Source organism: Silene latifolia, chromosome 1, assembly GCF_048544455.1.
Source record: "Silene latifolia isolate original U9 population chromosome 1, ASM4854445v1, whole genome shotgun sequence".
NCBI classification, from domain to species: domain Eukaryota; kingdom Viridiplantae; phylum Streptophyta; class Magnoliopsida; order Caryophyllales; family Caryophyllaceae; genus Silene; species Silene latifolia.
Window position 1 is genome coordinate 76,385,833 of NC_133526.1, and position 72,089 is coordinate 76,457,921.

At 36.2% G+C, this 72,089-nt stretch overlaps 2 protein-coding genes across 2 annotated transcripts; one reads left to right on the forward strand and one right to left on the reverse strand.

Moving 5' to 3' along the window:
* The first annotated feature begins 16,429 nt into the window (after nt 1–16,429).
* Nucleotides 16,430–17,434, forward strand: LOC141649000 (uncharacterized). The gene has a single exon (XM_074457705.1). The coding sequence runs from the start codon at nt 16,430–16,432 to the stop codon at nt 17,432–17,434; it is 1,005 nt and encodes a 334-aa protein (XP_074313806.1).
* An 8,094-nt stretch (nt 17,435–25,528) lies between these two features.
* LOC141606680 (calcium-dependent protein kinase 20) lies at nt 25,529–29,228 on the reverse strand. Its single transcript, XM_074425918.1, has 7 exons — nt 28,172–29,228; nt 27,419–27,562; nt 27,189–27,341; nt 26,694–26,809; nt 26,456–26,623; nt 26,073–26,297; nt 25,529–25,966 (listed from the first exon to the last, which is right to left on the reverse strand). The coding sequence occupies exons 1-7, from the start codon at nt 28,911–28,913 to the stop codon at nt 25,874–25,876; spliced, it is 1,641 nt and encodes a 546-aa protein (XP_074282019.1). The 5' UTR covers nt 28,914–29,228; the 3' UTR covers nt 25,529–25,873.
* Nucleotides 29,229–72,089: the final 42,861 nt, after the last annotated feature.

Sequence of the window (72,089 nt, forward strand, 5' to 3'; positions counted from 1 at the left end):
GATATAATGGCCTTAGTTGATCTCTTCTATATATATATATATATATATATATATATATATATATATATATATATATATATATATATATATATATATATATATATATATATATATATATATATATATATATATACGTATACATCAAACGCAAACATCATATTCACATGTTACTATAATGCCACATTATAAATCATCCATCATCCATCGTCATTATCCACAATATATTATCATATGAACTACTTCACTTTTTTTCACCACATCCTTCATCCCTCCACAATCATTCATCCACATTTCCATAGAACATATCATCCAACATATGCAATAGAACATTAGTAAACACATAGAGATCCCATGACACCCCATAGTGACCAGTTCAAAGTTGTAGAACGAGTTCACGACTTTAGGACGTCTCCCAAGACTTTGCATTAGCTCCTAAAAATTCCTACCCGGGTTCATTTTAGTTTGAGTCCCTATGTTCATTAGGTTCATTAGTTACATGTTCCAAAATGGTCGCTCTGATACCACTATGTAACACCCCCATACACTAAGGTGCCTTAGCACGAGCACCTAATGCATGGAAGTGCTACCATCTCGGCTACCCGAGGTAATGTATATCAAATTGACCATAAAAGAACATACTTAAATAAATAAGTTTAAGTGATTACATAACCAAAATCCCAAAACTGTAAAGTGAAATACATCTGTTCCAAAATATCAAACCAACTAAAAGAAATATAAGTTCCACGACACAACGGAAGACTCTAGTGACACGTGGTAACTCCATCCCAGCTATCCCTTGCGCAATCCATCTCATATATACCTGCTCAATAACTGTTCACCATCCCCGAATGGATTATCACAGTTTTTAAAACAATTAACGGGGTCAGTTACTGATTACACAATACAAGATAAGGAAGATAACAATACATACGATCACCCAACTCCGTCACATCTCCACACATCTGACTACACACTAAAATGTGTAGCCCTGCCAGAATATCCATCGTAACAGATATTCCACACCGCCGGTGGGGGACCGCAACCGTTCCCACCTAAGCCCTGCTCATCAATTCCGAGCGAAAACCCAAGTTTCTTAATGTGCACATCCCCCTTGTGACGCGAACCACAAGGGGAGAATTAAGGGCGTGAAGCCACTCCTGCAAGTGACTCCACTCAGCTGAGGACGCACCTTCCAAACCACAGACAAACACAATCAACCAGCTATACACCAACAATTACCAATCACTAATTCCAATGCGATAAAGATCAACAACAGTAAACAACCAACAACAATCAACCATCAAATACAATCTAATCAATAACCGAGTAGGGAAACCCTACCTGGAAAGGCAATCACCAAGATCGTCACAATCAGCGAATCAAAACCGTTCTTCTACGAAATCACCTCCTATAATCACACAATCATACAATTACTATCTAACAATCACAATACTCCCAAAATCCCCAAAATAACCAATTAAGGTTTCAACTAAAATCAATGAAACGATATAAAAATCATACTAGAAGCTTACCCACAATGCTACGGTCTCAACGGCGTAAAGAACTCTACGATCCAACGACTCTAGCCCTTAGGATTTGATAGCAATGAGAGAAAGGGAAGTTACGTAACTTTTCTCTTGTGTAAATTGTTTAGAAACAGTGAAAAAGTAAAAAGGAATTGATAAAATAACTTTATATAATATTCTCACGTTGCTATCAAAACCTGTCGAAAGAACCCGTAATACCGACTTACTCGATCGAGTGCCCCCTACTCGATCGAGTGACACCTACTCGGTCGAGTAACCATCAGACAGTACACTGTTTCGTAACCAAAACTCACTTACTCGACAGAGTAAGCCTTACTCGATAGAGTACCCCAACAATACAGAAAAGCGTAGTATTACAATGGCCGTTGGATTTATGAGTGGACAAGTCGTTGCCTTGGTCTTAATCCCCTAGTGTGTGAACTTTATGCCATTAGGGAAGGAATTAAATACGCGATTAAGTCCAAAGATACTTTTGTCATTAGCTCGGATTGAAAGGTTGCCATGACTTTTATTTGCTCTTACATCACCCTTTGTGCCCCTTGCTAATATTACAATGGAGTGTAGGGAACCATTAATATATATTGAAAGGCTCACTTAAACAAAAAAAAAAGAAAGATAATTTATGGGGCGCAAAAGTAGTAATTAAACTTCATTAACAAAACCCAAGTTCGATGAGTACATTAAGGGGTAGATTACGAGACTAAGTTATAGTAGCTGAATCAGTTTTACAAACAGAATCAACAAAACAAAAGGATCCGTCACATGAGGACCGGTCTTGGAGCAAAAATCTAGCGAGATAATCAGCTACCAAGTTGGTTAATGTTCCTTCGAGTAGGATCTTTAAATATGAAGAGGCTCTTTCCTGTTCCATGCACGCCATGATAATAATCGCGAGGTTCAAAGCCTCTCAAAATTTGAACTGTAAACCTCACGATCCTTTAGACTCTAGAATTATATAAGACAAATTTCAATCAAAAACCTAAAATGGACAATCAATAACTCTAAAGAATAGTGCAGCAAAATGATCGGCTGTCATAAGACTAGGTGAAATTAGTAGGAGCATAAGTCAATTTGAAGCAGCTGTGAAGGGTAAGACAATAGGAAAACTCCATTACTTGAGATGTAGAAACGAAGGTTGTAATCAATCAAAGTCAAGAACAAGGGCCATCTATGTCGTACACGTGTTCGAACAGTTAAATGCTCTACGTCTTTTATGTTTTCTAATCATCATCTTCATTTAGAGTTGTCAATCTCATCCCATTTTTTTCATTTGGAGTCAATCTGCATATACTCCTTTTTATATTTAATGCATTTTATCCTCACTTGCCTCCTTAATTTTGCCGTCTAATTATCTTAATAAGACAAAAATCCACATGCACGGCCCTAAACTTTTACCAGGGCTGAATTGAACTGAATCGAACTAAAGTAAAAGATAATTAGTAAAAAGATTGGTTAAACTGGACTGAATTAAACTTAATAGAGCTGAACGAAACTAAAATGAAATAAAATTAAGTCCAAAAGAACAGAGCATAACTCTTACATCACTTCAGCTGCATTTAGTTCAGTCCAGTTAAGCTCTTTTCAACCGAAAAGAAAAGGATCTAAGACAGATACACTTATCTTAAACAAGAATATGTTTGGATTGAGATGGATGGACTCAATGGATGGTTGAGATGGATGGACTCAATGGATGGTTGAGACAGATACACTTATCTTATTTAGTTCATTCCAGTTAAGCTCTTCTCCCATTGAGTCCATAAGTCCTTCTACGGGCCTTTGGATGGACTCAATGGATGGTTGAGATGAAATTGATTACGGGCTATTAAAAAGAAAAGGAAAAAAAATGTGGATGGTTGGATTGAGATGGATGGTTGAGATTGAAAATAACCAAAAAAAATTATCACTAATCAAATTTCTATAGACTAATTAATTTTTCTTTTTCTCTCTAGCCCCTAATTAATCAGTTTTGAGTTTAAGATTTGATGAGTGTAAATGTAATGTTGTATGAGTTTTATGAGTGTAAATGTAATGTTGTATGACTTTTTTGAGGCGGTTTTGTATGCAAATTTTTTTACAAGTGTAACTCTAACATTTTACGAGTGTAACTTTGAAGTTTTTAGTGTAATTTTTTTTGGTGACGGAAAATTTGAATTTATATAATTTTAACTTTTTACGAGTGTAACTTTGATGTTTTACGAGTGTAAATGTAATATTTTTAGAGTGTAAATTTGATTTTTTGTGACGGAAATTTTGAATTTTTATAATTTTAACATTTAACGAGTGTAAATTTGATATTTTACGAGTGTAAATGTAATATTTTAAGAGTGTAAATTTGATTTTTTGTGACGGAAATTTTGAATTTTTATAATTTTAACAATTAAAGAGTGTAAATTTGATGTTTTACGAGTGTAAATTTGATTTTTTGTGACGAAAAATTTGAATTTATATAATTTTAACATTTTACGAGTGTAACTTTGATGTTTTGCGAGTGTAAATGTAGTACTTTAAGAGTGTAAATTTGATTTTTTAGGCAATTTTCTACAATTTGAATTTATATAATTTTAACATGTTACCGAGTGTAAATGTGGTGTTTTACGAGTGTAAATGTAGTTTTTTAAGTGTAAATTTGAAGGTTTGCGAGTGTAAATTTGAAAGTTTTAGAGTGTAACTTTAGTCCTTTGGGTGTGACTTTGATCCTTTATAAGTGTAACTTTGGTCCTTTACGAGTAAAACTTTAGTCCGACTACCAAAAACACCTCCACCGTCGTCCTCCACCACCAACTCATATCCACAAAAAATATGAGTGCAAATCTATATAATTTTAATGAGTGTAAATGTACAGATATACGAGTGTAAATGTAAAGAAATATGAGTATAAATGTAAAAAATATGAGTGTAAATGTAAAGAAACACGAGTGTAAATCTGAAAAATGCGTGTAAATGTAAAGAAATACAAGTGTAAATGTAAATAAATATGAGTATAATAAATATATTTATTAGATCTAAGAATAAAAATCATGATAATACAAAAAAAATTTCAAAAATTTACTATATATTTATTAGATCTACGAATGTAAATTTAATAAAATACGAGTGTAAATATGAAAAATGAATGTAACTTTAATAAAATACAAGTGTTTTTTTTTTAGATTTACACTTGTAAATCTGAAAAATGAGACCAACACCACCACCGTCCTCTATCACCAACCCACACAAAATGATATTTGTGAGATCTCGAAAAAGAATCAAAAATAATGAAAAAAGAAACCCAACAAAACCAAATCTGAAACATAAATCTTAAAAAAAAAAATAACAAAACGATTTTTTATAAGAGGACATTTGAAAAAATATAAAACAAGACGATATTTGAAAAAAAGACGGGATTTGTGAAAAAATAAAAACAAAAAACTTTTCCCATCCAACCCCATCGTCACTTTTCCCTTCCACCACCATCTTATTTTTTTTTTTAAAGAAAAACAGATCTGAAATTAATAAAAAAAACACCAACGACAATCACAACACCAACTACACACGCACAACCACCACCGAGGAGGAGAGGAGGAAGCGGCGTTTTTGGTAGATCTGGGTTCGTGAGGGGAAGTAGCGGCGGTTGTGGTTGTTGGAGGTGCGGCTGTGATGGTTGTGGTATTGGAGGTGCTTCTGCGGTGGGTCGGGAAATGGTGGTGGTTTTGGTTGTTGGAGGAGGCGACGGGAAATGGATAGTTGTGTGTCGGGGGTTGTGGTGGCGGGTGGAACAAAGGGTGGTGCGTGGTTGGACTGCGGTGGTGAGGGAGGTCGGGGGGTGGGGTGGTGGTGGCGTGTGGAGGGTGGAGTCGGGTGAGGGACGTCTGGGTAGGTGTGGTGATGGTGGGGGTGGGGGTGAGGATGAGAGGAGTGACTTATTTATTTGGCTTTTGATTTTTGTGGTTTTTAGAGAGACGGGGGGATGATATTTGTGTGATAGGAGAGAAGTTAGTGGAAAAAGAAGGATTTTATAGTGAAATTAGGGTTTGATTAGTGATAGTAGAGAGGAAAAGTGATTAATTAGTATCAATCCCCCCATTTTAGCCTTAATCCCCTACTTTTTCCCTTCAATCTCAGCCTTCCATCTCATCTTTTCAATGGCCCTAAAGAGGACTTATGGACTCAAGGAATTTGGATGGACTCATTAAATCTCATTTATTTATATATATATATATATATATATATATATATATATATATATAGAGAGAGAGAGAGAGAGAGAGAGAGAGAGAGAGAGAGAGTGAACATGATCTTACACAATAATTATTGTAAGGTATTTTCAATGCAAAACTCTAGATAATTATTGTTTCTTTTGTTATAAAAACTCAATTTCTTATTATACCTTATATCTAGTATTCGGAAGAAGTGCTTATAATTAGATTATATTGTACAATTATCACATTTAAGATCAGCTATTTATTTTCTAAATCGCGTATATAATAAATATACTACATTTATTTGACATTAAGAATTTAGCATCTTGTATAGATATGTAGTAAAATAAATATTGAAAAAAGATTGAATGGATACGCCTAATAACTGTAATTTGTTTATTCAAGAACACAATATAAATTGTGTTTTTTGAAACTAAAAGTTAATAATTTAAGTGGAAAGTGAGAATGAGATGTACAAAATGGGAAAATGGAGTATGGAGCACATTAAAGCAATGTCATCCAAGTACTAGTAGTGTAAATGAGAAGTACGTACGTTACATCTATACATAACGATCAACAATTACCTTCCAAGTAGGGAATATATATATATATATGTATATATATATATATATGTATATATATATATATATATATGTTTGGAGTTTAGCTTTAAACTAGCTCATTTTTAACTCTTTCTTAGTTTCTGTTTGCCAACTCTTGATTTTGGAATCATATCTAATGTAGTGCGTCTATACACTATGTTTTAAACTTAATTATGATTCTTGTCATTATATAATAACTTCATTATTTGACATCATTAAGTACATCATCATAGGTCATCTTTCGTCACCGTGTATGTACATCTTCGTGCATGGTTTAATGTTTCATTTCGTGCGAGTTGTTCTCTAAGTAATTGAGGGTTCAAATAAATATAATCATATAATTAAGGGCATGTTTCCATACAACATTATTAATTAGTGCATGGGTTAAACCAAAGTATAGAGGATAATTAAGGTCTCATCATGAGTAAATGAGACATTTTTCCACATTAATACAACTATAAGATCGGGTTAGAGACTAATTTATAAGTTAACGGGTATTTCTATTATCATCAATAATTTTATAGTGAAATCTTATTTAACTTGTGGTTAGTCATAAATCCTCGATTTTATGGGTTTAATAAATATGTGAGTCTGTTGAATTCGTCTAAAATGGATTGGATTATCAGTTTACGTAAATAAATGTTTAAAGGTCCCTTAGATGAAATTTTTTTTACTCTGTATTTAATCTACCTCGTTAGGATCGATATTCACTTTGTGCATTGAGTAAAAAACATGATGCAAAATTTACCCTCGTATTTTGTAAAATATTTCTTGTATAATTTTTTTTTACACAAATACTATTATAAAACTAAGTGATATTTTACTTAAATATCATATTAAAAATTTTAACCAACTACCATGTTTTTCATGATAGAGACACTAAAATAAAACCGTTTTATAAAAAACTTGTTTTGCTATAAGATGCTTCCCTTGTAAAATAGAAAAATGAAAGGAAGAGGGCCCATGTGGAAAAAAAAAAACTAAACATGAGGGTGCACAAAAAAAATACCACATCCGTTTAATTGTTGTCCTTTTATTTTGGCACAAAGACTAAAGAAAGAGGTAAAGGCCAACTACAAGATGACGAGTTGACCAAATTGAATATGAAAGTTCAAATTGCTCATTAAATACAATCTTAAAATAAAAAGGATAATAAATAACTGATATTTCAAAATGGAATACGATAACAAATGAGCAGGGAGGGAGGGGGTAAGGCAAAGACGAAGCTCAGGCCTGGCTGAATGGGCCATGGCCCGGGTGAACTTGTCAAGCTTAATTATAATAAATGGCAAAAATTTAGCAATAGTCTGTAGTAGTTCAGCGGTAAACACCCCTACAAGTGTTAAGACTTCAACAAAGTCGCGAGTTCGACCCATGTTGCTGCTGGTTTTCAAATTTTTATTTTTATGTTTTTATTTTTTACAGTTTTCTTATTTAGCGTCAAATATATTCCACCCCTCGACGACTCAACCTATTATATTTTAAACGTCAACTATGATTTCTGTCTATAATTAAAAGTAAGGAACCATTTTTATCATTAGGAATCGTCCGAATTTAGTAAACTATTTTACCATTATTTGTGTATTTCAATAGTCATTGTTTTATGTTTTTTCGTCTCACCTTAATTTATAAATTACCGTCTTCAAATAGGGTTATTATCATTTATATTTTAAATTTGTTTCACCGTTTAGATCCTTACAAAACGCTTTACATATAAAATATGTAATAAGTCCGTTTAAAAACCAATGTATAATTTAATAATTACTTAAAAATAAATACTTTTGTTGTATCTTTCATAAATTATCTAATCAAAAAGTCATTATATATAGTGAAGATATAGGAAGAAGTCGAAATCGGCTCAGGTCATAATTTCACCCTAGCTTCGTCCCTGGGGTAAGGGGGAAGAAAGTGGCTCAAAAGGACAATTTTGGTTGGTCTTCGGTCGTAAATAGGTTGGCCTCGCAGGTGGGCCGTTGGTAGGTCTCGCCCTACTACACTCTCCACATTATTAGGCCACGTACTCCCCTAATTAGCTTATATGGACAAGTATTATTCCACTCTTCATTTAAACTAGTGCTCAACCATGCAAACCCTAATTAGTGGTGCCAGTATTGATTGAATTACACGGAATTTACTTTTGTCTTTCATTTTGTCATCACCACTTAGTTGAATTGGGAAAGGATAAACAGGAAAGCTCGTTTTTGTTGAAGGGTAAAAATATCAAAGTTTTTACTTCAAATTTTTGAACATTTTACAAGAACTTTATATTATCATCTGTTCACTTTCGTTGAAATCCATCACCTCATTTAGTTCAAATTCGATTCGGTCATCCTCTTATATATAACAAATCTAATAAAAGTAAGTCAATTTATATGCATTTAGTATTATAAAAAGAATCCAATCTTTTTATTTTAGTAACGACGTAACCCTTGTCAATGTATATGCATTTAGTATTATAAAAATAATCCAATATTTTTATTTTAGTAATAACATAAATAAGTAACCCAAGCCAATGAATAATGTTCCGTTTGATAAGACATTTCAGGTACCTTCTTTGACTGAAGTAGCTTTTTTGATAAAAATTTCAAGTAGCTTATTTTTCTGGAAGTGTTTGACAAATAGCTTATTTGCCCAAATAAGCCACCCGAAATGAAATGCTACCTAAAGCATTTCACATTTTAGGTACCTGATTCTTGTTAATATTACTTTTTTACTCTTTCAATTTATAATATATTAAATAAGCTACCTTTTCAGTTAGTTTGGCAAATAATTTTTTATATATAATCAATTACCTTATCAACTCTTAATTTTCAGTTACCATATCAGCTATCTTTTCGGGTTTCAGTTAGCTTTTCAGTTTTCAGATATCTTTTCAGGTTTCGGCTACCTTTTCAGTTCGTTTTACCAAACAGAGCCTAAGTTGCATTGTTGTAATAGGAATATTCCAAACCTCACCAAAAATATAACTCCTATACAAATTATTAAATGTTTATTTTTCAAAATGCTTGGATAAAGTTAAAAAGATATAAAATGTGCATAAATTTTTGTAAGAAATGTAAAATCGAACTGTTTCCATAATGTTAAAAAAATTTATAACCGCCGAATGATACCTGAACGACTGAACCTGAATATATTTGATCTCAAAAGAAGTGAATCAATTGACCCAAATTAAAAATATTTATTTATCATAAATACATTAATAAGGTAGGTGTTTTTTCATTGATTCGTTATTTAATTTACTAATGGTCTTACGAATTATTAAAATATGGACCGGCAACTGAATTAAATATTTAAATTGACGACCGTACCCCGATTCGAAATAGCACGACCAATTAAAGTAGGAATAGAGCTCGTAAGAGACGGTCTTTCAATAGGTATATTGACTATTGAGAGACTATTTTACAATTTTAAGAAAAAGTAGTACTGAAGGTAATAAAATAGGTACAAATGCTGATTAATGATAAAATGGGTACATTTATTATGAAAATAGGTACGAAATTACGATGTCACGATCAACAACAAAAGGATAACGAAATACAAATAAAATGGTATGGAAAACTAGTCTCTCAATAACTTATTGAAATTCCGTCTCTCCAAAGTTTCAGTGTTAAAGTAATTAGCCGAAATAAAGAAGCTTGATTAAATTGAAATTAAGATTAACCTAATTTAAACCGAATTAATTTTATCCGATGAGAAACTAAACCGAAAGACCGGCTATTTCTGCTAGGATTAATCTGCCGAGTACGAAATAAGGACTCAATCTAAGTATTGTACAAGTATACGTTTTCATTTCACTAAGAAAAGCAAATGAATAATGAGGTACCAAAATTGGCCCTGACTCTGTACAAATGAAAAGGCAAAAAAGGGCGGTGCCGGCCTAAGCAAGGAAAGACACGTGAGAGAGACATCATCATTTATTCATTTCTATAATTCCTATGATTATTTTCATCATTCATTTCACTTATACTTAATAATTACATAAAATAAATGACCCTGCCCAGTGCCCATTATTATACTGCCACGCGTACAATCTAAAACGGCGGTGCCACATGTCACTCCTGATTGGTACTACCTGTGGACCCCTCCTAAATCTATTACTGATGTTGTATGTCTCCACGTGGACTCTATTATCACGCATATGACATGTGCATGCCATCCTTCTATTAATAATGTTTAGATAATTAGCTGTCACGTGCCTCATGTATCATGTATGTTTATATTATAAAGCTGGTCTAAAGGCACGACCCCATCCACGTCATACGCTAATCCCAAATTTCTTCAATTTTATTTAAAATCATCTCTTAACAGAAAATATCACGGTCACAATCCTCTAACGGATGTAAATTTAGCTAGTTAATAATTTTGTCGAGTGGAATTATGCGTGCTTTTCAAATTATTAAATTTTGAAGCTACCATCAATTATAAATTGGTTACATGGTAAAAAAAAATTATAAATGAGTTACTTTTAAATAAATGTAAGAATAATTTTTTCTTTAAAATGATCCTAATTTTTTCTTTAAAATGATCCTAATGTTATTGTTAAAATAGGGTATGTGCACCCTTGATGAAAGGATCACTCACTATTGTTATGTTTCTTATTATCATTCAATCCTGTTATATGATAGAATTACTTCCACGTTCGTTGTATACTCATAATATACCTCATTTGATAATTCACTATCTGCTAGAAGAATAGGTGAATTCACAAATTCCACTCTAAAAAGCATTTTTTTTTTAATAAAAAAAGCTTTGATAATTTAATTGTACTCACTAATGATTCACTATATAATTCTTTTCATTAAAATTAATCCTATCATCAAATTCTATAATTTCATTAAACTATAATATTTTAATTAAAATATAAATAATATAAAACTATATACTATTATTAAATTATTTATTGATATTATTATTTGAGAATGGTTTGACTCATACTATTCATACTATGTATAAACAAAACTTAAATCCTTTTGATTACTTTCATAACAAAAAAAAAAAAAGTTTAAGAAAATTTATAAATCGGAATCATAGCATTGTGGTATAAAAAATAAAGTACTTTTCTTAAAAAGAAAATACATTTCAGCACATTACTCAATTCTCTTGAATTAATTTCAGTTTTAATTTTTTTTTTGCTCGAAACAAAATACAATAACGCGAATAATTAATGAGATACCACTATTATTTTACAGTTCAATTTCACTCAGTTTTCTTGAATAATTTTACAGTTCAATTTTTTTTTTCCACATATCAAAATATAATGACGTGAAATATGAAAAGTTAATGAGGTGTTAATTTAACATGATTAAGTAATATATTAACTACTAACTGTTTTTCAATTCAAATTTCGTAGGAATGGATATAAACTTTTACTAAAAAAAAGTATATTATTGTTAGTTTAAAGAGACAATATGTTGTACAGTTAAGACTATGATAACAACGGGTTTTGCTAACATTTATTATCCTATAGTCTTGGTATTTGGTATATATATATATATATATATATATATATATATATATATATATATATATATATATATATATATATATATATATATATATATATATATATTTTTGATCCTAGTGAACGATCACTCAGTAAGAATCAGTGAAACGCACTATATACATTAGAATATATATACTAGGTAATTTTTTTTTTTTTTTTTTTTTTTTTTAACAAATCTCATATACACTTTTGACTATCGTAGGTACACTTTTTACCAAAATTCTATATACACTTTTTAATAATGTAGATACACTTTTTTTTTTTTTTTTTTTTTTTTTTTTACTAAATCTCAGATACACTTTTTACTGTCGTAGGTAAACTTTCTACCAGAATTCTATATACGTTGTTTAATTATGTAGATACACCTTTTTTTTTTTTTTTTTACCAAATTTCGATATCTTTTTTACAAAGAGACACTTTTTTACATGAATTCTATATACGTTTTTTAGAAATGTAGATACACTTTTTTCTATTCTAGGTACACTTTTTTTTCAAAGTTTCTATATACACTTTTTCACAATGTAGGTACACTTTTTTACATGATTTCTCATATACACTTTTTAAGAATTTAGATTCCTTTTTTTCTATCCTAAATACATTTTCTACGAAATATATTTAATATATATGATATTATAATTAACGTATCTAAAACTCCCTAGCATTTTTTATGATTCAAAAAAAAAAAAAAAATCAAAATTTAATCCCGCATGACCGACTTCTAATCTTCATTCATTTCTTTCCAGTAGACCAGTACCACTACCATCATTAAACTAATCCTATCTCGTTTTGAAACTCCACTAAATTAATGTACAACTAATAATCGAATTGGGATTGGGATATCAATGGCTCACAAAATCAACCCATCAATCGAATTGGGATATCAATGGCTCGACGCCCTAACTCAGTCCGAGCCGTCCATTATCGTCGTCGTCTCGGTGGTCTGGGAAATAGGCGGCGGCTGCACTGAGTGGAACTCGAAATCAGAGGTAGGAAAATCGAGATCTGGGTTCGTAAATCAGTAACGTTGGAGATTGACGGTGTTCAATGGTGTCGCCTGAGGATGTCGACTACTATAGTTCGCTTGCCTTGATTGCGGTTGATGTTGACGGCGACAGCAAGTGCTGGGGAATATGAGAGGTGGTTGGGGTTTGAAGAGGGAGGAAAAATTTGGTCGATTCATTGGTGTTGTTGGTGGTCGTCGCCGGCGACAACTCCAGAAGAATAGGTGGCGACGTCGTTGATGAGTGGTGATGCGGGAATTTGAAGGGTGGTTAGGGTTTGAGGAGAGACATAATTTGGGAGAAATGAATTTTGATGGAGTCTTGCGTGTGAGAGGTGTCGAGTCGACTGGTGCACGGTGCTGCAGTTCGACGGAGTTGTTGGTGATCATCGACGGCGGCGATTACAGATGGTAAGTGCCTAAGTGGTGACGACAGAGTGATGGTGGTGATGGAGGAATTTCTAGGGTGGTTGGGTTTGAGAATGAATATGATTGGGAGAGACGAAGTTTGGTTGAGAGAAAAATGACGCGCGTGTAGTTGGTTTTAAAGATCGTTCTCACCGTTCTCACCGAGTGATCGTTCTTACCGGATCCCACCTCTCTCTATATATATATATATATATATATAAAGAGAAAGCGATCCTAATGAGTCCACCTATATTTTTTCGAAATCCATGAAATCACTTATGTATCACATGTCTGACACAAGAATATCATCTAGTGGAATATCAACCATCTTCACGCTTATTGTTGGTACTCTAACCACTCTCTTCATCCTTGACTTTCTGCAATTTAATAAGGAAAATTAATCAACCATTAATCACCCAAAAATACTAAAATTAAAATAAACAAAATATAATAATTATATAAAATGTAAACAATGAATACCTTCGTTTCGAGCAATGGCAACGACCAGAAGAACCACACTTAGCTTCATCCATAGAACTACACTTTCTCTTCAAAAAATTAGTTGACAAAGGTGGTTTACCAACTGAAGACACTTGAGACATATTCGTAATTTGAAAACCCGACGACATCGATGGCTGAACATTGTCCGTCCCACCAGTCAACGACGATATATAAGAAAAATCTAGTATTCTCATCTCCATCTTTTATCAAGTCAGCCTTGGTTTTCTGACTTAGGAAACAATGTTGAACTTTACACAAATGTCTATAATTCTAAGCAGCTTCACTTTCAGCTTGCATAGGAGTATGATCAGTAAGATTGTTCTGCATTTGAATTTGCAATTCTTCCAACAGTGCTCTTGCCACTCCCACTAAAATGAGAATTTGACAATCAATAAATCATGTAATTTACAGAAAGAGATGATCAATGCAGTATGTTGTATGTCATCACACCCTTACCCCTGTTTTGTTCAAGGACGTGACAAACTTCATGGAGTCAAAAGTTCTCGAGTACGGTATTCACTATTCACCGGGAGCCCCAATAGGTAAGTTCCTTTTGTAGTACGGAGCAACTTGTGATCATATAAGAATCTGAAAAATCTTAAAAATTCAACCTAATGTGATAAATAAAACCATTTCGCATTTGGCCGGGAATTTAGTTTCAATGTTCGTTGCTATCTAATGTGGAAACTTGTACATTGAATGTCCAAAATTTCAGGTGAGTAATGAGCCTTTGATCATGCCAAATAAATCGTTGGTCCCGACTCCAGCAAACTTTGTTCAGAATGTAATGTGCCTTTCTTAGAAAATGATACGGTCTGGTGTGATAATGTATAGTATAACCTGTGATATTGTTTAGTACAAACAATGATATTGTTTATTGTAAAGTGTGATATTGTTTTGCATAACTCGTGATACTCTTTTACTGGACTCATAAACTCAGATACAATATCATAGGTTATACTAAACAATATAATATCACAGCTTAGACTTTAAAAAAAATTACATAAAATAAAATTATTTTTTTTATTCATAAAAAAAATTATTTTTTTATTCATAAAAAAATCGTGATATTTTTGTGTAGAGCGTGTGATACATAAGTAGACTCACGGGACTCAAAAAGATAGGGTGGACTCATGTGATCCTAATTCTATATATATATATATATATATATATATATATATATATATGAATTTTCTAAAATGTGTCTATTCCCAATAGGCACATGATATAGTTTAGGCATAGGTTAATCCTAATTGTTTTATTAAGTTTTTAAATTGTCTTAATTACAATTACCCCTTTTTTATTTTTCTCCACATATGATTGGGTGAGGAGGTATTCTAGGAGAGAGTGTATTCAATGTCAACATTATTAAATACTATACTTGAAGACTTATTAAATACTATACTTGAAGACTAATCTTACAAACAAATCGGAGCATGCAATCACAAGCTTATATCGTCAAGATGGTTAGACAGGATTATAATCATGCATGTTCGTCATTCATTAATATAATCTGATATGGAGTCAGGGGTGGACGCAGGAATTTTTAGTAAGGGGGGCACCCAAAAAAAAATTTAATCTGATAAATAAATATTTTCGATTTTTTCCCCTTAAACTAATGTTGTATAAAGTAAAAATGAAAAGTAATTGATCCGGGGTTATTTTGTAATCGGATAAATAATATATTATTTTGAATTTAAAATAAATGTAGTTATAGTTAATGATAAATAAGATCTTGTATTATAAGTTATACTCCCTCCAAATAACTAAGTTTGCCCCATTTCATTTGGGCACCAATAAGAAGCAATGGAATAAACAAGTGAAAAGTAATGCAAACTCTGCAAGTTATTGATAATTAACCAAAAATTAATTAGATTAGTTAAATACGTTTAAGGTAATCTGGTTACAATATTTGGGTTTACTTTTCCCCCCAAAATTACAAAGATAAAGTGCATTTGAACACTCATAAATATTTCCCCCATTTTTTCCCCCCAAATTACATCAACTCAGCCTAGATAACATCACAAATCAGTACTCTTCAGCATCTTCATTTCTTTTTCATTTCTTCAGTTTTTTCTTCCTCTCTTTTTTTCTTCTCTTCTCTTTCTCTTGCTTCATACTGCACTAAAAAAAGGTTAGTAAAACAGTCCAAAATATATTCACAAATCAGTATTCAAACGAGTAAAACTTACTTGCTCATTCGACAATTAAAATGTGTGGTCCTAACCTTTCAAATGATCAAAGACATAGGATTGTCTGCATTTTATTCGAGCATACTAAAGAATGGCAGGCCAGAAAGAGGTAAAATGCAGCAAGTTGCTGACCAGTTTGGAGTGGACAGAAAAACCATATTTCGAATATGGAGTCTTGCAAAAGGACGGAGACTAAATGGTGATGAATTAGACTTACATTCAAAGATCAAAGGGAAGAAAGGAAGGCCTACTATAGAAATTCATGTTGAAAGGATACTAGCAATACCAATGGGAGAAAGAACTTCATTAATCACATTTAGCAAGGCAGTTGGAGTCTCACCTTCAACTATTCAGAATTCGGTTAAACAACGCAAAATAAGGTCACACACGTAAGCCTTGAAGCCTTCACTAACGGATGAGAACAAGTTTCACAGGATGTGGTTTGCTCTTTCAAAGTTAAGGTATGATAGAATTTATAATTCTTTAAAGTTTAAAGAAATGTCAAATGACATTCATATGGATGAGAAATGGTTTTACATTACACAAGACCAAGCCAAGTTTTTTCTTCTCATGGAAGAGATGCATCCATATAGGTCATGCAAAAGTAAGAGCTTCATTACCAAAGTCATGTTCATATCAGCAGTTTCAAGGCCAATATATGATGGAAATGGCACACTTCTTTTTGATGGAAAAATAGGAATCTTTCCCTTTACTTTCATGGATCCAGCAAAAAGAATTTCAAAAAACAGACCAGCTGGGACTTTGGAAACAAAGTCAATAGCATCCATTACTAAACAAGTAGTGAAAGATATGCTTATCTCAAAAATTCTTCCAGCCATTAAAAGCAAGTGGCCACGAAACATGTCAAAGAACATAAGCATCCAACAAGACAATGCAAAACCCCGTCTTAGGTGCACTGATCAAGATTTTGTTAATGCAGCTACATCAGATGGATTTAACATAATCTTGACTCAACAACCCCCCAACTCACCTGACTTGAATGTGCTAGACTTAGGATTTTTCAGGTCAATTCAAACACTACAGCAAAGGAAAAGGGCAAAAACTGTTGATCAATTAGTGTTCAATGTTATACAGGCTTGGGATGAAGAGCCTCCTTTAAGTCTAGATGATGTGTGGTTAAGTCTACAAGCACTAATGTTGGAAGTCTTAAAAAATAAGGGCCATAATGACTTCAAGTTATCACATTTAGGCAAGAAAGCACAAAGGGCAGCAGGTACATTGCCTAGAAATCTAGATGCAAATCAAGACATTGTAATGGAATGTCTCCATGAATTAAATGCAGTAGGGAAGGATCAAGGTTTAGAGCATATTCTTTGTACCAATGGCGAGAAATCAAAGAAATCTAGATGCAAATCAAGACATTCATATTTTGTTGTAAAATATTTAAGTTATGTACTGAAGTCACGGTCTTTTGGCAATGTAGTGAATGTTTATAATGGAAGCATTCATATTATGGAATGCTTACATAATAAACATCAGTGAGACAGTGAAGTTATTTTGTAATCTCTAATATGGACAAGTTATGTGTGGTTCTGAACAATATTTTGAAATGAAAGGGAAGGAGCTCTCAAAGCATTTAGCAATCTCATCACTGAGCCTTCATATTGTATGATTAAGGTCTCCTAAATCCAGAGTATTTCAAGATATTTGTGTAACATTCAAACTGTCATGTGGTGGAATATAAAAGACCTCCTACATAAACAAATAAAAGCATAACACAAACCTTGAAAATACTATGGTTGAATCCTTATCAAAACTTTCAATTCAATTTATTAGCACTGAACATAACTTTTGCCCCATCAAAGCTCTCATACCAGTAAGGTTTCATCATCACTGAGCAACATCTCAGTCCAAAAAAAATTGAACCATCACTGATGTACATACAACAACACTGTTAAAACAACTCTCGAGCCTAAATGACCTTATCATTGAGTTGTGTAAGGTACTAAGGCATCCTACAGATACACCAACAAATGGTATAGCATGTGGTGGCCTTACTAGCTTTGTCAAATAGCCACTGACTTAAGTACAAAAGCTCTCAAACCAGTAAGGTATGTCATCACTGAGCAACCTAAACATCAGACAGATTCAGAAAATGAACACAACAACCAGCAGACACCAGCAACTGAGACAATACAATAACTGCGCCAACCGAGACAATACCAGTAAGTGAGACGGTACAGTAGAGAACAGCATGCATCAGACACTTGGACAGATCAGACAGATGAACAAACAGCTTGCAAAAGGGCAAATTAGCAGTACAGATGACAGTGACTTAAGTACAAAAGCTCTCAAACCAGTAAGGAATGTCATCACTGAGCAACCTAAACATCAGACAGATTCAGAAAATGAACACAACAACCAGCAGACACCAGCAACCGAGACAATACAAAAACTGAGACAACTGAGCAAGTGAGATCAGAAAAAAAGACTCGTGTTTAGATATCAGACAGAAGACTAGAGACAAAAAAACCCGTAACAAGAGCAACTGAACAATCACAACCAGCAGACATCAACAATAAAATGAAGAACAGCACGCATCAGACAGAAAATAGCCACTGTACACACCTATTAATACTTAGTAACAAGACAGTAGACGGTAGAAAATGCATTAACTTTACAGAAGACAGTAAACAACGAAATGAACAAGTTTTTTACAGCAAATTAAAAGCAAACACCAGCAGAAAACATCTTCAGGCTCATTATACCAAATAAACAGCAAACACCAGCAGAAAAAACAGCGTCGACATAAACAATAAAATGAACAACAGTAACGTTTAAAACAAAATAACAGTGTCGAGATAAAGTTTTTACCAACTCAACATTTTCAGCAGCCTTTTTATTTTGCCTATCGATGAACCTCCTCACATAAGCATCAAACCTCTTTGAACTTTCTGATTCAGGCTCCGAAACCAAATAAAAAGGCTCAGGGAGAACCGCTTTCGCTTCATGTACCACAAAATCAGGCTCATCATCCCCAGACTCATTGGAGAGTTCATCAAACCCATGTGTATTTGGCACATAGGAAGAACAAGCGTCATCGAACTCCGAGACTCAGAGACGGGATTATTAATGTCACATTCATACTTATGGCTTGCGTCTCACCATAAGTACGGATGGGAACATCAATCCCGACGATCATATCGTAACTAGAGGGCCTATGGCTCACCCCTAGTATCCGATAGAACCAAGACTCACAGAACCAAACAATACTAGACATCATTAAGAATACGACTCACTACAAGTAATTATTTATAATAAATATCTCATACTTGCATTATGTTAATAAATATTTCGTTTTATAATTTAACATGCCGGTTAAATACAATATAATAAGCGATAATGACTAATTTACGTTATGTGAAATCTACAGGATAAATGTGACCAACTCAAGCGACTCATTTATGAGCCCATCAAACAAGTCATAAAAACCCAATACTTGAAGTCACAGGAAATCCATCAAGTTAATCATGCAAAGTCCAACCATGTAATCATGTGAAGTCCAACATTTAAAACATAACAAGCTCAAAAGAAGGAAGTATGTAAATTCCCCATATAAATTATAGTGAACCCAATCTATAAAATATAATGAGCGGTAATGAATAAACGTTTCATTAATCATTTACATGTTACTTGAACAAAGTATAAATAACCGATAACAAATGAATTAACTAATACGGAACACGAGGCAAAACGTAAACAAACTAAAATCCGAACCACCCATAAGCATATACGAGTCAACAAGGGAAAACTTTGGTCATGATACGAATAAAAAGCATAAACAACCATCATACACAAAGGATATATATATTTATAGAACTTGAAACGGTAAAACGGGCGCCATTTACTCATACGGACTCCAAATCGAGTGATTCAAGTGGCTAAACCACCTAATTTTTCGACGCCGGTCCATCTGTCATATTTTCAGTGGCATTGGAAGTCACACTGGTCAGATACGACGGGTTCCAGGCCAACACGGGTCACCCAAAATAGTCTCAAAAATGCAACTTTAGCAAGCTAAATGGAACCGTCTCAAAACTGAAACTTTAAGCAGGTAATGATACTAGTGACATATAACAACAACCACATCTAATTACCTATCTCATAAGAAAGCCAAAGATACTATCTTTACTTAATTTAAGCAAGTAAAACCTTGTATATAACCATCTTAAACAACTACACATATAATCTCATAAGAATCACAATTACTAGCTTATAACAACAAAACATAACATATAAACATACAAATGACATAATACCGAGTAACCCATCACCGTTACCTCATTATTTCTTCAAAATGCAAGATTTCGACTAAAAACCATGCCGGTTGCCCAAAAGGAAGCTCAAGAACCGAGTTCCCAAGTAAGACCTCGAAAATCGTGCCACAAAAGTCACGGCCAGCAGCAAGGGTGAGGGAAAGTCAAGATCTTTCTTACCTAGGAAGATGGAGGGCGAGGAGAGGAAGAGATAGGCGTGAAAATCGTTTAAAACCGATAAGAAACGAAGGTTTTATGGCCATTTTAGTGAAGGAGGTGGAAGTTGTGTAACAATGGTGTTGTAGTTGTGTGTTTGTTGCTGAAAAATGAATGGTGGAGGGAGAAGATAGGGTTTAAGCTCTTATATGGGTGGAGGGAAAAGAGTAGGATGAAGGCCCAAAGTTATCTTAGGCTCAAACTATCATTTTAAGTCGATTTTACCCTAAAATACAACCCGGACCTACTACAAACTTAAGACGGATATTTTTTTTTATCAACATTAATATTATTTTACATGTAAAGCCGCATTTTTATAAAAACGGTTTTAAAATACAAATAAAATAATAAAATGGCTAATTAAATTATAAATGCCAACACGGAAAATTCGTGGGTGTTACAATATTGGACGGTAGGTGGGGGGAAATTTTGGGTTGATCCAAAAAAATGGAGGGAGTTTTGGGTTGATCCAAATAAATATGGAGGGAGTTTTATGATGATCCAAAAATAAGGGAGGGAGTATTTGGACTTATCCAAAAAAAGGGAGGGAGTAGTTAGTGTAGAATGGATTAGTGTTTAGTTTTGGGTAAATTAACAATGGGTTAGTGTTTATAAACACCAAAATTAGGCCCATTAATGAGTGGCAACAATTGTAACTATAAATGACCCATAAGGACCATATGGTCATTTGTATGTCTCAAAAAGGAAATTTGTCAAATGGGGCAAACACAAATACTTTGCCTTATATGGGAAATGGGGCAAAGATAGGTAATTGGAGGGAGTATTACTTTCTAGTACAAATATAAACAATAAACACAAGTGGCTCAATGGTTAATAAGTTAACCTATTACCTTGATGTCTAAGGCTCGAATTCCATAACTATCAATTTTTGCCTACAGAATATAACTAGCGACACAAGGAATCGAACATGGCACCGGTTGTTTGCAAATCAAAACCTTAACCAACTGAGCGATATTAGCAATATTATTATATATGCACTCAAAAATATTTATTTCTCAAATTTCATGGTGGGCGCGTGCCCACCGGGGGCCCCCATCTGGATCCGCCCCTGTATGGAGTAGTACTTCCGGAGATGGGACTTCAGCACAATACAATACAATACAAGGGGAGTGTATTTGAAAAAAAATACAAGATGATAACTCATGAAATGAATATTCAGGTTAATTTAGCTCACTTTTATCACAAGTATCGACTACAATTTACTATTTCAATATGCTGTTTACCAAACAACCCAAATAACATATTGATTGGTCAAATATTTTAGCAGTTTGACACCCCATACTCCAAGTGCCTTACCAGGACCACTCAGGTATAAAGATGTCAACATCTCGATTTCCCGAGGGAATGATAATCAAAAAACAATAAAGAAACAACATTTAAATAGTACAAAGTTTAGTGAATACAATCCAAAACCAACCGATAAAAATACGGTTACATGTTCTTAAACCAAATGTCTAACAACTAAACAAAATGTCTGACAACTACTCAAACTACAGCGGAAGACTCTATCATCTCGTGGTGACACATCCCAGCTAGCCCATATGTCTCGACTCATACCTGCTCAACAACTGCTCACCATCTCCGAATGGATCACCACAGTTTTTCAAAACAAAGACGGGGTCAGTACTAATCACACAATTATATAATTACAATAAGACAGAAATCAACACAGCTCAATCGTCACATAACCCAACCTCCGTATTCAACTCCTCATCCCTGATTACACACTAAAGTGTGTAGCCCTGCCAGAGTACCCATCGCAACAGGTAACTCCACTCCGCCAGTGGGGGACCGCAGTCGTTCCCATCTAAGCCCCGCTCATCTCCATTGAGCGAATAACCCAAATCCATTAATGTGCACATCCCTTCTGTGGTGGGTTCCACAGAAGGCGAATAATGAGCGTGAAGCTACTCCCGCAAGTGACCCCACTCAGCCAGGGACGTACCCCGAAGAACACAGACAGATACAATTAATCACAACCATCAACAGTAACCAATTCCAACAACCGTCACAATACGAATATAATACTATACAACAATCACAACCAACAATCAACACATTATGTGACTAATACTGAGTAGGGAAACCCTACCTGGAATGCAACACACGCAGACGATCTCAACAGCTGTATCAAAAGCCTCTTCTACGAATCCTCCTCCTAACATATCATCACATAATCACTAACCATACAAAAACTAACACAAATCCCCAATCCCCCCAAATTAGGGTTTAAACAAACTTAACTAAAAACTATAAAATTGGTACGTAGATCTTACCCTCGACGCAAGGATCACAAGGATGTAAAGAACGATGAAATCCGACCTCTCAAGCTCCGGGATTTGTCAATAACACGGATGAATGCGAAGAACGTAACTTGAATCTCTTTTCAATGTGATTAGGTTTGTAAAAGTGTATTATGAAGATGACGGAAAGATTTATATACTAATCCGTGTTATTAACAAAACCCGACAAAACATTACTCGAAAACCGAGCTACTCGATCGAGTAAATGACGTACTCGATCGAGTACCCAGACTACTCGATCGAGTACCCTACAGTCAGAATACTGTTTTAAAAACCAAAACACCCTTACTTGACAGAGTAAGGCCCACTCGATAGAGTACCCAGAGACTCATAAAACCATAGTATTACAAGCAGCCCCAAATATGCTAATTCTGCTAATTAAAAGATGTTGATCAAACCTTCTAATAAAATCTGTTATCTACACTCTGCTTTTATGATCTGCTTTTAATTTGCTGAAACTATTCCGATGATTACCAAACAGAGCCATATATTTTAATTGCATTGATTTATGTGTAATTTTATCTTTAATTTTTAAGTTAATATATTAAATTTAAAAGGTATTAAATATTTAAATATGCGTTGATCATTACTCAAAATGTAAAATAGGTAAAAAAAAGCAAGAATAAAAAAAAAGGAAAAAAGAAAATCGGTATCAAAGTGCGTGAAAGAAAAGAAAGGTCAATTAGTAAAGTGTTGACAAGTCTTATCCACCAGCCTGGTTTATTGTCTTGTATACATGAGTACAGCCAGTTCAGAAAGTAACTGGAGGATGATCGAGTTACAACATACGAGTACATGGGGGGTTTAACTGTGCCTGTACTGATGTGTACCTAGGTCAAACACTATACTTTTATTTCTTTTATGATAGTCACAAATTATAACGGTTTCAAATTAATCATTTTATAATAAAAAAGTAATCATTAATTAAATGTAATCTATTAAATAATTATCACATTTTCTTATAAAAATAGTCACTTTTAAACCCTCACAATTTAAAATGAAAAAGTATCGATCATAAATCAGAATTTGTGCTAAATAAAAGGATTAGGTGAGTACACGTACCATTTTGCCATCTAATCATATCCTTCCATCACAAACTTGTAAATGTTAGGCGGCCGTCACAGTAAAAATGTAGAAATTCAACATTTGGTCCGGATATTTTGAGTTAAAATGTGTTAACCCAAACCTACTAAATTCATATCGAGTTCGTGTCGTGTCATTGGATCGGATCTCTATTTACTGGTTTGCTGACTTTGATACTTAACAAGTCTTAAGAATGAGATTTTTGAGTGAGATAGTATATATATCTTGGTGACTTTGATACTTAACAAAGTCTGAGAGATACGATGGATGGATGCCCCTTAAGAAAAGCAACCATACCTTAGAAACTAGTTGGAAAAGTCCCACATAATACATGATAGCAACCAATGATCTCCTGTATGTGAGTCGTGCCTGTCGTCCTTTAGACGTTGTTGCATTGCTTGCTTAGTACTGAGTAGGTACAGAAAGCTATAGGACGTAATCCGGAAGCGTACCCAAAAACACTGTACTGTTAGAATTATTCATGCTCAATTTCAAAATTCCAGGTACAATTTGTCCTTCAAACTTCAAGTTTAAATGGAGTTTTGCACAACATGCGTCAGTAATACAAATATGAAATAATGTAGGACTAGTACTAAGGATAGGAAGATTTGGAAATATGCATGTTGTCTTACTCTAAATAAATACTACTCCATATATATATGCATTATCGTTTTTGTTGTCAATGTGCTCTCGCTCTTATTATATGTACGACCCACTTGGTACTAGTACTTACCGTAATAAGTGGCCGTAGAGATAATGATAATTGATACTCCCATCCGTGATTGATATAGTGATGAACACACCCCACAATCGTACCATTATTTCACGTACTAGGGTTTTTCAAGAGAATTAAGAAAAATCATTAGAAATGTACGTTCAAATATTAGTTCACGTAAATATGAATCTTTGATTCTTTGTATGAAGTCTTACCTCAACCATATGTATTATTTTTGATTTCTAAAATATTGTATGAGAACTTGCAATTGGAGAGAAAACATTGGAAATGCAAAACGGCAAAATAAAACAACAAAAAGGTTCTCTAAACGACATACGGTATGAAATGAAACGGAGGGAATACATTATCGAGATATGATAAATTTATAATGAAGTAAAGGAAATATAAATAAAGAAAATAGAAAGTTTATTTTTTCTCCACCAAATTAATTTAAAGTAAATTCGTCCAGGACCGATTTGTGATAGCAAGTACAACCACTCGTTGCTTTTTATACGGTGTAAAACGATGAACTCCATTCCATTTTACTATAGAGATTACGGAGTAGTATTTATTTTGGAAGAAACGAGACAAAAATGGAGACGGATTTGTGATTGTATTTATAGGAGTGAAGATCATCTCTTTCATAATGAGGCTCCATCTTTTGCGTTGTATACAATTTTTGTAAGAATGGATGTCTGCAGTAACCACGCCTCATTTACTTGAATATTAAGTATTTTCAAAGATATTTGATGTGTCAAACAAAGAAAGTGATATGTGACGGTAAAGGGGACATATATATAGTCCACATACACCCACCCATATGTTTTTAAATTTAAAATATAAGCCATAGAAGAGAAATTATGGAATACAAGATGCGATACATGAGAATCCTCAGTAGGTACATACAGGCTGCCTCTTGCAAGCAAAGTGTAAATTAATCTAATATCTATAGTAGATAAGTAGATATCAATGCATGGAACAATGGCAAGTCAAGGGAACCGCAAATGTATTACTAAGCTCCTCCATTGTTTGTAGAAGTATATTGACAATGAGTCAATGACTAGTTACAAATGTTACTTTGATAAAGAATGGATTTATTTCTCAAGAATAAAAAAAAAAAAAAAAAAAAAAAAAAAAAAAAAAACTTGACCTAATTAAACTGATGGTAATTACAATAAAAGAACGGGAAATGGGGTAATTCTCTCTAGTGAACCTTTAAACTGAAATTTACAGCCGATTCCGCTTCTTCACTGAAAGCACTTGATTGACTAAAAAGAATTAACATGTAACCCAACAACAATGTAGTCAATTATGTTGATTACTGTGATCAAGACCCAATCTTCAGGTTCGGGAATCCTTTCATCCCGAAACTAGTGTCTTCCATCATGGCCACAAATTCGCTGTAGTCTATCCTTCCGTCCTGTACATAATCCATACCAATTTTGGTATTAATAACTTCTGGTGACATAATAATAATAATATGAATAAGTGAAAAAAGAAAAGAAAACAAAGTAGAGGATGAATACATTATCCTGATCGACTTCACGTATGATTTCATCCAACTGCACGTTTTCAAGACCAAACTGTTGGCAAGCCTGCTGGAGCTCATCATGAGTGATGTAACCACTACCGTCTTTGTCAAAGTAATTAAAAGCTGCAAATAGATGATCCTCCTGCTGTATTTTATTCAGGTGTAGCATTGCTGCTAAGAATTCTCCGTAATCTATAGTACCACTGTTATCTATATCAGCCTGCAATTATTTAAGTTTAGTCACAGCTTCTCTTCTGCTCTTCTTTCTTATTAAGCATTCATTCTAATAGCAGAATATATAGACATAATAGCATCCGGGAAGCTAGTACTACTAATTCTACAAGATTTGTAAAAACAGAACACAGTACAATAACTTACCGCTTGCATTAAACTAACAATTTCACTGTGCTTAAGATTGGCACCCACTTTTTCCAAACCTTTCTTAAGCTCCTCAAGAGTGATATGTCCGCTATTATCCGCATCTATCATTTTAAACATCTGTTTCAGGCCTCCAATCTCTTCTTCAGACAGGCTCTCAGCAATTACCTACATATTGTAAGCCATCATTTATTAGAATGCAGGAGCGGGATCATTAAGAGTAAGATATGCGACTTACCCTTATGGCGATCTTTTTGAGTTTATTCATGGCAGAAAATTGTTTTAATCTTGTAAGAACGGCAGAATCAAGAGGCTTATCTGGAGCCTCGCCATCAACTTGAACCCATGGATGACCTGTACACAAGGACAACATAAGCCCATAGATCATCATCGTCTAGCATTTAGAAACCCAACCTATAATGAGCAAACCTTGGCTTACACATATCAGAACTCAGAAGTAACCAAATCTTATATTTTCTCAGAAGCTAATTTCTTTTCTGATTCATTGATTTCATTCAAAACATTTAACGACAAGCAGTAAAATAGAATTCGTGAGTATTCAGAATGCACCTACTGTTCTTGTATGAGATAGTCTCCTATGTTTCTCATTCATTATATGATTAATGATTGGCATCACATGTAGAGATTAATTCATATAAATTTTTGTGTTTAGTAAAATAAGGTTCAAGTGATGAAGAAAGGCGAAATTAACAGAGATAAGGGTAGGTCTTACAGAGAACTTGATGAGCCGTGATCCGCTTCTTTGGGTCCCTTGCAAGCATTCTTTTAACCAAATCTTTAGCACTATCTGATATACTAGGCCATGGTTCAGATATAAAGTCAAGATCACCTTTTAAAACTTGCTCAAATATCCCTTGCTCCGACTCTGAATCAAACATCAAGTAAGTTACGATGCAAGAAAATTAAACAGAATTTGTAAAGGAAAAAAGCATAGAACTCTACCATCCCAGAAAGGAGGTACTCCACTCAGTAAGATGTAAATGATCACACCAGCGCTCCAGACATCACATTCTTGTCCGTAAAATTTTCTTAATACTTCAGGCGCCACATAGTATGGACTTCCCACTACATCTGTGAATGATTCACCTGCAGCATCAACATCCAATAGATGTCATATATTAACAAAATCATCTTTAAATCATCACTTGATGCCTCCAACAAGGCTTCCACCTAACTTACTCCCCTATGTTATCTAACTCACTCTTCATATATATTACCTCAGCTCCCATAGTCCCATACATACATGTGTCTGACACTCGATACTCTGACAAGGGTATATTATTACTTGGATTACTTCAGTTTAAACCAAGGCATGAAAATCTTCAACCAATTCAACTAACAGAAACCTTGATTCGGACACTTAGATTCATCATGGTTCATCCGCAGGGGAAAATTTCAAGTCCGAGTGATTTTTGGCAACTCCAATCTCCTAAGAATGCTCTCCTCGTCTCACTCTTTGTTTATCTTCTTTATTTTTTGTGAGACTTGAGAGGTACTCCGTATTATAATCGAATGTAAATAAATAATTGGAACAAAGGAATATCAATGCAGGCATTGTATATTGTATATAGTCCTAACATACACATATACGGAGTATTAAACAGTAGTCCTACATTACCATACTCCACTAATTATTATGAAACCGTCTCACATTATAAATAATAATAATAATGGCAACAAAACATCAAGACATACCTGGCCTAAAAAACACAGAAAGACCAAAATCAATAGTCTTAAGAGCAGAATCTTCAGTATCATCAACAAACAAGAAATTCTCAGGCTTTAAATCTCTATGCATAACCCCTAAAGAATGACAACCTTCAACAACACCAACAATCACCCTTGCTAACTGGGCCGCCTTCCTCTCCGTATAATGCCCTCTTTGTATTATCCTATCAAACAACTCCCCACCCGCACACAACTCCATTACCACATGTACCGCTACCGCGTCCTCGTACGCCCCAACTATTTCTATCACATTCGGCTGCCCTCCTAAATGGTGCATTATCTGAATCTCCCTACGTACGTCCTCAACATCCTCAGACGTCGTAAGTTTCCGCTTTGCGATGGATTTACACGCGTACGACTTCCCACTCGACTTGTCTACACAAAGGAATGTCGTCCCGAATTGACCTTGCCCTAACTTGCGACCCAACGAATATGATTCCTTGATGTTTTCGGTTTTACGTCCAAGGACCGAGTCTACGCTGAGGCCCATGCTAGACGAACGTCGTACGTGCGTTGGTTTTTTAGGGGAGGGTGGCATGGTCATTTGTTCGGGTGGTGCAGATTTAGAGGCAGCATCGACGTTGGTGGTGGTTATGGCGGTGGCAGTGGCGTCGGTTTCTGGTGGACGTGATTTCCATACGGCCGCAGACACGGATTGTAGGAAGCCGGTTTTACCCGGAGCTGTAGGACCTGCGCATGTGTTCCCCATGCAAAATGTAGGTTACGTGATCTAATTATTAGATCTAGTAATCATTTGGGTGATTAATTGTTAATTGGAGTTTAGAAAGAAAATTGATGGAGTGATCTAAATAGAATGTGTAGGGTTCATGTGGATTATTAACGATTGATCTGCAAGTGAGAGTGGCTGAAGATGACGATGATTGCATGTAAATTCAAGATTCAAAATTGAAATATTTCTGCTGATGATGTTGTTTATTATGCCCAATTATGATTACCTTTTTTTTTCTTCCCCTTCTTGTGATATGTTCTTTAATGACCATAAGTTAGTTAGCATTAGATCCACTTTGGAAAAAAATCTAACATTTCATTTCATCAAAAATTTGAAATGGTCACGTATTTTACTAAAATACGAGTTGGTCTAACTTCAGACGGTCTATATTAGTCTGAAATAATAAGACAAGAATTTGAACCATTTTACAATTTAATATGATCACTCTTAGTAAACAAGTTACAATAAGTTACAATAAGTTGTAACATTATCTGCAACATTATGGTTGCATTTAATTCCGTTATAAAATGGTTACAAAACCCGTCTTATTATTTCAGACCAAAATAGGCCGTCTGAAACAATAATTTGAGATTAAATATTGTCCCATCACCGATTTTGTAAGGAAGGATCTAAACCAAATTAATTCGTGATTTAAACCTTATTTGAAACTATTTCTTCCCTATGGCTTCACATCATCATTTTCTACCAGATTTTAGATAAATTGTTATTTAAAATAACGATTTTATCTTTTGAGTATTATCCCAACAACCAATAGCGCTACTGTTGGGTGAAATTCCCAGGAGACCCAGGTTCAAGCCTCCTCAAGAGCAAAATCTTGTGGAGCATTCTTGGCCTGAGTCCATGCCTAATAGACTTCGAGCCTGTCACCCTCGGGTGGCTTACCTGGTATACGTGGTTTGCAGGCTATCACGTACACCCGAGGGTTTACCCAGTGCGCACCGAAGGTAGCGGCTGCGGGTTCCCTCGTCACAAAAAAAAAAAAAAAATAGCGCTACTGTTTGTTTATTCTTGCACAGGTAAAATATACTTGTTACTCGAAATGGCGATCTGAATTGTACTACCTTATAAAAGAAAAAATATGCGACACTCATCTCACCTATCTCACTCTAAAACATACCCAAAAAAATCCCCAATTTATCTAACTGATGTCTTTGACGAATAAGATCGAACAGATCGAAGGTATGTTCAGAAGGTGAAACGTGTGTATTTGATTGTCTGTTTGACTGTTCGTCTAAGTATTTTAGGAATTTTGCAGCGGAATTGTTGTAGTGTATCTGGTAGCTAGATCTCGTGAAAATAGAACAGAAAAAGAAAGATAGTATGTGAATCTCGCTCTAACCTGGCAAGGAAATCACTCGAATCACTCAAACTCAGCTTCGCATGGTTGAATCCTAAACTAAAACTAATCTCGCAAGATTAATCACATTTGTTCACAACTATAAACTTTATTAATTATCAATATTTCGGGTATAATTCTGATTTACACGGCTCTACTTATAGTCCTACTCGATATCAAAAAATCTGACTCGAGATCTAATTCCTTAGCTTGCACAATAAGTTACCTCCTAACTCTTTCCTAAACTAACTAGGAAACTTATTTAACTAGTAATTAAAAATACAACCAGATTTGAAATAAGCTAATTAAACTAGAATTAGGAAATAACAAGTTTTCCTAACTTGACTATCTTTAGGATATAAGCCAACCTTTCCTAATCTTGTTCGAAATTAAATTAAATAAACTAAAATTAACTCCACACGTACGGTTTAGGGAACTGTATCTCCACGGCTCGGATTTAGAATTCGTGTTACTTGCTTGCCAAGTAATCCAGCATTATTGCTTGCTCACCAAGTAACCCTTGTATCTTGCTCTTTCCGAGTATGCTCATGCATCACTAACCCTTGAAATCGACCCAATTTCTCAAATTTTCCTTATTTGAATGAGGAAGTCTCAATCAATATAAGGCAATTATACTCTGTTAGAAGTAAGTTATAATAATATGCAAAGTTGTTAGACTGTTTTTAGAAATCTCTCCTCCTATAATATATAGAGGTGTTTGTAATCATTGTAACATACACTGATTTTATTAATTGAATAACAAATTTATCAAACATTACAACTTCCTCTTTCCTCTTTTCTCTTCTTCTTCTTTCTCTACTTCTTGATATTCATCATTAATGGAATATTAGAGATTTATATTGTAACAACCCCATCTGCCAAGTAGCCTTAACAAGACCTTTCCTAACAGATACGGGCATTACCATCTCGGTTGTCCGAGGAATAGTATATCACAACGTCAATAAAGAATTATTAAAGTTTATTACAAGTTTAAACTCAACAAAAGAAAGATACAACTGATGAACAGACAACTACAGTGAGACTATCCATGCCAAGACTCGGTGAAAGACTCGTCCCTCCAACGCACCCAGATAAGCTCCACATATCAACACCTACTAAGACTGACTGCTCACCATAATGGATCACCGCAGACACATAACAAGAAAAAAACACAGACAAAACCACACAAGGTCAGTGTAACATTCCGTTTGATGTTATGTGTATCTAGATATTGGTTTTTCTAGTGGATGATAGGTTACGGAGCTAGCAACGTTTGTAGATGGTAGGCTTAGTTGGTGGAGTTGGTGTTAAGAGTTCATGTTTGATAGGTTGGGGTTTTGATTTGAGTCCTTAGTTGCGTTATTGTGTCTTAATCGAGTTAGTATGTTTGTTTTGGGTATGGGTTGAACTTCGGGGACGAAGTTCCTTTTAAGGAGGGAAGACTGTAATACTACGGTTTTCTATGTCTTTGGGTACTCTATCGAGTGGGGCTTACTCTGTCGAGTAAGTAAGTTGTTTTACTGAAACAGGTCTTACATCGATGAGTACTCGATCGAGTAAGTGTGGCACTCGATCGAGTAAGGGTCACTCGATCGAGTAAGTGACTTACTCGATCGAGTAAGTGCGTATTACGGGTTGTTTTAGCCGGGTTTTTTTAATAACGCGAGATTAATATAAAAGGCTTCCGCCATTATTCTTAATCATTTTATTTCTTAATACCTTTCAAGAGAAGAGAAAAGAGTTACGTAGTTCGCATTCGTCACGTTATTAACAAATCCCAAAGGCTAAGGTGGTTGGATCGTCGTGTGCTTTACGCCGTTGAGTTCGTTGTGTCGAGGGTAAGATCCTTAGCTTGTATAGTTTTTATGTTGTTTCGTCAATTTTGTTTAAACCCTAATTGGGTAGATTTGGGGGTTTTGGGTGTTTGATTGGCTTAGTAGTAATTGCATGATTGTATATGTGATTATAGGAGGAGATTTCGTAGAAGAGCATTTTGATTAGCTGCTTGTGACGGTCTTGTAATGGCTTATTCCAGGTAGGGTTTCCCTACTCATTATTAATTACATGGCATTGTTGGTGTTGATGTTGTTGTCGTTGTTGTTGTTGATTGATTCTTTTATCGTATTGGCATCGGTTGTTGGTAAGTGTTGTTTATATACGATGATTGATTGATAACTGTCTGTGATCTTCGGGGTGCGTCCCTGGCTGAGTGGAGTCACTTGCGGGAGTGGCTTCACGCCCTTGATTTGCCTTCTGTGGAACCTACCACAGAAGGGATGTGCACATTAATGAACATGGGTTTATCGCTCGATGGAGATGAGCGGGGCTTAGGTGGGAACGGTTGCGGTCCCCCACTGGCGGCGAGGAGTATCTGTTGCGATGGGTACTGTGACACCCTCAATTATTGCGGAAAAGTAAACACGTAAGTTCTACAGAAAAACTGACAGGATATGTTTGTAATTGGTTCAACTAGATAAAACCTGTAATTTTTAAAACTTTTCTAAACCATTCACAAACATTTCCAAATGAAGAGTGCCAAAACCTGCAAATACTAGCAAACTAATTTACATAACATTGCTATAAAATTCATTTTAAGCCTATTCATTACAATTTCATATCATAACCTATCCTAACATGTGCAAACTACCAATATAAGAATAATTTTACCACCAACATTATATTTACTACTAACATTATTCATTTCAAAAGTTTGCCCATATGTTACTTATACTAAATATAACATTAATGAACCCGAAACGACGAACAACGCATGAAAAATCGCGAATACAAGCAACGGGCCGACCCGGGCCAACCCAGGGCTGCCGTGGGCCTGCACGGGCCTGCCGGGCCTGCTGGCCGCCACCCCCAATTCCTCCGTTCCTCCGTTTTTGTTCATTTTAACACCGTTTTGAGCATCAATTAATTATTCCCATTTCATTTCCATACTAATATGTGAACATAAACTTACTAAAGACATGAATTTAACCCATATTTTCATGTGAAATAAACTACTCAAATAACAATCATAAAATCATACAAGAAAACAAAGAATGTGACATTTATTCGTCGAGTAACTCGAAATAGTTACCTTAAGCTAGCAAAGAGACAAGCAATAAACTTGAGAAAGCTTCTAAAACCCAAAATTACTCTTCATCTTCAACCACATATGAGTCACCTAAAAAAATTATGTGAAAGGACGATATTAACGAATTATCGTTATATAAAATATGAGACGGAAATTAATAAATAAATAAACTCGAACTAATTTTTAATAAATGCCTTTGTCAAAGTTTAATATTATATTTCAGGAATTTAACTCCCCTTTTAGTTTAAAGGTGAAACTTTCATTTCTATTTTGTCTTTCGTAAAAGAAAATTTGAGTGGATTGCCTTTTTCTTTGATTTTGACGTTGATCGGATGATAGAACTAGTTATTGGAAACGTTTGATAACTTGTTCTACGCTTGTCGGTGAATAGTTTTTGTTTTAAATTTGTCTCTGACTTGGAAAGTTAGCGTTCTTGTGTGCACGACAAGAGCATTTCCGTTCCATGAATGAGACTTATATTTTTGAAAACTCTCTATAAATGTTTTTGAAAGCATTTTGATTTTTGATTTATACAAATGATTTGCCTTTTGACCTTATCTTTGATTTGGAATGTGATGTTCTTGAATACGTAACGAGAATACTTCCGTTCCTCTGATGAGAGTCTGGTTCTGTCGGAAAATTTTAGTTGAAGTTCTTGAAAGAATTTTGATTCTTACGATAAGTGACCTTTTAAAAATTACAGGTTTTATCTAGTTGAACCAATTACAAACATATCCTGTCAGTTTTTCTGTAGAACTTACGTGTTTACTTTTCCGCAATAATTGAGGGTGTCACAGGTACTCTGACAGGGCTACACACTTCGGTGTGTAGTCAGATATGTGGAGATAGGGTGGAGTTGTGGAGATTGAGATGTGCTGTTTGAGTTGTTTATAATATTGTTTTATTGCAGCTGTTATTTTTATGTAATTATTACTGACCTCATTTAAATGTTATAACAACTGTGGTGATCCATTCGGGGGTGGTGAGCAGTTATTGAGCAGGTATGAGACGATGCGCATGGGATAGCTAGGACGAGTCACCACGTTGCTGTTTTAGAAGTCTTCCGCTGTGTCTAACACTTTTAGTTGTTCAGTTTTTGACAGTTTTGAGAACCTTTGTATTTTCTTTTATCAGTTTCGATTTTGGTTGTATCACTTTAAACTTTATTTTTATTAAAGTACGTTTCGTTATTATCTATTTGATTATCATTACCTCGGGTAACCGAGACGGTAGCACTCCATGTCTTAAGTGGTCCTGGTAAGGCACTTGGAGTATGGGGGTGTTACAGTTAGTAACTGAAGATCAACATACAAACATAGCATCACAAGCATAAATCTCCAACTCCAATAATCCACCAGTCATCTGACTAACCCGAAGGTATAGTCCTGCCAGATTACCAGTCGCAACCAGTAATCCACACTACCAATGGGGACCGTAGCCTTACCACCTAAGCCCCGCTCAACACCGTACCATAGAGCGAATAACCCATGTCCGTTAATGTGCACATCCCCCTTGTGACGGAAACCACAAGGGGCGAATCAAGGGCGTGAAGCCATTCGCGACGATGACTCCACACAACACAATAATACTATTACACAATCAGAGATACCATGCACCACACATGACAACAAATAAACATTACTGAGTAGGAAAACCTACCTTTAGCAATCAGCAGCCAACATCGTATACATCCATATGAAGGCAAGGCAACCTCCATCAACACCTATCATAACCAGTAGGAAAACCCCTATTACTAACAATCATAACCACAACGAAACCTAGGGATGACGATGATGATTTACCTATGCTCGGTATTCCGGCGACAAGACCGCGACTCGAATTAAGCCTCCATCCTCATTGTGTCTCCAAGTGTGAGGGATCTCAAAAGGTTAAAGGATGGTGAGGGAGAAGGTGTATCGTCGATTAGGTTTAGGGAGAAAAGAAAATGAAAACTGATTTGGGTTTACGACTTCACGATTTATAACTTATCGCTGAACCCGCATACTCGATCGAATATGGAACCTACTCGATCGAGTCACCAGACTACTCGATTGAGTAGCCTACACTAGATAGATTTCCCCATTCCAAAGGTTACTATGACGCAAGGCCGAAAAAGTAAAGGTTCCAAGAGGTCTAACATATGTCTAAGGTCAGTCAACAAGCAGTCAATGGGTCCCTAACTGTAATACCCGGCCTTTGTGAGACCCATACTTAGACCTTGGGACGCGTGAGAGGACCTTTAGACCGTTAAGAGATCACTCGGGAGGGAAGGATAGCCTTACACTAGACCTAGACTAGACCAAGTGGGGTTGCAGCGGATCAAGTGGGTCCACTCGGTCGAGTGAAGAGTTTACTCGATTGAGTGAGTCCACTCGACCGAGTAGAGTACTACTTGGCCGAGTGAGCCCACTCGACCGAGTGGACTCGGCACTATTTCAGAATACGAGATTAAACCCTTTTCTTCCCTAACCCTAAAATCATTTCTACCTTTCCCCTTATCTCTCCAAACTCTCTCCCTTCTCTCTAAACCCTCACAAACACCTACTACTTAGGATTCAAGCTTGGACTAGAAGATTTTCCACCTTCCTCTTCATCTCCTTCACCTAGTAAGTAAAGATCTACCCTTTTCTAGCCTTTTAATTCCTAATTTCTGGGGGAATTCGTTATGGGTAATTAATTAGTAATTAGTATGTGTAATAGGGGTGATTAAGGGGTAATAATGAGGGATTTTGTAGTATAAACTAGTATAGGATGCATTGTGATAGTTATTATGTGATTTTTATAGGATGAGACGGTTCCTTGAGACGGTTTCGGTCCGGATTCGAGTAGCTTGAGGATATTGCTAAAAGGTAGGTTAATCCTACTCGGTTTCAATAATGTGGTGTCGTTTATGTTGATGATGTAGTTAGTCTCACATAAATGGGTATTTGCATTATAACATGTTTAGTGGTTAATCACATTATTAAGAGGATGATTATGATATGTGGGGTTTAGTTCATGTATTGGATATTATCATATATGTTAGGGGATTTGTTGTTGTTGTTGTTGTTGTTGTTGTTATTGTTGTTGTTGTTGTTGTTGTTGTTGTTGTTGTTGTTGTTGTTGTTGTTGTTGTTGTTGTTGTTGTTGTTGTTGTTGTTGTTGTTGTTGTTGTTGTTGTTGTTGTTGTTGTTGTTGTTGTTGTTGTTGTTGTTGTTGTTGTTGTTGTTGTTGTTGTTATTGTTGTTGTTGTTGTTTTGGAGACGTAAGACGGCTGGGAGACCGTCTTACGTTTAAGTCGCCTCTTGGAGCTTCCCACTTCAAGAGGGATATGCACATTAATGACTTGAGTCACGAAGGGGCTCGTGTGCTTGGGACACGACGTCTGGCAGGGGATCCGGTTGGCTTCCAGACCCGGTACGTCTGGGCATGTCCCGGTACTTGTTTGTGGCTATCGGTATGTCTGGCCGTGTCCGGGTACCAGTGTTGTTGTCGGTACGTCTGGGCATGTCCCCGTACCATGGTGATAGTGGTTTGATAGTGGCTTATTCATACTAGTAGTCATGTTGCATATTCATACACTTGAGTCGTGTCACACTTTATTTGTTTATTGAAACTGGTGTTTGTTGTGTCTCGGTAATCGTCACCTATTTCCGGGGTGGCCTGTGCCGATCCATATGATATTTTCGATCATATGGCGAGAAGGTTAAGTACAGGTTGTTTGGATAGCACGCGGGATGATGCGTGTATTTTATATAAGCTTTTTACCTCATTTTTACATGCATTTCTGTACTATTTATGTAGCATCTAGCTACAAATACCCTCGAATAATCTACTTTGGTTTGTCTTGTGTAAATTGCAGGTACGGACCAGAAAGAAGATAAATCGAGCCTAAACTTGTCTCATTTGCATGCATTTGTGGAGAATAAGGAATTGGAGCTTGGAATCTATCATTTAAAAGACGCATGAGCTGACCTCGGAAGGTGTCAAGGAATCCTACGTGCTAATATAGCTCGATCGACCACTTATTAGTCGATCGAATTCTTTATCCTTTGAAGATTCACTCAAACGAGTTGTTTTGATACTCGATCGAGAAGGCTGATATAAGAAGTCCTCGTTCGAATGGTTTTTCTGTTCGATCGAGAAGTTTCACCTTGTACGTGTGTTTTTGCCTTATTTCGTGTTGGGCTTTGTAATTAGTTTTAAAATTAGGTTAAGTACTGCGTGTTACTACTTCTTCATCATCTCTGAACTACGACATTTCTCTCTTCCTCTCTACTCTTTCATACTCTTACTTTAGAACTATTGCTTGGATCAAAACTTGTAATCGGTACCTCTTTCTTTTATCTTAATCTTAATCTTTTGTTTCTCTTTAATTCTTTCTCTCTTATTTGTTTTTGTTATCATTAATCTCTCATTACTTGCTACCATGTTTAATTCTTCTTGCTTGTGTATGATTGTTGCTATCACAATAATAATGCATAGCTAATTTCTCTCGCTAAGACTTAGGGAATCCATGATTATGAAGGAATTATAAATCTAATTATTAGGTTTAATGCTAGTGTAGTTTATGTTGTTAATCGCTACATCTAATTGTTTCTGCCTAATTGAGTCGACGCAATTAGTCATTAAACCGCAGTAAACCTTGACCTAGATCGGAATATTGGAAAGGGTGAGACTTGTAGCGAACATTAGCGCACGTAGTGAGGGCGGAAGCTAAGCTATATGTGCTTTAGGGCGAATTGAGACCGTAAGGAGATATTCACTGCCCCATAGACCATACTTGCACTGACCTGAGACCTAGATTGCATGACTGAAGAATCATGGTGAACCGACTGTCTTAGCTGTTTTCTCTCTATTTGCTTAACCTTTATTCCTTTGTTTTTCCTCTCTTTCTTGATCTCTTTTAGATTAGAACAAACAATCAAAACCCCCAGAACTGTTACCTAGACGGACTTAATTAAGTTGACATTTTCCCATCTCCCTGTGGAGATCGACCCTACTTGCTGCTAACTTCAGTTAGTTGTATCTAGGTATTTATTTTTGGTACCTGACGACGGTATCAAATTTTGGCGCCGTTGCCGGGGAGGTGGCGTAATTTTGTTGCTTGTATTAAGTTTGTCTCTCATCTCAAGGAATTTATTCCTTGAGATTGATCTCATATTTTTTGTTAGTCTTTGATAAGTTTTGCAGGATATCCGTTCTAGGAGAGAACATTGTCGTACCTGCTTCACTGTAAATTCTATCTGCTAGGATGCCGAATATAGCCAGTCATTCAGAGCCTACGGTGGATTCCCTTCCAAAAGGTTTCCTATTACCCACTGCTGAATCGAGGACCTTTGGAATCCACCCCTCTTACATACAATCGGTCGAGAGAAATCTCTTCGGGGGTACTGGAGAAGATCCGTGCAAGCATATAGAATTATTTACGAATCTTTGTTCCACCATTCCTCTTCTTCTTTGGGGTGACACAAGACAGAGTGAAGGGAGTCCTTTTCCCCTTCTCTTTGACTGATGATGCCCGGGAATGGTTGAGAGATTTAGACAGGGAAGCTGCCGGTATAACCGACTGGAATTCCCTTGCCTTGGCCTTTTACAGGCGATATTTTCCACCACAGCGCACTAATGCGTTGAGAGCTCAAATTACTGCATTTGAGCAACTACCTACTGAAGACTATAACGGGGCTTGGACAAGGTTCAAGAAGCTCGTCCGTTCTGTGCCTCATCATGGTTTCAAGCGCTGGTTCTTATGTACCTAATTCTACAATGTGTTGCATCCGGACCAGAGGGCTATCCTTGATAATGCAGCTAAGGGGAGATTTTAGAAGAATGTAGAGGATGATCAAGGGTGGCATCTTATTAAAAAGATGGCCATCCATGTTGCTGAATATGGAAATTCCCGAGGAGGTAGGCATGTGAACAAATTGGTAGTAGCTGAGGTGGAAAGTCCTAGCGGAAGTCTAGGTAGTCCGGAGATTATACAGACTATGGGTGAGCATGCACAAGTTTGTGCTATTACTGAGCATGAGATAATATGTGGTAGATACGGTATGGAGGGGCATGACCCTATTGGTTGTATGGCAAATGTAGAGCGTGTCCTTGCTTATCAAAAATTCAAGCAAGGAGTTCCTTTTTCCAAATTATATAAAGACTTGACCTCAACGAGTGCTTCTACTCCTTCTACACCAACACCGTAACTGGACTCCCCCTCTACAAATGGGGAGTTAGCCGAACTGAAATCCTTGGTATTGAACTTAACACAACAGCTTGGAGAGCAATGCAACAAGGATAATACCGCTATTGTGGAGTTAAGAGAGCAAGTTGCGCAATTAACACTCGCGCAAAACCAAGCGAATCAATCACCCTCGTGTGACCCAATCAATGCCATTAATCTCCGAAGTGGTCTTGCTTATGATGGGCCAAAAATGTCGGAAGACGAGGTTGTGACAGCTGATGATACCCCGGATGACGAGTTGGACGAGCTAATCTTGACGATATCCCTGCTGAATACTGTCCTGCTACTCGATCGAATGAAATCTCTATTCGATCGAGTGAAATAGCCTATCCAGTTACTCGATCGAGTATAAATCCCACTCGATCGAGAGGTGCCCAATTAACAGATTTCGATCGAGGAGTTTATTCTTCTCGATCGAACACATTGGCAGAAAAAGTTACTCGATCGAGTGATTCTGGGACTCGATTGAGAGACCCTGAAATTCAAGAACTCGATCGAGAGGTTCAAATGCCTCGATCGAGTGATTCTCATGACAAAACCACTCGATCGAGTGAAGAAAATGCTCGATCAGTGCCAGAACCAGCGGAGCTTCAATTTTATTATCTACTCCTGCTACCGTGTCATCTTCCCCTGCTGTGAAGACGTCACCTGCTGATAAAGGTAAAGAGAAAGTCGCGGGTCCACTCGTTGCTACCAGAGTGCCTTATCCAGGACGTCTGAAGGACGCTAAAGTTGAGCGACAGTACGATAAGTTTGTGGACGTTGTCAAGAACCTCCAGGTAACTATCCCTTTTACCGAACTTATCACCCAGGTACCTACTTACGCTAAATTTATGAAAGATATTGTGACGCGTAAGAGAGAGATAAGTGAATTTGAGACTGTTGCTTTCATGGAAGAGTCTAGTAATTTAATTTTAAATAAAGCTCCACCTAAAATGAAAGACCCGGGTAGTTTCTCTATTACCTGTATTATAGGCAATGAAGTAATAGATAAGGCTCTTTGTGATTTAGGAGCCAGTGTCAGTGTCATGCCTCTGTCTGTCTGCAAGAAATTGAAAATGGGTCACCTTAAAATGATAAACATTACATTACAGATGACTGATAGATCTGTAAGACGACCCTTGGGTATCTTAGAGGACGTGCCTGTGAAAATAGGCAAGTTCTTTATACCAGTAGACTTTATTGTTTTAGACATAGCTGAGGATACCCAGACCCCAATTATACTAGGAAGACCATTCTTATGTACAGCTGGGGCCATTATTGATGTCAAACAAGGGCGTTTGACTCTTGCAGTGGGTGATGACGGAATTACTTTCAGTCTGCCTAGTACTTTGGCTCGGCCAATGATAGAGGATACATGTTATTCTGTTGATATTGTTGACGAGTCTGTCTATGACTTTTGGTCGGGTTCTTTTATAAAGGACCCACTAGAAGCCCTGATGCTTTTGGATGAGTGTTCAGATAACCCAAATAACAATGACGCTGTGTTGGAATTGCTTGAAGCTGCTTTAGATGAGCGTGAACTCACCGACCCTGAGGGAGAGAAAGTGGAACGAATGATTAGTACTCTCTGCGCCATAGAGGTAAAGGTACCTGAGCGTAAGCCACTTCCCTCTCATCTTAAATATGCTTTCTTAGATGATACAGAGCAATATCCAGTTATTGTTAGTGCTAAACTTGATGATGATCAGCTGGCTGCTTTGTTAGTTGTGCTTAAGAAAAACAGGAAAGCTATGGGTTATTCTTTGGATGACATCAAGGGGATTAGTCCCGATATTTGTATGCACAGGATTGAGCTGGAGGAAGATCACAAGCCTTGCAGACGGTCGTCGGCCACAAATGAACCAAAAGATGCCAGATGTTGTGATGGCTGAGGTAATGAAGCTGCTTGATGCAGGTATTATCTATTCCGTTGGTCATTCAAAGTGGGTGAGTCCAGTTCAGGTAGTTCCTAAGAAAGGAGGGACTACTGTGGTCAAGAATGACAAAAACGAGTTAATACCTACTAGAGTAGTAATCGGTCAAGCGGATGTGTATAGACTACAGACAGCTGAATGCCGCCACCAAGAAAGATCACTTTCCCCTTCCTATCATTGATCAAATGGTAGAAAGGTTAGCTTCCCACAAGTTTTTCTGTTATCTGGACGGATACTCAGGGTTCTTTTAGATCCCTATTCATCTGGATGATCAGGCTAAGACTACTTTCACTTGTCCTCAGGGCGTTTTTGCTTATCGCAGGATGCCCTTTGGTTTGTGTAATGCCTCTGCTACCTTTCAAAGGTGCATGATGGGGATATTTTCAGAGTACATTGAGTCTATTATGGAAGTTTTTATGGACGACTTCAGTGTCTATGGAAGTGATTTTTCTAACTGTCTATCTAACCTTGATAAAGTGTTGCAGCGCTGCATTGAGGTTAATCTTGTGCTTAACTGGGAGAAGTGCCATTTTATGGTCAACGAGGGAGTTGTCTTAGGGCACTTAGTTTCTGACAGGGGTATAGAGGTTGACAAAGCAAAAGTGGAAGTGATTCAGCAATTACCTCCTCCTGTTACTGTTAAAGGAGTGAGGAGTTTCCTTGGTCATGCTGGCTTTTACCGCCGGTTCATCAAGGACTTTTCAAAAATTGCTAAACCACTCACACAACTACTACTTAAAGACGCCCCATTTGTATTCACTGATGAGTGTCTTTCTGCTTTTAACAGGTTAAAGCAGGCTTTGATTTCGGCGCCGATTATACAGCCTCCCGACTGGGATTTGCCGTTTGAGATCATGTGTGACGCTAGTGACTATGCACTAGGAGCGGTGCTAGGCCAAAGGAAAGACAAAGCTTTGAATGCAATTTACTATACGAGCCGAACTCTGGATGAGGCTCAAGTGAAGTACACCACTACTAAGAAAGAGCTGCTAGCCGTGGTTTATGCTTTAGAAAAATTTCGTTCTTATCTGATAGGGTCAGAAGTTACTGTTTTTACTGACCATGCAGCGCTGAGACACCTTCTTGCTAAGAAGGAAGCTAAACAACGGCGACTGAGATGGATACTCCTTCTTCAGGAGTTTTATTTGCAGATAAAAGATAAGAAAGGTGCTGAGAACGTTGTAGCTGATCATCTATCAAGGCTGTCACAGCAAGAGGGAGAAGATTCTTTACCTATTGATGATTCTTTTCCTGATGACTCTTTGTTTGCTATTTTGTCTTCTATTATTAACCAAGATCCGTGGTATGCAGATCTAGCTAATTACGTTGTCAGTGGCATGCTGCCGCCTGACCTTTCTTATCAGCAGAGGAGGCGTTTTCTGTATAACGCTAAGCAGTACTTTTGGGATGATCCTTATTTGTTTAAGGAATGTGCAGACGGTCTCTACAGACGGTGTATTCCGCAGTGGGAGACCAAAGTGATCTTGGAAGGCTGCCACTCATCCTTCTATGGTGGTCACCACGGTCCATCGCGCACCGTGGCTAAGGTACTTCAGTCTGGTTTTTACTGGCCTTCTTTGTTTGCTGATGCTAAGGCTTTTGTTTCAGCTTGTGATGCCTGCCAACGATCAGGGAACATTTCAAAGAGACATGAGATGCCGCAGAATGGTATCTTAGAGGTTGAGGTTTTCGATGTCTGGGGCATTGATTTCCAAGGACCCTTCCCATCTAGTAAAGGTAACAGGTATATCTTGGTAGCTGTTGATTATGTGTCTAAGTGGGTGGAGCCAATTGCTTCACCCCATTGTGATGACAAGACCGTGATTAAGATGTTTAAAAAGATTATATTTCCCCTATTTGGTGTCCCTAGGGTCGTCATTAGTGATGGGGGAATGCATTTTAAGGAGAAGAAATTAACTTCCATTTTGTCTAAGGTTGGTGTTCAACACCGGCGTGGTTTGGGGTATCATCCCCAAACTAGTGGTCAAGTTGAGGTCTCTAATCGCGAGATTAAAGAGATCTTAGCTAAAGTAGTTTCTAAATCATGGAAGGACTGGAGTCTAAAACTGGAGGACAAATTATGGGCTTATAGGACTGCCTATAAGAACCGATTGGTGCATCACCTTATCGGTTAGTTTATGGGAAGTCATGTCATTTACCTGTCGAGTTAGAGTGTAAAGCTTGGTGGGCAATTCGTGAACTTAACTTTGATCCTAAGTTGTGTGGTCAGAACCGTCTATTGCAGCTAGATGAACTGGAGGAGTTTAGGCTCAACGCCTATGATAGCTCACGCATCTACAAGGAGAAGACGAAGAGATGGCACGACAAAAGGATCCTACCTCGAGAATTTCATGTCGGGCAGAAAGTGTTGCTATTTAATGCCCGACTGCGATTATTTCCTGGCAAGCTGAAATCCAGGTGGAGTGGCCCTTATACAGTGACAACTGTCACTAAATTTGGGTCTGTTGAGCTAGAAGGTTCCGAGGGAAATAGGTTCAAGGTGAATGGGCAATATGTGAAGCATTACCACGAAGCAAACGATGCAGACAACCATATTGAAGTCTTGTACTTCGACGACCTCGATGAGCCAGTTAGTTGAAGCCAGAAAGGTCGTGCGGGACCTCTTAAACCTGCGCTTTCCGGGAGGCAACCCGGACTATTTTGTTGTACTTTAGTTAAACTTATTTTATTTCTTTCTTTTAGCTGTGTGTTGAACTTCGAACGCTAAACTATGCGTCTCTCGTATTTCCTATACTTCTTCTATGCGTTTTGCAGGTGTTGTAGCTCGATCGAGTGGTTTTTCTACTCGATCGACTACTTTTGCTGAGAATTTTACTCGATCGAGCAAATGTTTTCTTCGATTGATATGCTGCAAAACCATTTCTCTGGATCGAGTAACCTATCTTCTCGATCGAGCCCTTCTGACACCAGATCTTCTCGATCGAACTACTCTGATCTGTTCGATCGAGCAGTTACGTCGTCCAGCTGCTATTTTTCGTCCATTCAGCTGCTGTGTGGCTACCCATGACCTCCCATGTTCATGGTCGATTTAAGGAGGTCCCTCCTTACGCCGTCTTGTAAGTTTTCCGACTCCAGCTATCTTTTTCTCCTTAGTTTGCATTTCTTTCCCTATTTTTGGTACAGTTAGGGCATTGTACGGTTTGGTTTGGGGAGGTATGCATCCATATCTGTGTCTGCATGTTTTCTTGCATTTCCGTTTGCACGTTTATTCACTTTCGCATGCATCGTTGTTTTTAAGTCGAAAAATCATTTTAATTCGAAAAATCACATAAAATTCAAAAAAAATTGCACGTTTATTTCGAGTCAGAACGTTTGAACTTTGATGCTACTCTGAGTCCTTACCCTTGCCCTGTATATTCTTGACATTTTGTTGGCATGGTAATGTGCATAATCTGTGGGAAATAATCTGTATATTTCCCTTATTATTAAAGGATTATAACGAATACTAAAGTGATGATTACTAGTCATAAAATTAAATAGCAAAACAAAAGTAAAAGATTAAGAAGTAACCTTCGGTCCTAGCAAATACGGCGTAAGAACAATATCAAAATAGATATTCGCCTATCAGTTGCACCCAAGACGATATGAGATATGCCCTTTGATTATGCTAGAATCGATCCAAAATTTTCTGTAAAATTTAGGTTTTTGTGTTTTTTACTGATGAGAAGAGGCAAGAGAATGAATAGAAAAATTAGGTCTAAAAATAATCTCCCTCTAACCTACTTAAACCGTGAATTAGGTTAGTAATAGGGTAGATATTTTCTTCCTTATTTTCGGCCCATATAACCGAAATAAGGAGTATTATTTCCTTATTTTGGTTATTCCTAAAAAATGTATAAAATGTGTTAAATTGTCATCTAGTGAGGATCGAACCCATGACCTCTTGGTTTGTGTACCCTTACTATTACCACTATGACACATTCATCTTGTTGATATTAAATATAACCGATTACATTTAATTACGAATTAACAGATTAATTCATCCAAGATAACATTACATACATTTAATTAAATATAACTTATTATATTCAATTTACGAATTGACAGTTAATTCGTCTCAACTAATATTATTTAATCTTCATTAAATAATTGTCTCATCAACACATTGACTAACTGTTTAGTCATATTAGGCATCAATGTGATAATATTTCTATAACCACATCTCTCAAACACATCCTATAGGTGTGACCTTTAGGGACCAGTTGATCACCGCCATCTGTATGATAATAACGTCAAACTTTCTAGCAAGCCAACCGTTATTAGGTAAACGTTAATCAACTGATTAAATATACGAAGTATACCCTTGTGAACCTGTAAGAGATTTACAAATGTTATCACACTAATTTGTGGAGGACACAAGCTCCAACAAACTCCCACTTGTCCTCACAAGTGTATGTGCGATAACCGATTCTCATATCCTAAAATTTCTCCCACTCAATGTAAAACAATTTGCAAATCCGTATTCGCAAAGGTCGTATTTTACAAGCGATCTTTATCAAGAGTGGTTTCCCCGACTAGAGAGTAACTTAACTGATAAACGAATCAACATTCGAGCATGGCCATGCATTTCAGTTACAACTCCTCGAGTGGCCCTGAGAAATAACTATACCTGATAAGGGTTGGATATTTTCCTCAACTCGAATCCTGCAGATGTAAGCATAGTATGAAATGACCCGAAAAAAATCTACTTAGCCTCCGATTCACGGCAGACCGTGAGAAAGAAACCAAAGTCACCCAAAAACTGCCTTAATCTCAAGAGACAGTCGATAGTCAAAAGAATCGACTCTAGGAACACAATGGATGTCCTATCCACGACCTGGCACCGAATGTTTTTAAACATTTAGGACTCCATTACGTTGTCACAAAAATTTGTCCTACGAGGTATCGTTATAATCTCGCATCTGTGATCGATCAGTCAACCGTTTGACTTATGGCTCGTTGAACCCACCATCAATCGACTGCACAATATAATAGCCGGAGTTATCAGCTCACATTGGCGATTACGGACGAAAACAAATATAATGTATTTTTTTTTTTGGTTAAATGTAAGAATATATTAAAAATCGAGTAAATCCATGTACATGCTATACGGGTACCCGTGTAAACCTCGGATCACCCTCATAGAACCTCTTTCCTTAACTCTATCTGATAACAACACAAACCAACAAAATCAGATCCCCTTTTGCGGATCAAAATCCTAACACTCCCGTCTTCTTCCCTATGTCTTCATCATACAAACATCACTACCCCTCCATTCTTTCAATCATACCTCGCCAAATCTCGCTTCATACCACCGTCTATCCTTTGCTGCTAACGGCATCTTGATCAACTTCCCAGATCGACTTTTGATTTCATGGAGGATTCTCTTGGCGATGTTCTTAGGTATCTCCAGCCGACCTTCAATTCGAGCTTTATTCCGCTGATTCCAGATGTGGTACACCCCCGCCATCATCACCATCATCTGTATTCCCCTTTGGAACTTCGTCCCTCTTCTGTGCACACCCCAATCCAAGCTCCTGTCACACGGTATGCTCATCTTCCCTTTTGAATTTATTTCATTGATTACTCTACTGCTGTAAGCACATCTCGAGAACAAGTGTTCTTGTGTTTCTTCTGATTGAGCACATAGACAACATATTGCCTCATCACAAACCCCTATACGATGTAGTTTTGATTTGGTATTTAGGGATTCATTCAAAATTAACCAAGTGAATATGCTGTGTTTAGGTAAAGACCACCTATTCCACACCATACTCGCCCACCTGACCTTAGGACCCTTTTCTCGCAGCCACTCATAGCAGCCACTTGCTGTGTATCCTTTAGATTCAACACTCCAAGTTCCATTATCAAATCCCGCAGCCAGGTCCTCTCTAGTCTTACAGATCTTTCACCATGCCCAACTTGACTCATTGGAAGGGGTATACTCCATCCAAGGTTTGTCCTTTAGGTATACCTGATGCACCCATTTAACCCACAAACTGTCCTTCGTAGCTATCCAATTCACGAGTTTACCAACTATGGCTTTATTCCAGAGGCCTTGGTCACGTATGCCCAATCCTCCTTCCTCTTTAGGTCTGCAAATTTTTTTCCAAGCCACTAAAGGTACTCTCCTGTACTCCATTTTCCCATCCCATAGGAAGTTCCTGCAAATGGCCTCAATATTATGGATAACTCCTTTTGGGATAATAAAAATAGATGCCCAGTAGGAATGCAAAGTTGTAAGGACAGCTTTAATGAGCACCAATCTCCCAGCATAAGACAATTTTTTGGCCCCTAATCCATGAATTCTCATACATATCTTTTCTATCAGCACCTCACAATCCTTCCTTCTAAGCCTAGTTGTTTGAATGGGCATCCCAAGATACTTGAAAGGAGTAGTACCTTCCTTAACCCAGACACATTGAGGATGTCTTGTTTAAGTGATTCAGGGACACCATTGAAATAAGCATTAGACTTAGAGGGACTTAATTTGAGACCTGATGCTCCTGAGAAGGTGTTAAAGGCCTTTAGAATAAGCATCATAGAGGTGGCATCCCCCTTGCAAAACATCATCGGCAAACATAAGATTTGTAAGTTTTAGTTCCTTGCAAAATGGGTGAAATCTGAACCCTTCTCTCTTAGCAGCATAGCTCATAGTTCTTGTTAAATAATCCATGCAAAGAGTGAAAAGTAAAGGGGATAGTGGATCCCCCTGCCTTAATCCCCTCTTCCCTTGGAAAAAACCAAAGTTCTCTCCATTAAGTGAGAGGGTAAAGGAAGCTGTGGACACACACTGCATAATCATCTCTTTAAAATGTGTAGGAAAGTTCAAGGCATCCAGTAATTGTTTGATAAAATCCCATTCAACTGTATCATATGCTTTCTGAAGGTCAACCTTAAACATACACCTAGGAGAGCTTGTGGGCCTGTTATATAACCTTATCAAATCTTGGCAGATGAGAACATTTTCCAGGATGCTTCTACCCTTTATGAATGCTCCTTGATTTTAATCAACAATGTCAGGTAGAATACTCCCGAGTCTTGAGCATAAAATCTTTGATATAGCCTTGTAAATCACATTGCAGCATGCAATTGGCCTGAATTGAGTGACATTGTTAGGTCTTTCACATTTAGGAATGAGGGTCAAAGTAGTTGAGTTGATTTGTTTCAGAAGTTTCCTGTGTGTAAAAAAGTCTTGCACAGCTCTAGTAACATCAGTGCCCACCACATTCCAAGCATCTTTGTAGAACTTGCTAGTATACCCATCTGGTCCGGGTGCCTTGATGTCAGGTATACTGAAAATTGCCCTCTTAACCTCTTCATCAGTGACAGGAAGGAGGAGGGATATAGCTTGCTCATCAGTACACCTTCTGCCACAATTGATAATAGGAGTTCTCACTCTTTTGATAGGTGTGCTGGTGCCAAGAAATCCTGTGTAGTACTCCAGGAAGGCTTGCTGAATTTGTTGAGTATCATTGCAGCTCCTCCCCTGAAGATCCTCAATCACAACCACTCTATTTTTCACTCTCTTGCTTTTAATTGATCCATGGAAATAAGCAGTATTTGCATCCCCCTCATTTATCCACATACACTTTGCTTTTTGAGCCAAGAAGGAATCTCTGGCAGCAATCATTATTTTTAATTTCTGAGTAGCTTGAAACTCCTCTGCCATCTTGTCTAAATCTGTTGGGTTAACTCCTAACTCCTCCTGCAACTTAGAGACCTGCAGCTGCAACAAATTAGTGGCATTTTCTATGTCAGAAAATCTCTCCTTGTTGAGTTGTTTGAGTCCTGACTTTAAAGCTTTCAACTTTCTTGCAACCTGGTACATGATAGTCCCATCTACTGCCTCTGCCCATGTATCCTGCACAATTTGCGTAAAGTTCTCTGCCTGTCCCCACATGTTGAAATATTTAAAGCTCTTAGGGGATTGAGCATGTTTACTACTTCCTACAATACATGGAGTATGGTCAAACAAGCCTTCTGGCAAGAAATGAGCATAATATTCAGAGTAACAATCAGTCCAATCCTTGTTCACCATAAATTTATCCAATCTACTGTACGTTCTATCTTCAGGTCTCTGCTTGTTATTCCATGTATACCATGACCCAATAGCATGTATATCTAACATGCCACAATCAGTAACACAGCTCCTGAAGTCATCAATCTCAGCTTGAGTTGTATTCCCCCCACATCTTTCACTATGTGCTAAAACACAGTTAAAATCCCCTCCCATAGCCCACGACCCTCTTATTTTGTTAGCAATTCTCCTGAGCTTGTGCCATAGGGGTACTCTCTCTTGAATCCCATTGAAGGCATAGATATAAGTAAGGTAGAAACTCTCCTTGCTCAGTAAAGACTCCACCTTCAAGTGAATAAATTGAGCATCATACTCAATGAATTGAATCTGAAACTTTGCAGGCTGCCACATAACCTATATCCTACCTCCCTTGTGATATCTAGTGTTAGTTGAAATGCTCCAACTGGTACCAAAGGTATTAACTACTTTATTCAAATTACACGGCTTAATTTTAGTTTCTAGTAGACCAAAAAGACCTACCCTTTTATTCTGTAAAAACCAATTTATTTCTCTTTGTTTATTTACACTATTCATCCCTCTAATATTCCAAAAGCCAATATTATCCATTAAGATTAGGATTTGTGTTTACGTCACCTGTACTACCTCTTCCTTCATGCTGCTGTTGAGCTGCTCCAGACTTATGCACCACATCTTTGTAGGAATGAGCACCAAAATTGGACTCACTGTACCCCTCTTCCCTGGCACCTTGCCTGTGCATCCTGGGCATTCTCTTTACAGGGGCATGATCCCCTTTAAGAGAAGATGAAGCCCTAATCGTCACTCCACCTTCCCCTTGTGTACTCACCAGCCTTTCCACCACAACTCCAGAGGTAGCTACTCCTTGGACAGTTCCTGTCCCCTCTGCTTTTTTAGCAACTGGTCTCCACTCTTTCCTAATGATCTTAGCTTCTTTTTTCTTTTCTCCCTGGATCCTCCATCTGCAATTCATAGTCTCATGCCCAGCACCCTTGCAATGCGCACAGTTAACAGGCTTCCATTCATACTCGACATCTATCTTAATCATTTGCCCTAACTCGTCCTTGAATTTAACCATGTCAGACAGCTTCTGGTTAACCTTAAGCTCAGTCATAACTCTAGCAAAATTCAATCTAGTCTTCTCTTCAGTGGCCATATCTCCTTTAATAAAATTCCCTATGAGGTTAGAAATTTTTGGTAAACCCTTGCCCCAGAATTTTAACGGCAACTTATGCAATTTGATCCAAACTGGGACCGTAGTTACTGTATCTTTTGTCATATAAGCCTCACAGGTCCACCCCTTGACAATTAATGGTTTGTTATCAAATAGGTAATGTCCAGATTTCAGCACTTTTTCTTTCATTTCCAGGGACTTGAACCTAACCAGAAATAGGCCATCATGCATAAAAGATATCTTATCAATGTTGTACTTGGACCATATTCTTCTAATAAATCCCTCTACTATGTCACTTGGAGGATTTGCTCCCATAATAAAACATACCACTGCCTGTCTCCAATATTCAATTTCTGCACTAACATCATCCTCTGTCAATTGCAGGGTCACCTCCTCATCAGTAGGGCTTCCTTGGTCAATACGCTCTTCAGATCTTGGTTCTTCCGCAATATTGTTGGAGACTAACGTGTCATTAGCTTCTTGATCCCCATCAGATTTGCCTTCATCATGACTCACGCTTTCCTCATAGTTATCAGCCCCAACAATTGAGGGACTCAGTATCCCTTCATCAGGAGGCAATTCTGACACTGTATCTTCATCCTCATCACTGTCTTCCACTTCCAGTTCTGGCCCACCCACCAATTCATGCAGGCACTTCGTTTTCCTAGCATCCTCTCCATCAGGACCCCTTCCAGGGCCCTTTTGAGCACTTGGTTTGGCACTAGGCTGAGTACTGCTTGATGCCCTCTGCGTGGATTGAGCTTTCCTAGCCATGTGCAAGGAAAGTCAATGGCGGCAGAGTGTCAACTTTCTCTCTCTATCGCTTTCTCTCTCTAGGGTTTTTTTTAACAAATATAATGTAATTCAGTTCACTTTGTGGTGTTCAATGTTGTCAGTACAATCCACATGAAAAACAAAATATTATAATAAAATGATGAAGTTATAAATAGTATATGAAAAAGATAATGTATCAAATCCATAATCAAGTACTACAACTCAGGAACACGTTTAATTCTCATGGAAATGACGTGCCCTACATGCTTATCATAATTCAACGATTCAGTAGTAGAATCTGCTACAACACACTAAGAGTGAAGACGAACCGGACTGGGATCCGTTTGGAAGCTAGCATCTGCGTAACCGGTTGCGCATAGCTTAGTATCTCCTCCATAAGTCAATACCCAATCCTTAGTCCTCCGTAGGTACCTGGATTCTTTTGGTACCGACTCGTCATACTCAATGCATGTGCCACGTCTGGACGTGTGCATATCATGGCATATATGATTGATCCTATAGCTGATGCATAAGGAACACGATTCATGCGTTCAACCCCTTCAGGCGTCGTGGGTGACTTGAGACTTGCTCAACTGCATCCCACACGTCATTGGAAGGTTCCCCTTCTTGGAGTTGGTCATGCTGAACCTATCAAGAATCTTATCCAAATAAGACTCCTGACTAAGTGATAACGTCCGTCGTGATCTATCTCGGTAGATACGGATTCCCAAAATGCGCTGTGCCTCACCCAGATCTTTCATCTGGAAATAGTTCTTCAACCATACTTTAACCGAAGATAGGAGAGGAATGTCATTCCCAATCGACATACAATATCAAGAATACAATCTTGCTCCCACTCGACTTGATATATAAGCATGGTTTCTCGACCGATCGAGTGAAACCATACTCTTTTATCACCTGGTCGAAACGATGAGTCCAACTCCGAGAAGCTTGCTTAAGTCCATAAATGGAACGCTTAAGCTTGCATACTTTCTTAGGATGCTCAGGATCTATGAAACCTTCGGGTTGCACCATGTACAACTCTTCCTCCAAATAACCGTTTAAGAAGGCGGTTTTCACATCCATTTGCCAAATTTCATAATCATGTAAAGCGGCAATCACTAAGATTATCCGAATGGAAAGTAGCATGACTACAGGTGCAAAAATCTCATCATAATGCAATCCGTGCACTTGAGTGAAACCTTTTGCCACAAGTCGTGCCTTATAGGTATCTGGTTGCGCGTCTACAGAACGCTTTATTTTGTAAAGCCATTTGCACTGTAGAGGTTTTACCTTATTAGGTAAATCAACTAGATCCCATACGTCATTCTCATACATGGAGTCCATCTCGGATTGCATGGCTTCGAGCCATAGCTTTGAGTCGGAACAGGTCGTAGCACCTTTGAGTCGGAACAGGTCGTAGCACCAATGTATCTGTCCGGAGGATGGGAGACTCTACCCGACCTCCTAGGTTCCTCAGGAATACTAACCGTATCATCAGTTGGAGGAACAAATTCCTCCATCCGTTCCTCGGTTGTTGGTTCTGGAATCTCCGACAGCTCGAAGGTTCTATTACTCGTCTTGTTCTCGAGAAATTGTTTCTCTAAGAATGTCGCACTAGCCGCAACAAAAACTCGATGGTCGGTAGGCGAATAGAAGTAATGACCAAATGTTCCTTTTGGATAACCTATAAAGTATGTCTTGACCGATCGCGGGCCGAGCTTATCCTCGTGTCTCCACTTGACATAAGCCTCGCAGCCCCAAACCCGAATAAAGGACAAGTCAGGGACCGTTCCCTTCCACATTTCATATGGAGTCTTGTCGACAGCTTTAGTCGGACTTCGGTTAAGTATAAGAGCAGCTGACAAAAGAGCATAACCCCATAATGAATCAGGCACTACCGTGTGACTCATCATGGATCGAACCATATCAAGTAAGGTTCGATTTCTCCATTCGAACACACCATTCAATTGAGGTGTTCCAGGTGGAGTTAACTGCAAAACGATTCCACAGTCTTTTAGGTGTTGATCAAACTCATTTGAAAGATATTCACCACCCCGATCCGAACGGAGTGCTTTAACCTTTCTACCCAGTTGGTTCTGTACCTGTTCGGTATTCCTTGAATTTCTCAAAGGACTCACTTTTATGCTTCATTAAGTAGACATATCCATATCTACTCAAATCGTCCGTGAAAGTGATAAAATATCTATAGCCATCTCTAGCGGTAATTGACATAGGTCCACAAACATCAGTACGTATGAGTCCTAATAGGTCACTAGCGCGTATTCCAACACCTTTGAAGGAAATTCGAGTCATCTTGCCAATGAGACATGATTCACACGTGCAATATGTAGAAAAATCGAATGCGGGAATAGTCCCATTATCGACAAGTTTCTTCACGCGTTTCTCATTTATGTGTCCCATTCGACAATGCCATAGATAGGTTTGATCTTTGTCACCAACCTTTATTTTCTTATTATTCACGTGTAATACTTCCGTGGTTTGGTCTAAGATGTAAATTCCATTCATGGAAATCTTTTGCCATAAATCATTTCATTAAAAGAGAAAATACAAATATTATCCTTTATTGAAAATGCAAAACCGTCTTTAGCAAGTACGGAAACAGAAATAATGTTCTTAGACAAACTGGGTACATAGTAACAGTTATTTAAAAATAACTCAAAACCACTAGGGAGTTGGATTACATATGTTCCCTTCGAGACAATGAGAACTCGTGCTCCATTCCCGACTCGCAGGTCCACATCACCTTTTTCGAGAGGCATGATGTTTTTTAGGCCCTGCAAATGATTACACAGATGAGAACCACAACCAAGATCAAGTACCCAAGTTCCGAAACTTGCATGGTTAATCTCAATCATATGAATATAAGATGACATACCAACAGAACGACGCGGCTGCTTTGATGTCCTCACGGTAGACGGGACAATTCCTCCTCCAATGTCCAGTCTTGTGACAATGGTGGCACTCTATGTCACCGCCCTTGCTCTTTGCCTTGCCCTGTGAGCCACTAGTCTCACCGGGCGCACTCTTACCGTTTCCTGGCTTTTTAAACTTTGGCTTACCTACAGCTAGGTCGCCATGAGCCTTGCCCTTACCTTTACCCTTGTTTGAAATCATGAGAACATCCTGCTTCATGCTCCCACTCAATTTCATATCCTTCTCGGTCTGTACGAGAAGGGAGTGTAGCTCATGAGGACTCTTTTTCAAGTCATTCATGTAGTAGTTCGCCCTGAAAAGGGCAAAACCATCGTGAAGAGAATGAAGCATTCGGTCAATGACAATGCTCTCACTGATTTTGCAATTAAGTGCCTCCAGCTTCTCGACATTCTCAATCATGTGAAGAATGTGTGGGCTAACCGGTTGGCCCTTCTGGAGTTTCGCATCAAAGAAGCGACATGTATGCTCATATGTAACGATTCTCGGTGCTCTTGAGAACTCGTTAGTGAGCGTGGTGAAAATCTTGTTTGCACCTTGGGCAATGAAGCGTCTCTGCAAATTGGTTTCCATTGTAAAGATGAGTACGTTCTTTATCGCACCCGCTTCCATAACGAAGTCATTATAAGCGACCGACTCGTTGACTCTTGCATTGGGGCCTGGGTTGACCGGTATTGGCTCAATTAAGTACTTGAGCTTACCGTCAGTAATGGCAGCATTCCATAGTGCCGCCTCCCAGTCCGCAAAGTTGGACCCGTCGTTTTTCAGACGTGTGGACTGATTCATCCGGTCCATAAAAATTTTAAGCCAGGACGCGCGATCAAGTGTGGCACTAGGCATTGGGATTGCGTTATTTCCAGTCATTTCATTGTAACAGTATTATGAAAATAAACGTGTTCTACACTGCGAGAAGAAGAATAAAAATAATAAGCATGTGCATCGTTTATATTTTTAAGTCTAATGAACTACTGTCATAACGCGAAGACTCAAAACATTTATATAATTGACCTCCCTCAAGAATTATATAAATGATCCCAAGACTCAATTCTCTGTAAATTGATAAGCTAACCTTTTAGCTAATTCTACCGTTAGAATTCTTGGTCGATAAACTTCTGTAAATTCTATCTTTAGTCCATCATAATCACAAGAAACTCTTCGGATTATGATGTTGAGGTAAACTAAGTCAACACAACTACTTACCCAACGTAGAAGGGGTCATATTATGCCTACCGTCGAAGAAGGGATTCATAGTTGTTTGCCCTTATAAAGACTAATCTCAATTTCCGTTTTAGAGGAAGATCCCATCAACTTTATTTTAATTCATTTTAAGTGAACTAATATCTAGCATGCGAGAATGAATAAACTAAGGTGATGGCTTAAAGAATGTGACATCTGCATGTCCATGAAAACTAACATACAACCTATATGAGTTAATTTTCATGCATTTTAGAAGTAGGTAGTTTGGTTTTAGGCGGAATATGATGCATAAACTAACATGTGAATGAAAAGCAATAAGAATGAAAAACGTAAAAACAGTAAAAGTCCTAGTGTGGCCTATCCTATCAAAATGAACAATAAATACAAGTTTGGAATCCTCCTTGGACCCGAGAAGCTTGTCTTGATGTTCCATCTTGATCCATGTAGCGGGAGTGAGCTCCAATCTCCATCTTTAGTCTTCTTTTGAAAATTACAATAAATAAAATTTACATAATAAACCTATTTATTACATTCTAATTTCAAAACCCAAAAACTAAAGAAAAATAAAGGAGATTCGAGATCTCATAATTACATAAAAAATCATGTTTCCTTCACTACGAAAACATAATTTGACTAAGGCCACACTAAGTATTACAAATTACAACCGATTGCAAAAATACTTAAATTAAATTCATTCAATCGATTCATTCAACAAAATTAAAATGCATCAACTAAAAATAAATTAAACATACATGACACAATTCCTTAATTATGTTGATTAATTTATCCAAACCACCTATTTAAATCAAATTAAGTGACAATTCCTCAATTAATCACATTAATTTCATTCTTAATCCATATTAAACTTGTAATATGAATTTAATCCATCAAAATTTTAAACTGCTTTAAAATAATATGATATCTTTAAATGGTGAACCGTTTCACAATAACTAATTGGCCAAAACAAACAAAAATTCCTCTTTTTTTTTTTTTTTTTTTTTTTTTTTTTTTTATTTTGAGTCTCGGCAAAATAAAAAAAAACAAATTTTTTTTTATTTAAATCAGCTCACGGCCAAAATTAACAGCTCTTCCTTTTTTTTTTCTTTCGGTAAAAAAAAACAAAACAAAAAAAGGGCAGCTCGTTTTTTTTTTTTTTTTCTTATTTGTAAACTGTCCAGCACGTGAACAGTAAAATAAACAAATTTTTTTTTTTAAAATTCATGCTCGGCTGATTAAACCCTAAAACCAAAAAACTCAATTTTTTTTTTCTTTTTGACAAAACCAGCCGCAAGCCATGGAAAGGAAAAAAAATTGAACAATTGTTATAAGTTTGCTATTAACATGATTGGCATATACATATTCAAACTAGATAATTCAAATATAACATGTTAAAAGAATATCTAAATCATGATATAACCGATTATCATAATTGATTTGAACTTTTGTTAAATCAAGTTATATGCCAAAAACATTAAAAATAATTCATCAATCCAACAAAACGATTTCCATTTACATCTCGATTTATAAAATCGAAACATCTACAAATTATCATAATTATTATCTTAACCGATTAAAACAACAATATGAAAATCAAATGGATATTAAACAACAACAAAAAACGTTGCAACATGGCAAAATTTTTTTTTTTTTTTCTCGGCAAAAAAACAGGCCGTGCAAATTTTTTTTTTTATTAATCTGAAACCCTAAATGGTTTACAAACAATTTTATGAAATCATCAAAATTAAATTCGTGGCCTTGGCTCTGATACCACTTGTGGGAAATAATCTGTATACTTCCCTTATTATTAAAGGATTATAACGAATACTAAAGTGATGATTACTAGTCATAAAATTAAATAGCAAAACAAAAGTAAAGGATTAAGAAGTAACCTTCGGTCCTAGCAAATACGGCCTAAGAACAATATCAAAATAGATATTCACCTATCAGTTGCACCCAAGACGATATGAGATATGCCCTTTGATTATGCCAGAATCGTTCCAAAATTTTCTGTAAAATTTAGGTTTTTGTGTTTTTTACTGATGAGAAGAGGCAAGAGAATGAATAGAAAAATTAGGTCTAAAAATAATCTCCCTCTAACCTACTTAAACCGTGAATTAGGTTAGTAATAGGGTAAATATTTTATTCCTTATTTTCGGCCCATATAACCGAAATAAGGAGTATTATTTCCTTATTTTGGTTATTCCAAAAAAAATGTATAAAATGTGTTAAATTGTCATCTAGTGAGGATCAAACCCATGACCTCTTGGTTTGTGTACCCTCACTATTACCACTATGACACATTCATCTTGTTGATATTAAATATAACCGATTACATTTAATTACGAATTAACAGATTAATTCGTCCAGGCTAACATTACATACATTTAATTAAATATAACTTATTATATTCAATTTACGAATTGACAGTTAATTCGTCTCAACTAATATTATTTAATCTTCATTAAATAATTGTCTCATCAACACATTGACTAACTGTTTAGTCATATTAGGCATCAATGTGATCATATTTCTATAACCACATCTCTCAAACACATTCTATAAGTGTGACCTTTAGGGACCAGTTGATCACCGCCATCTGTATGATAATAACGTCAAACTTTCTAGCAAGGCAACCGTTATTAGGTAAACGTTAATCAACTGATTAAATATACGAAGTATACCCTTGTGAACCTGTAAGAGATTTACAAATGTTATCACACTAATTTGTGGAGGACACAAGCTCCAACATAATCTACGAGTTTTTGTTTCTTTCTTATCTAAACGAGTAGACTTGACTCATTTATTGGCAACTACATTACATTATGAGGTTAGAACTTAATAAACTGGTGACATTCATGACCGGTTTCATGTAGGATGTGAGTAGTACTCTCTATAAGGCATGTAACATCAGTTTGCATAAGCATGAATCTAGTCTTCTTAATACCTGTATGCATTCGGTCTGTGGATGGTGACACATGTTAGGAGAGGCAGTTCCCTTTATTTCATTTTACCCATGAGCCTCACATAGCCAAATTGCCTTCTTTGTCCTATTTAACTACAATCTATAATTATGCCTACCCTAGCCGAGCTAGTAATCAGTAGCTAATGGGAATGTTTTATTATGGTTTGGTTATATATCCGATTTGAAGAAGTTGGTGGAAATGTTGAAGGGAATGGAAAAAGAAAAATTAGAAAAAGAATTGAAGAAAAAAAAGAAAGGAAAAATTATGAACAATTATGAGCTGAAGTTTAATATGTTGTGATTTTCCTCCCATGTTCTATTTATATCTTATGGGGAGTTAACATTTATCTGGTGATTGGTGAGTTTTGTGCTGCAATATAGCACTGGTTTGTATTGCTTTACTGAGTTAGAAGTTGGGATATATCTCTAGTTTGGACCCGTTGTTGCTAGCTTGGCTGCTAACTCCACATATCCAAATTCATCTTAGCCTTTTCTTACCCAGTACCTCACTTACCCAAATGTAAGTCCTCGGCATGTGTCTTAGTCATCAGTTGGTGGGAATGCATATGTACGGTTGTAGAGATTTTGTTCATGTTAAACTGCATGGATGCTCTTATAGGTCGAGTTAGGTGAGTGTCTTTACTTCTTTCTATCTTTCACTTATATACTCACCCTGTGCCTAATTTGAGTGATGAGCGACCCGTGAGTGTCCGATATCCATGAGTCTTACAAGGTCGACGGTTCAGTAAGTTTGAGACATTGATTTAATTCGTTTGCACTTGTCATTTGCCACTTTGTTTGTTGTTGCATTAAACAGGTTTGGGTGGATGATTTGTAGCTGATGAGTTGGTCCCGTTCTACTATCTGTTCTTAGCTGCATTCATAGTTTACTTGGGGACAAGCAAAGGTTTGGTTTGGGGAGATTTGATGCGTGTATTTTATATAAGGTTTTTACCTCATTTTTCACGCATTTCTGTACTATTTATGTAGCATCTAGCTACAAATACCCCCGAATAGTCTATTTTGGTTTGTCTTGTGTAAATTGCAGGTACGGACTAGAAAGAAGATAAATCGAGCCTAAACTTGTCTCATTTGCATGCATTTGTGGAGAATAAGGAATTGGAGCTTGGAATCTATCACTTAAAAGACGCGTGAGCTGACCTCGGAAGGTTGTCAAGGAATCCTACGTGCTAATATAGCTCGATCGACCACTTATTAGTCGATCGAATGCTTTATCCTTTGAAGATTCACTCGATCGAGTTGTTTTGATACTCGATCGAGAAGGCCGATATAAGAAATCCTCGTTCGAATGGCTTTTCTGTTCGATCGAGAGGTTTCACCTTGTACGTGTGTTTTTGCCTTATTTCGTGTTGGGCTTTGTAATTAGTTTTAAAATTAGGTTAAGTACTGCGTGTTACTACTTCTTCATCATCTCTGAACTACGACATCTCTCTCTTCCTCTCTACTCTTTCATACTCTTACTTTAGAACTATTGCTTGGATCAAAACTTGTAATCAGTACCTCTTTCTTTTATCTTAATCTTAATCTTTTGTTTCTCTTTAATTCTTTCTCTCTGATTTCTTTTTGTTATCATTAATCTCTCATTACTTGCTACCATGTTTAATTCTTCTTGCTTGTGTATGATTGTTGCTATCACAATAATAATGCATAGCTAATTTCTCTTGCTAAGACTTAGGGAATCCATGATTATGAAGGAATTGTAAATCGAATTATTAGGTTTAATGCTAGTGTAGTTTATGTTGTTAATCGCTACATTTAATTATTTTTGCCTAATTGAGTCGACGCAATTAGTCATTAAACCGCAGTAAACCTTGACCTAGATCGGAAGATTGGAAAGGGTGAGAGTTGTAGCGAACATTAGGGCACGTAGTGAGGGCGGAAGCTAAGCTATCTGTGCTTTAGGGCGAATTGAGACCGGAAGGAGATATTCACTGCTCCATAGACCATACTTGCACTGACCTGAGACCTAGATTGCATGACTGAAGAATCATGGTGATCCGACTGTCTTAGTTGTTTTCTCTCTATTTGCTTAACCTTTATTCCTTTGTTTTTCCTCTCTTTCTTGATCTCTTTTAGATTAGAACAAACAATCAAAACCCCCAGAACTGATACCTAGACGGACTTAATTAAGTTGACATTTTCCCATCTCCCTGTGGAGATCGACCCTACTTGGTACTAACTTCTGTTAGTTGTATCTAGATATTTATTTTTGGTACCTGACGACGGTATCACGGCAGGCGAGACGAGCTTGATGAGTCACGAGGCAAGTATAGTTGGTTAGAGGAGTATAGTAGTCATGAGTTGTATTTATTCATTAGTTCATGGTTTGTAATCACTAAACTTGTCATTTATAATAAATGTTTCTTTATTGTATATCTGATTTACCGCCTCGGGAAACCGAGAAGGTAACATCTCCCAATTACCTTGGCCGGATAAGAAGGTGGTGTTACAAAGTGGTATCATAGCGACGATTTTGGCACCTAAACCAATGAACCAAATTGAGCCTAGGTGTGTCTAAAAAAATGAACCCGACGTGAGTACAATAGGAGATCGATTTTAGATGAGTGGGCGCGCTCATGTAAAAACTAGTGCCTATTGTCTCTGTTGGTCACTACGTGGGTGGTTAAGAGTATGGGTGAACGCTATGTGGAAAATTGTATAGTGGTATGATTGCATGAATATGTGATTTACATTAAGTTCTTGTATGATATAGTATTTGCCATGATGCATGAAGGTGTATGGAAGTAGAATGCTAGGTTGTTAGGAGTAGTATGCTTAGAAATAGTTAGTATATATTGGTATGCGAATGATGACATTGCTCTTTAAATTTTGCACCGTGTGTTAACTGAATGCATGTTAGTGTATTTATTGTATATGATTGGTGAATTATGTTGGTAGAGTAGTTATTAGTACTACGATAATGTACCAAAGACGGTAAAATGGGATGACGTATGAACTAACTCAGGTGAGTCACCGAAAACCGGTGGAGTCCCGAACCTTCTTTTTGTGTTGCAGGGATTTCATCATTCTAATTCGACTCGAAATTTCAAACTGTAAGCAACCACTCTCTACCGAGTACGAGTTCACACCCGACCGAGTAACTTCACACTCGACCGAGTGGGCCCTGACACCCGACCGAGTGGACCATTTTCCAGAATATGGAAACATCCTGGAAAATAGGGCACTCGACCGAGTGAACTCAGCCACTCAATCGAGTGAATTTTCACTTGACCGAGTGAACTCACCACTCGACCGAGTGGAGCTGGGATTGGATTTACATGGGTTTAATCCCCTTTCCTTCATTCCTTATCTTCTTCATATCTCATTTTCACCTCATTCAAACAACACCAAAATCTCTCTAAAAATAATTCCAAAACTCCAATTTCGTGATTTGTTACATGGACTAAGTTTTCCACTCAAAATTTCCGTCTCAAATCTCTCCTAATTAGAAAAGTAAGTAGACCGCTATCCTTCTTGTTTCTGAATCCCAAATTAGTTAGATCTACACTAATGTGCTCAAGGTTTGTCAATTAATTTTATATTTTTACTTAATTCATAGTAACAAATAGCTTTCTACATCATTATTGTTGAAAAAAAATCAAATTTTTATGTCAGAGAAAAATTTGGTCAACACCAAGGAACATGAAATTTTGATAATGAATTTATATGTGGATTTTGATGTTTTTGGTTATGTCTAATTAGACAACAAGGGCCTAACCTTTGTTTTCATGGATGGATTTTGTTTAAATATGTGAAAATTTCGTCTTAAAATCTCGTCTTAAATTTTCGAATTTTTGACAAGTCATGCCCACATTTTGATTTTCATGAGTAAAAGTTGGTTTAATTGCCTTATAAGACTACCAACCTAATTGGTAATACGGTATGTGGTGTCCCAGAATGAAATTTTTCCATCTTGAAATTTGGGTGAAACTCTTGAAAACTTCCTAAGTAGCCATGAACAACTTTGATTTTGTCTTGAAGATGGTTTGAGAGTGTAAATAAGTTAGGAATATGATGGTTATTATTACACTATGAAGTAAATCAAGAAAGTTTCATCTTAAAAATGTAACTAATTTCTCAAAATTTAACACTAACTATGTCAAAAACTTCATTTTGATGCTCACTACATGGTTAACTATTAAGTTGGGGAATTGGGAGAGAATTTCATCCAATTTCAAAGTTAGTTCCAAGCCCCATCTTTCCCTTCTATGTCTTGTTGTGTGATTTCTCTTGTAGCATGTCAAGGAACACGAGGAGCAACCGTGGGAGAAACAACCGTCAACCCCAACCCGAACAGGTGGCACCACCCGCCATTACCCATCGAGGATACTCGGGGGTAGAATTTGAGAGCGAACCCCATAGGAATATCTTCTTAGCCCTCACCGAAAGGCGTATGAACTCAACTAAGTGTGTGTCGGAGAATGCCTTAAAATCCTTGGGGATAAAGATGCAAGTGCATGATATTTTTAGCGTACTTGGCATGGAGGGATTGTATAACTTAGTGAAAATAAGCTACCGCAAACTTACCTTAGAATTCTTGAGATCCTTCCTCTACAATCCAAAGGACCATACCGTGAGCTTCCGACTCAAGAACACCTCCTTTCACCTGTCGAGTGATGTCTTTGCGGAACGGTTAGGTGTAGGAAAAGGGACCACCCTTACTCTTGACAAGGTGGGGAAGGAAATGAAAGCCACAAAATACATCGACCTTTATACGGGTACCCGAAATTCCGACGTTAGTGCCATGAAAATAAAAGATGTGGAACACCCCATTTTGAAAATTTTCCTTCGCCTGATGACCAACCTCCTTTACGGGAGAAAGTGTAATACCCGCCCCATTAGGGACCCGTTGACCGGCCTTAGACACATGTCTAGACCTATGGAAGCCTTATTAGTTCGATCTTACGTCATAGTAACCTTTGGGATTAGAAGGCTCTATCTAGCGTAGACTACTCGATCGGGAAGCTCTGTGAATCGATCGAGTAGAGGCCACTCGATTGAGTAAGTCCCATACTCGATCGAGTGAGTGAAGTTCAGCGGTAAAATATAAATCGTGAAGTCCTGAACCCAAAATCAGTTTTTATTTCATTTCTCCTAAACCTAATCGTCGATACATATCCCTCCTTCACCAACCTTCATCCTTTGGAGCCATTTGTGAATTGAGACACCATGGGGATAAGAGGCATGAGTCGGGTAGCGGTCTTTTCGCTGGAACATCGAGCGTAGGTAAGTCACCATCATCATCGTCTTCCTTTGTTTTGGTTATGGTTGTGTTTGGTAGTAATAGGGTTTGTCATACTGTTTGTAATAGGTGGTAATGGTGGTTGCTTGTCGTCATACGGTTATATGCGGTGTTATTGATGATTGCTAAAGGTAGGTTTTCCTACTCAGTACTGTTGATTGTTTACTATGTCGGTTGTGTTGTTTAGTTGGTATTGGTATTGTTGATAGTGTAATCGGTTGTTGTTGTTTGTCTGTGGTTTGCGAGGTGTGCCCTCGGCTAAGTGGAGTTACTTGCGGGAGTGGCTTCACGCCCTTGATTCGCCCCTTATGGAATCCCCCACAAGAGGGGATGTGCACATTAAGGAACATGGGTTTTCGCTCGGTAAAGATGAGCGGGGCTTAGGTGGGAAAGGTTGCGGTCCCCCACTGGCGATGTGGGATATCTGTTGCGACGAATATTCTGGCAGGACTTTACCTTCGGGTAGTCAGAGGAGTGATGGGTAATTTGAGGTGGTGTTGTGTTTGTGTATGCTGTACCTAGTGTTTTGTGGTTTTCTTCAGCTACTGACCTTGTGTGGTGTTGTCTGTGTTTCTTCTTGTGTTATGTCTGCCGTGATCCATTATGGTGAGCAGTCAGTCTTAGCAGGTGTTGATATGTGAAGCTTAGCTGGGAGTTTTTGAGGGACGAGTCTATCACTAAGTCATGGCATGGATAGTACCACCGTAGTTGATGGTTTGTTATCACTTGTACCTTTCTTTTATTGAGATAACTTGTAATAAACTTAATTGTTCTTTTATTGGCGTTTGATATTTGCTACACCTCGGGCAACCGAGCTAGTAACGCCCTTATCTGCTTGGGAAGGTCTTGTTAAGACTCCTTGGTAGATGGGGGTGTTACAAAGTGGTATCAGAGTGACGATTTTGGAACAAGTAACCAATGAACCTAATGAACGTAGTGAGTCTAATAAAATGAACCTGGTGTATGTGTATGTGTTGGGAGCCTCCTTGATTGCTTGATTTTGGGTGAGAAGGCGCCCTCATTCTAAAATCCTGGCCCCAATATGCTTAAGCCAGCCACACCGAATGGGAATATTGAGTCGGGAATTGTGTGTGTGTATGTGCGAGTAGTGTACGAAGTTGATATAGGTATATGTGAGTCTGAGATGATGCCTTTTGTGTACAAGTGGTTGAGTAGGAATGAGTAATTGTTTGTATAGTTGTGTATGCGTAACAGTATGTTGATGTATAACGGGGTGTGTGGAAAGTCTCCATGGGGATATATGTTGACGCGAAAGTTGATAATGGGTTACAAGAGCGCTATGTGTGATAAGCGATATGAAATTACTATGTAGTATTATAGAATGTGATATATGGATGATTAGAATACCATTGTGAGTATGCGTAAATGTGTGAACTATAACGTGTGATCGCAGGATTGTATATGGAATGGCAAGTAATAGAGTAAGGTATGGGTAATTGGTAGTGATTTACAGGTTGTAATGTTTAATAAAATGAAATGCACATGTTGTATGGTAGAATTTCATATGCATAAGTATGAGTAGAATATTGTTGTTGTTCAAATAGATATGTGAGTTAAAGTATGTGATTGGCCGGATCGAATTGCATGTTGATTGGAATATGGTAGAAAAGGATTAGTAATGTTGATTGCGGTAGTCGTGTTATATGCAATGTTAATTGATAGTAATCGTATGGAAATAATTAGTGACGAGTTCTAAGTATACCTTAGACTCCGAACGAGTTGTTGTTTTGGAGGAACAATTAACGGAATCTATAATCTTTTATCGCTTGTTTTAATCTGACTCGACCGAGTACAAGTGCCTACACGACCGAGTAGGCCTTACTCGATCTAATAGTTAGGTCACTTGATCGAATTCGCTGAAAAACAGAATCGTCGTCTATTCTGTCCAGTGAAAACTCGATCGAGTAACCCTAACTCGATCGAGTAAAGGCTACTCGATCGAGTACCGCAGTTACTCGATCGAGTACGTATGCTATAGTACACGGGATTTTTCGAGACTTATATCCCCTTTATTTTCATTCTTTTCTTATTCACTATCTTTTCAAAAACCTAAAAAAACCTATTAAGCTTATTCCTCTCAAAAAGTTTGGGCTAATTTGTGATTGATTTCATCTTGAATCCTTCCAGTTCATTCACTCAATCCAACTGCAAACTCATTCAAGGTAAATTTCTACTCCCTTACTTTGATTTTAATCAATTAGTAGTATGTGATAGTGTTGGATTTTCTAAAATTTCGATTTATACCCAAAGATTTTGCATTATAGTTGTTGTATTTTGATAGAAATAACTTTAAATCATTGTTGTTGATGTTAGAAATTGCAAAATCAAACCGATTTGTGACTATATGTGGGCTAAATTTTCTAGGGTTTGCTCCTGAAAATTTATTTTGTTCATCTTTTGCATCTTTAAAAATTGAAATAGACTAAGGAATGCTATTGGTATCATGTTTAGTGCTTGATTTTGGTTAATTTCACCCCAAATTTCGTCTTAAAACTCCGTCTTAAAAGTGCCCTTTACTGAAATTTTGCCCCAATTTTGGTGATAAAAAAAATATCAAATTGTGAAGCTTATTTTGAGGGATTAAGATCCAATTACTCCCACCACATGTGAAAATTTGATATTTTGAAGATTTGAAACCATCTTTTATAGAATTACTAGTTTAGAACCCGTGCAAAGTTGCACGGGCATGCGTAGAAAAAAAATATAGAAAATCTTATTAATTTTCATTAGTTTTTGAGTCTTCAACATCTATTTTTTTTTTTGTGTTGACCAGGAGTATCCCATATCGACAGTTGGGCGATCTCCTTTAGGATACTGAAGGCAATTAGTGGATTAACAACTGCTAAATTTAGCTTTTTCATTCATAAGAGTCAGGAATCGAACCCCTGACTACTTTTTTAAGGCAATGTAAACGGTTGATAGCGAAAAATTTATACATTTTTGAAAATCAATCGATAACATTCAATCATATAGAGTAAATAATATTCTCAAATTAGTACATTAATCAATCAATTAATCAATACGCTTAAATGATCACACTAAAAGTTATTTAAATTTATAGGTATTATTCAAACCTTAATCGCGAAGACATGTTACTCCGTGTTTTATATAGATAATGTCTAATCCCGTATATTACACCTATAATGCAAGTATTCATAGGCTATTTTAATTATAATAATGCCTCATATCATGTTTACAACGTGTCAAAAAAAATATCTTCAAGGAAACGTTTAAAACTGAAAAAGCAATTGTGGTGCAATTTGTATTTTATCCATTTGATTGTTGCTCAATGTAAATGTTGCAATTGTAGTATTCTCTATCCCGGTTATTTGTTGTCCAATTCAATTTTAGAGTATCTCAGTTGATTCCTGTCATTTCTATTTTAAGAATGAATTTTTGATCATTCAAAGCCAATTTGGTCTACTTATCATTTAGTAATTGTCCCCTTCTCTTTCCTTGATCTTTGTGCAAAAACCAAATAATAACAACAGAGGGAGTAATTCACTATTTAGAGAGAGAATTTAATACCTAATTTCATTTCTCATGTGTGATGTTTATGGTAAGAAAAGGGGTTGTACTCCCAATATACATACGACGAAAACAAATTACACACTTTATTCTAAACAGTGGGAAAATCCGGTAAAAAAAATTAATATGGCCTAATTATTATTCCTTCCATCCCATTTATATGCCCTTTTAGTTTTTTGAGTGTGTATCGTAAAGTATTTAATAATATAGACGTAAAAGAAATAAGAACTATTTAATATGATGTAGTGATCGCGTAATTGTTACTTAATTAGGTTCAATGTTGAATGCTCACGTGTATAATGTATTTAGATACTACCTCCCCGATCATTGGTTTACCCTTTTCATTTTTGGTCGATTCGTTTCATTTGCTTATGCATTTATATTAGGTAGACTTTTGATGAGTAATCTGATCATCCAATTGTCTTATTGTCCATTTGTCATACAAGGCCACTATTCACAAATGGGCATCTCTCCTCTCCTCTCCTTGTTCATTATGCCCAAAATAAAGGTAAATAAATAACCGAGAGATTAGGAGTATATAATATAATAATTAATTTGAGATAATTAAGGGAGAAAACACTTGGACTATTATACTCGTAACAATCATTCTATGAAACCATAAAGACACTCCATTTTTCGTTTGGAGGGCTACCTCTCTAAACACATAAAATATATTTCTAATGGACTGATCAATACTATATATTAATTCCAGAAACCAAGGGACTTTCATGTAATTAAATAAATCTATACACATTAATTATACTATATAGTTTTAAATCGCTAGCGCCGTGTGATGGACCTGAACAAGGGACTTCAATGTAAATATTATATAGTTTTGGTTAAAAGTATAAATTTAGAGAATATTAGATTATGGCGAGTTTCCTTAAATAAACGGGTCCCACTTATGGTATTAATTAGTATAAATATGTTAATTATTTAACATACATAAATATAATATAAGTATATGTTATATTTTGGAAACTATTTAAAGGTAAGTAAATCAATTCAGATTTCCAAAAAATATAATATTCCATAATTCATTAGATTTATAATTTAATTAGTAAACTAGTTTTGTGACCCGTGAGAATCACGGGTTTGATTGTTTTTGTTCTTTTATTTTTGCGGTATCGTTCATGAATGCGTTATTCGGCTTGTTTGACTTCTTGCTTATTATTTTGGAGATATGTTGGTAGGATACCTAAGCAAGGCAATAAAGAGGGTCCTGTCACAGTTCATGAGGGAGAGATATATTATAGCACCAAAACCCATGAATCCTTCATTTTGAAGAACATACGAATGTCCATTATCTGATTTCGAAAACTGGTATTGCATATAAATTAAATGGGAAATTGTATTGCCTTGTGTTTCATTAGAGCACTTTAAATAACTTAATCTCAAAGCCTATAAGCAAAGTCAACACAAATCATGGGAAACGTAAAATTGCATTCAAGCAGTGGAATATTAACTTTGAAAACTACTCTTATTTTGCTACGGTCCTCATTGTCTTTGTCCTTTTACTGAATGTTGTCTTGTTGTGTTAATTACTGTTAGTCCCTTTCTGTTTTTGTTCTGTGCTTTTCTTTTTACGGTGTTTAGATTGTCTCTGGATTTCGAGGGCGCTTGGCTTTGTCATGGTGGTTATTCGGTTCACTCAACATTGACGGCTTTTGGCATTCTAGTACTTGATAAATTGTTTTTAGTATTGTTTTGGTGCCTTCGGAGAACATTGGTCCTATTTTTATCCGACAAAGAAACAAAATGTTGGACACTTGTACATCTAATTCTATTCCTTATTACCTAAGGTATTCTAACGAAAAAATAAATGTAAAATAAAGTAAATATGTAAAATAAATAAATGAATGGATGGTAATGATATTTTATAACTGAATTTTACATATTTCCTTTAGTCAATTAGAGACGATATGAATAATGCGCAAAAAGCGCTATGTTAAAATACAACTTATGTCTATCTTACTAATTAGGCTAAAATTACAAGTTTATTTTCTTAAATGCAATGGGGTTTGTTAAACTTTTAAAAAATAATACATTTATAATTCTTGTCGGCTCGTCGGTCTTGCAACATCGTCCTTGTAAATTCAATTGATTTCCAACGTATTGGGAAAAATATTATTGAAATGATTTTTGTATAACGAAATACGTAAGTGATATACTTAAATTATTAGCAAGGAGTTGATGACATGTGACTTGTACAAATAAAATTTTAGACTAAATACGCATTCAATAATTTTAAAAATAAATTTTATGTGAGCAATTTTTGAGAGGATACACGAGAAAATGTATTTGTTAAACAATGGACATCATTCTAGTTTCATTTCGATTATATCTCTTGTCAATTAGAATCATCGCTATATCTTTTGTTGTTGATAAACTTTTATGTGAGGAGCTTTAACGCCTATCCCAATGAATTTCAAAGAAATAAGGATACACAATTTGTATTATTATATTTCTTCCATTATTTTTAATTATCACCTCATTTGCTTGTGTGCAATAATTAAGATTAAGAAAAGATAAAAACCAATTGGAAATAAAAGGAAAAATTTTGCAATTGGTGGAGTAATGTGAGAATTTTACCCTTAAACGATGACATTATTTTTGTAATTTAAAAAAAAACGTTATAAGAAACATTGGTAAAAAGTAAGTCCCAAAGTAGAAATTAAAGAAAAAGGGTGATAATATATAAATGGACAAAAAAAGAGAAGTGGGGTGATAATTAAAAAATATTCGTAACTATTGATTATGAGAAAACAAAAATATATACAAGCAAAAAAAAGTAAATATTTTTCGAAGAAAATATTTTATGGAAAACAAAAAATGATTTAAAGGCTTGAAAGCATTCAAAATGGAACAATGGATTGGAAAATGATCATTGGATTTCAATCACAAACATGCAAAATATTTACCTTGATCCCCATTAAAAGATCTGATTTATATCCTTGGAGCATATAACTTCAACACTTCCATTAAGACATTTGATTTATAATATGTTTGTAGACTAATATATTTGATTTATAACCTGATTGACAAAATACAAGTTGAAGAGTACACGGAAAACTAATAAAGTGCACGAAAGGTATAAGACAATTTAGTACAATTTACAAAATTTGTCAATTAATATTCCAAAGGTTGGAATATATAATGTAACATGTCACTAATAATTAGAGATTCATAGTACAATTTGATATTGCGTATACATCATAATAATAATAAAAAAAAGGAAAACTCAATGAAACCGAAAAATATATTCAAGTCAAAAGATAATTGCAAAGAAGTTTCATAACGATTATTTTCAGATTTCATGCAATGTTTTTGATATGTGAGTATGTCGACCTCCTGTAATTTTAATACAAATATAAAAAAAAATTAAATAAGATTCTAACTATTAATTAATTCAAAACATCATAAGAATAAAAAAGTGAAATAATTCAATTGGTTATATATGCATACTTTAGCTACCAACTTTTTGGATAAAAATGAAAAATAGGATTGTTGTAATATTTATATAAGATTCAAACTATTAATTAATTCAAAACATAATAAGAATAAAAATAATAATAATTCAATTGGTTATATATATGCATACTTTACCTAACAATGTTTTGGATAAAAATGAAAAATAGGATTGTTATAATATTTATATAAGGAAATTTTTGTAATTAACTATCAAATTAATTTCAATAATTTATTTGAGAGAAGAAGAATGTTGTGTGAACTAAGGGGGAGATAAAAAATGGTGAAATAGATATAAAGTATAATAATTGTGAGGAAAAACCAAAAGACCATCTATTAAATAAAACAAAAAAAAGTTAAATGAATAGGTAGATTAATACCAAATTTATGAGAGGAAAATAAAGAGTTTGTATTAATTTGTTTTTTTGTGTTTGCCACTATTATTTTTTATTTTGTTTGTATTTTATAAGCATGTAACACATGGTATTTAGATATTACTTTTAGTTAGATAATTACTTACCTTTAGTTAGATAATTAAATAATTAATATAATTAAATTATTAGTAACCAATAGAAAAATTACACGTGGATTAAAATTAAATTCATTAAGTAGGCTTTTAACTATATTGTATAGATAAAATGCAAAGAAAAATAACATAAAATGTGGCACTTAAAATTGCTTAACATGACACACGTCAAATAATAAACTACTCATCTTACCTTTTTATTATATTGTATAGATACTAATAGTTAAGTCATTTATCGTACTAAATTTTGAAAAAACAATTAATTTGGAATAAATTTTAAAGGATAATTAAACAATAAAAGTGGAATGGAGAAGGTCTCATTTAAATTATCATTTACGTGGTATAATTTTATGAACTAAATACATGGTATTACTACCCTTTTAAAATTCTATTATTAGTGTTTAATTTACTTATGTATTTATAGAATTTGTTTGTAAATTATTTAAATTAAATAAATATTTTCTTTTCCATATGTTTTATATTTTCCAAAACCTTATCCTTTACGTGAAATAATTTCATGAACTAAATACACGGTATTACTATCCTTTTAGAATTTTATTATTAGTGTTTAATTTTATTTAAGTATTTACAGAATTTGTTTGTAAATTACTTAAATTAAATAAATATTTTGTTTCCATATATTTTATATTTTCCTAAGA

Bases quoted from the DNA above. Each gene is read 5' to 3' on its own strand.
- LOC141649000 (XM_074457705.1), top strand. From the start codon at position 16,430: ATGTCAAATGACATTCATATGGATGAGAAATGGTTTTACATTACACAA.
- LOC141606680 (XM_074425918.1), bottom strand. From the start codon at position 28,913: ATGGGGAACACATGCGCAGGTCCTACAGCTCCGGGTAAAACCGGCTTC. The intron at 27,342-27,418 runs GTAGAGTTCTAT...TGTTTGATTCAG, and splicing joins AGTACCTCCTTTCTGGGATG to AGTCGGAGCAAGGGATATTT. The intron at 26,298-26,455 runs GTAAGTTATTGT...AAATAATTGCAG, and splicing joins TTGTTAGTTTAATGCAAGCG to GCTGATATAGATAACAGTGG.